General features: G+C 37.5%; 3 long non-coding RNA genes across 3 annotated transcripts; 2 read left to right on the top strand and 1 right to left on the bottom strand.

Moving 5' to 3' along the window:
* The first annotated feature begins 39,975 nt into the window (after positions 1-39,975).
* LOC136203424 (uncharacterized) lies at positions 39,976-44,358 on the top strand. The gene is made up of 3 exons (XR_010674830.1): positions 39,976-40,152; positions 41,082-42,052; positions 43,774-44,358. It is a non-coding gene; the product is annotated as an uncharacterized lncRNA (long non-coding RNA).
* Positions 44,359-45,958: 1,600 nt separating this feature from the next.
* On the top strand, positions 45,959-50,281 carry LOC136202319 (uncharacterized). Its single transcript, XR_010674405.1, has 3 exons — positions 45,959-46,218; positions 46,459-46,515; positions 50,093-50,281. It is a non-coding gene; the product is annotated as an uncharacterized lncRNA (long non-coding RNA).
* Positions 50,282-51,951: 1,670 nt separating this feature from the next.
* On the bottom strand, positions 51,952-53,449 carry LOC136204253 (uncharacterized). The gene is made up of 4 exons (XR_010675099.1): positions 52,984-53,449; positions 52,631-52,896; positions 52,225-52,515; positions 51,952-51,988 (listed from the first exon to the last, which is right to left on the bottom strand). It is a non-coding gene; the product is annotated as an uncharacterized lncRNA (long non-coding RNA).
* Between the last annotated feature and the right edge of the window lie 18,640 nt (positions 53,450-72,089).

Genomic DNA, 72,089 nt, shown 5'->3' with positions numbered 1-72,089 from the left:
TTCAAGCAAAACGACGACTCAACATGAAGAAGGATCGAGAAGCCTTTTCTCAAATGCTTCAAGACGAAGCTGATGAGTTGGATGACAATACAGTCTGGACAGCGGCAGACAAGAACCAACTTCTAGACAAAGTAATTCTACTTTGGGTAAAGTTCAGAAGGCGCAGGAAGCTGTCTTGTGGACTTTGCCTTAAATGTCGAAACATTCTGTTTCAAGGACGAAAAGCTGCCGTGGACAGAAGATGCGTGAATCCTATTGGCCAACGACGCTGAGCACGCCCAGAGTGACAATGACAGGAAGCCGTTTCCCTCCAACGGTCATTTCGAAATTCGAAATGACCAGGTGCCTCAAGTGTCACTATATAAAGGCCATCCATTTGCTTCAATCGATGCAGATCTTCAATTAGCTGAAATGCTATCCAAATTCATACACGAAGTTCTGTGAGAAAAGCAAAGCAAGAACCTTACACCAATTTCCATATTATTGTGTAAAAGTCTAGAGTGATTTTCAATCATCTAAAGTGTCTTAGCAATCGTTGTTTAGGACAAACACTTTATCATTTCTAGAAGAATAGAAAGGAGAGGCTGAGTACTCGGTTATAGTACTCAGCGGTAGATATAGGAGTGAGTAGAGGAATAGAGGAAGGTACTCTTGTATACTCAGCTTCTATTGTAAAAGGTTTCGTGCTCTACCTTTAAAGAGCTCAGTAGGGAATTCGAAAAGCTCGGAACGAGTTCCGGGGACTGGACGTAGGCGGAGAGGCCGAACTAGGATAAGTCTGCTGAGTAATATCTTTCTAACCCTTAAACTCCTTTACATATTGCTTGCTATAAAACTGACTAAGTAACGAGCTCACGCTGAGTTAAGTATACGAAGAAGCTGAGTTCGGGAATAGACTCTAAGTGCTATTTCCTGACTCAAGGAAAGAAACAGACTTAGTCACAAGTTGACTAAGCTTGTGTCTTCAAACTGCTTAGTCACGCTGTGTAAACCTTTTCATAAGAAAAGAAGTCAGCCTTAACGGACAAAATTTTAAAATAGTTCCTATCCCCCCCCCCTTGGAACTAACTTGTCACGTTATAAGGGACCAACAAGTGGTATTAGAGCTTAAAAGCTCACTGAGCAAGTTTTAACTACCTTGAGGTGATCCCCACTATGGCTGAGAACAGCACTCGGTTCCTCCCAGGAAATCAGACAACTCAGATTTTACCTGAGGGGATGTCCATTACTCGGCCTCCTCTATTCTTCGGGTCTAACTATACCTTTTGAAAGAATAGAATGAAAAATTTCATTCAGGCAACAAATATGAGTGCATGGCTATCTATAGTCCAAGGCCCATTTGTTCTTGTTGAAACTATTGACGGCCAAACGGTTGTTAAAGCTGAGACAAAATGGACAGAAGATGATCTCAAGAAGCTACAAAATCATGCTTCGGCTATAAACATGCTTCACTATACGTTAGATGCTGCAGAGTACAACAAAATTTCAGGTTGTGAGTCAGCGCAGGAGATCTGGAAGAAGCTGGAGGTCACCTACGAAAGAACCAACAAAGTGAAGGAGTCCAAGGTGAACCAACACATGAGGTTGTACGAGCTCTTTGAAATGAATGATGATGAAGGAATCTCTGAGATGAACGCAAGGTTCACAAACATCATCAACGAGCTCAAGAGACTTGGCAAGATCTTTACTGAGGAAGAGCAAGTCAAGAAGATTCTTAGGAGTCTTCCTAAAAGCTGGCAAGCAAAGAAAACTGCTGTTGAGGAAGCTCAAGACTTAACCACCTACAAGTATGATGAACTCATTGGCTCGCTGCTGACCCACGAGATATCAATGAAGAACTTCGAGGTGAAGGAGAAGTTTGAAGACAAGAAGCAAAAGTCTCTTGTCATGAAAGATGACTCCACTGATGGGAGCTCAACAGACGATGAAGAAATGGCTATGTTCACTAGAAAGATGAAAAGGCTGTTCAGAAAGAATGACAAATATTCTAAGAAGCCTTACAAGAAGTTTGATAAGTACAAAGCTGAGTCCAGCGACAGCAAGTACAAGAAAGACAGCTCAAAGCCCATTACATGCTTTGAATGTCATCAAACCGGCCATATCAAGTCAAGCTGTCCCACGCTGAGGAAAGAAAGAAAGAACAGCAAGAAGGCAATGGTGGCAACCTGGAGTGACAGTGATGAGTCTTCATCATCGGAAGCTGATGCCACTAAGTCAGCAAAGATCTGTTTCATGGCTGACGAACTTGCTAAGCCATGTGTCTCTGAGCATGCTGACCCCTCCATCGCATCTGATGATGAGATACACTCAACTGAGGTAATATCACTACCCTTGCTCAGAAATGAAATGGTAAATGCCCTGAGTGACCTCTACACACTCATCAAAAAGTGTAACAAGAAGGTTAGAGCACTCAGCAGGCGATGTGACGAGATTGAGGAGGTCAAACTGAGTGACCTTCGATATCTTCTCCAGGACAACTCAACTTTGCATAGTAATGTAGAAATTATGCAAAAGTTTGTCACTGAGGTCGAATCAGATTCCAAGAAACTGAAAAAGGATGTCACATCTATTCAGAACCAACTTAAGGTTCCGAATAAAAGAAATATCCCTCTGAACACTCAGTACCGAAGTACTAGTCAACAGAGATGGAATCCTCAGCGGAATGTCCAGTGTGACTTCTGTAGGAAGAAAGGACACACCACAAAGGTGTGCTGGCACGCTCAGCACTGGGGTGCTGACCAGTCAGTGAGATATCCTAAACGGAAGGTCAGTTGTGACTTCTGTGGGAAAAATGGACAAACTGTCCAAGTGTGTCATCATAAAATGAAATATGATGCTTTACCTGTTGAACCTAACAAGCAAGGACCCAAAAAGAATTGGGTACCTAAAAGCAACTAGCTATATTGCATGTAAGCCTGAGGTGTGCTGAGAAGTCAAAGATGTGGTACATTGACAGCGCATGCTCGAGGCATATGACTGGTGATGAAACTCAGTTCATCACATTTGTGCATAAACGAGGAGGAAGTGTAAGTTTTAGAGACAACAAAAAGGGTAAGATAGTAGGGTCAGGAACCATTGGTGGTAATCCTACTATTGAGTCAGTCTCCCTAGTCAGCGGAATCAAATATAACTTACTCAACATAGCTCAGCTATGTGACAATGGGAGAAAAGTTATATTTGATGACACTGGATGTAAAATATTCGTGGGTAAAACAAATGAGTTAATTTTAACTGCCCCTCGTATTGATAATGTCTTTATGCTGAACTTAGAAAAGAAGTTTTCAAAAACTGTATGCTTAGTGTCAAAGGAAGAAAATTCCTGGCTATGGCACAGGAGACTTGGTCATGTAAGCATGGACCTCCTGGCCAAATTAGCAAGAAAGCAATTGGTTGAGGGACTGCCAGAACTTAAATTTGAAAAAGATCAATTATGCCACGCTTGTCAAGCTGGAAAACAGACCAAACAATCTTTTCATAGTAAAAACATTGTCTCAACTAAGCGTGCATTAGAGTTACTACACTTGGATCTCTTCGGTCCAGTCCAGCCGCTGAGCTTGGGTGGAAGAAGATTTTCCTTGGTCATTGTAGATGACTTTTCTCGGTACACTTGGATCATCTTGCTGAGTAGCAAGGATGAAACCTTTGAGACGTTTTTAAATTTAGTAAGAAAACTTGAAAATGATAAAGACCTTAAGTTAGCTCACATCCGAAGTGATAATGGTGGAGAATTCAAGAACCAACAGTTTGTTGAATTCTGTGAAGCCAACAGCATTGATCATAATTTTTCTGCTCCTAGAACGCCTCAACAAAATGGGGTTGTTGAAAGGAAAAACAGAACCTTGGTTGAAATAGCCAGGACAATGTTGAGTGAGCATAGGCTTCCAAAGTACTTTTGGGGAGAAGCTGTTAACACAACGTGCTACATTCTTAATAGGGCTCTAGTTAGACCTATATTAAAGAAGACCCCTATGAACTCTGGAAAGGACGAAAGCCCAACATTGGATACTTTCGTGCCTTTGGCTGTAAATGTTTTATCTTAAATACCAAAGACAGCCTAGCTAAGTTTGACTCAAAAGCTGATGAAGCTATCTTTTTAGGCTACTCAACAAACAGCAAAGCATACAGAGTTTTCAATAAATGAACTCAGGTCTTAGAAGAGTCAGTACACGTTGAGTTCGATGAAACTAACCCTGCAGGAAGAGACATGCAGCTGACTGAGGATGATCCACACTCAGCTCCCGCTGACCAATAAACAGCCGCTGAGTCATTGCCTCAAGGGCTGACCAAAGGTAAAAGTGAAACTCAAATTACTTTCACTGACCAATCTACACCTGTAGAGATTGTTGAAACACAACCAACATAAGACATCAATCTACCAAAAGAGATCAGAATACCAAGAGTTCACTCAGAGAGTGCCATTCTTGATGCCGCTGAGAACACCCTGATGACGAGTAATCAACTCAGGAGATACCTCAGCAACGTAGCATTCGTCTCAATCCAGGAACCACAGAATTTCGCTGAAGCTGAGTATGATGAATTCTGGATGAATGCAATGCAATAAGAACTTGATCAGTTCCGAAGAAATGAAGTATGGGACTTAGTGCCAAAACCAAAAAGCCAGAAGACCATAGGAACAAGATGGGTCTTCCGCAACAAGCTGGATGAACAAGGGAACGTGGTCAGAAACAAAGCAAGACTTGTAGCTCAGGGCTACAGTCAGCAAGAAGGTATTGACTACGGTGAGACCTTTGCCCTAGTGGCAAGGCTAGAGGCTATTAGAATTTTATGTGCATATGTGATGCGCCTTCGGTGAAGAAGACTCACTAAGGGATAAGTGTACCCCGTCGTTATCAAGTAATAAATCTGGAAAGTCTAGGTATCGAATCCACAGGACTTATTTACCACAAGTATCGAATTACTAGGTCTCGGGTGTTATCTAGGCTTTGTGGGGTTTGAATTGGTTTGGTTAAATTAATCTACTCCTAGGTTGAATTACGCTACTCCTAGCTAAGTTATCTAGTTCTAACTAAGTTATTCTACGCCTAATTAAGTTAAACTACTCCTAATTGATCTTTCACTAATGCAATTACCCGAAGGAACATGGTATGAATGATAATAATGAGGTTAGGTTATTAGGTCTATTGATTAAAAACCTAATCTAAGTCACTTGTATTCAAGGCGATTAACACTACTTACCCTCCTGAAGTTCCTAGTGCGTGATTCCCTTGTAAGGCCGAAACTAGGTCTAAGGCTCAGCAATTTGGGCTTAATCAACTAAGAGGTCGTCAATCTCCTAGGCTCTGACTAGGTCAGATTCAGCTCACAATATGTGCCTACTCGATTTTGGGGCTTTTGAATGAGTTAAACCAATTGAATAAAGCGTAAGACAAAGATTAAACAAACAATCATAGAACAGAACAAGAGCTAAAATATTATTAAAGATGAAGAACAATGTCACAGGATACAATTAGCCTAGGATTCATAGACTATATCAAAGAGTAAAAACAAGGAAAAGTAAAAGGAGATACGAAAATCCCTTTCAAGGAACCTGTCTACTCTGCAATCGGCTTCCTAGGTCTTAAGGACGGACCTTGAATATTCCTCAAGAACAGCTTTGAAGGAGCTTCAATGGAGGTTGAGGAAGATAGAGGAGATGGAGAGGAAATTCAAGGGGAAAGATAAAGTAATTTACAAATAATGAAAGATGTCTAATTACATTGGAAAAATCCTATTTATAGGCGTGGCTCGGGCCCTTTTCTTGACCTATTTTCGTGTCCTTATGCAGGTAGGAAGTCGTGGGGTCCATCGTGGCATCGTGGGGGCGGAATTGGTCTTTTTGACCAATTCCCGCAGGTCTGCTCGCCGAGCAGGGCGAGCTGCTCGCCGAGCAGGCACAGTGCCTGGGCAGTGCCTGGGCGGTGCCTGGGCAGTGACTGGGCGGTGCCTGGGCAGTTCCTGGGCAGCTCGTCGAGCAGCGCCCGGGCTACGCGCCGAGCAGCGCCTGGGCTGCTCACCGATGCTCAATTCGCCGAGCGACTGCCGGGGGTCCCCGAGACACGATTTTTGCCTAAAATTGATCATGTTTTAACCTGCACACGCACATAAACTCCAAACAACATTAGTCCAAAGGCTAAATTGACCCGCCAATTGCTTATTTTGAGCAAACGCTTCGTTTGGTGCGACTTTTGACGGATCAATTAGCTTCAAAAGATAACGGAATTATAATATGCATGCCATTTTGGCCGTATTTGCCTAAATTGATCATAAAACGAGCCTGAACAACGAAAAGTAAATAAAACATTTCCAATTTCTAACTAACTCGCACAAAAGCATTTAAATGCGAGAATTGCTCGCTTATTAACTAAATAACGCTAAAAACCGTTCTAAAACCGTACCCAAAGATAGGGGTTTTTGACCCCTATCAAACCTCCTCGCACCTAAAACTTTACTTGTCCCCAAGTAAACTAAAAAACTAAACCCGCAATCACAAGCAAGCTAGAAAACCTCCCGGTTTGACTAGGTGCTTGACACAATTTCGAGCATCTGTAATTACATGCATTCGGAAATACAAAGTAGAGACACGATATCCAAAAGCCGCATTTCAATTATCATAGGTCATATGTTTTAAGAAAAAGGACACATGTTTAATTAAACGAGCTTGAGGGGATCGCTAAGTAAAACACCTCACCATAGGTAGTTCACTCATTTCACACAATTTTCGGCGGCTAAAGTGTTTACTCTCGGCTTATGTTCTTGCTTAGGATTACGTTGATTTTGCACGTTCATCCGAGTTCCTCTACTATGCTATATGACTCCGATGATATCAAAAACAGCCTCGAATTGGGGTTGTAATGTGGTTAGAGGGTTAAAGGTACAACAAGGGTTAATATTTCTAGCGCTAGAAAAACAAAGTTCAAATGGCTTTAGCAAATATGAAGTGACTGAGCTTTTTATTCATTCATTACTCTCTTGTTAGGATGTTTTCTTTAGACGTTTTGATTTTAAGAACTGGGGAATGAAGTTCTTCCCTTTTTGTTCGTCTCTCTTCTTTTCTTTTCTTTTTCTGTTTTTCTCTTTTCCCCTTTTCTTTTCTTTTTATTTTTTGGGATAGTGATGCTCATTCACTTCTTAGCCTTTTGGCTTGCTACTATGATGCCATAAACAAAGACAAAGCGCTAGAATTGACAAAGGCTCGATGTGAGCTTTGCAAAAACTTTGGGTTAAGTAGTAAACCAAGTGATGGTTTGCAAAAATAAGGGTTAGAACGAAAGAAAAATTCTACAAACTACAAAAATACAGGCTCAAAGGGGCTTCCTAGAGTAGTTGAAAAAGAGAAAATAAGGTAAAGAAAAGGGTCAATTCTAATGAGGCTGATTCATCGTTTATCATCTCAAATTATTGCATGTAGGTTCAACACAGTATTAGGTGCAAAATCTGTAATATTTCCACAAGTCAAAGCATTCACACAAAAATGTCAAGAAAATGAGCTTTTTTGATGTTCGCTCTTGGGCTCAAATTCAACTCACAATTCTTTGGGTTTCAATTTTGTGTTTACTAGTTTTCCCCAAACTCAAGTTTAACATCACATGCCTTCAATTCTTAAGTTATCTACCTAAGTAATGATTTTAGCATTTCTTCAAAAGTAGGGTCTAAATGCAAACTTTAGCTCATGCTTTTACAGATACAAGGATTGTGTCCTACAGCTAAACTAGTTGTCATGCAATCTTAGATTCGGTTCTCAGCCCTCAATGACAAATAACGAAGTTTAGATTCGAATGAGGTTCACGGTTTTAGATCCTAAACATGCGAAAACATAAATAAAACCCGAAAACGCTAAACTAAACTAGACACGACGCAACAAAAATTTAAAAATTACACAATTTTTGTAAGTTTGTCTACCCCTCCTCCTCACACTAAAAATATGCAATAAGTTCCAACATTGCATCACAAACCATAAAGTACAAGTGCAAAAAGTTAGGGTGGAGAAGACAACTTACTGATTTTATCGCAATCGCCAAAAATTTGATGATTTGCGGTGCCAAAATTATTTATTTATTATTTTTTTTATTATTATTATTTATTTATTTATTTTAGCTCCGTTCGGAATTTAAAAATCCCGAACAGTTTGCTTATCGCGGCCGAGCAGCGGGCTGGGCGGCAGTGCCCAGCGGCGGGCTGGGCGTAGTGCCCAGCTCGCGGCGAGCAGTGCCCAGCTCGCCGAGCTGGGCGGCAGTGCCCTGCTCGCCGAGCTGGGCGGCAGTGGGGCCAAAATTTTTTTTTTTTATTTTAAACCTGAACACTTAAAAAAAATAAAAATAAAAATAAAATAAAATAAAATAAAAGAAAACTAAACAACTAAAAAAATATTTATTTATTTATTTATTTATTTTATTTTATTTATTTTATTTATTTTTTTTAAACGAACACTTTAAAAAAACGTAAAAGAAAACTAAAAAGACTAAACTAAAAGATCAATGGATAATCTACATAAAATAAACCTGAAAAGTTTTATTAAAACTTGGGTTGCCTCCCAAGAAGCGCTACGTTATAGTCGGTGAGCTCGACATAGAATTCACACCTAGGTGTATCCTTCTACTCGCGTTAGGAACTCGAACTCCTTAACAAATAACCCGTACCTACAAAACGGATTAAGAGCCTCAAATAAGTTTAATGAAAGTAGGAGGCCGAATTTAAACATGTTATGAAAAAGTTTGGTTTGCTCCCTTTTGGATTCTCTTGGTAGGTTGAAGAGAATGAAAACTTCTGAACAAGGAGTAAATCCAAACTTTTCGAACTTTTGAGGAAAAGGTAGTTGATATACACAAGCTTCGATTTGATCATTTATTTCTATCACATGATTTAGAATTTCAGATTTTGAACCGGGGTTGCTTACCGCTTCCGGTTCTTCACTTACCTTGAGTGATGCATGTGACAGTGGACTTGGTTCTACCTTTTCGTCATTCCTCAAAGTGATGGCTTGAGCTGATTCCCTTTGTGGGATTTCTATGTTTTCCTTTATGCTTGGGAGGGCATCTCGGGAGTGCTTTTGCATCTCATGGTTTATTTGAGCCAATTGGTTGCTCAAGTCCTTGCAAACCTCCTCATTGATTGTAAGTCGGGCTGATATTCCTTTCAAAAGAGACAACACCTCATCTCGTGAGCTAGAGGGTTGTGGAGGAACTTGGCTTGCTTGTTCATAAGGGAACATTCCCAATTCGTTTTCCCTGTGCTCATTAACAAACCTATTTGGAGGCCTCAACATGTTAGGGTTCCCGTAGGACAGATTTGAGTGTTGAGGTCTCCTCCAATCACTACCATAAAAGCTGTAAGAATTGGGGTTAGAATTATACCTTTGGTGATTACCCACAAAACTTACACTTTCATTGGTGTTGAGGCTCAGTTTCGCCATCAAGATATCCATTTTCTCATTTAAGTCGGTCATGGAGGGATTGGGAGCCTCATTCTCCAGGGCATGAATGTATTGTCTTGATGGGATAGTAAACTTTTGAGCTTGCCACTCGACTTTTTTTTGCCAATTCATTGATCAGAGAATGCTGAGAAAAAGTGAAGTTCTAGCACAAAAGTTGATAAGTAACAGTATACAGATATGAACAAGTATAGAAAAGTATAAAGAAATTATATATCAACAAGTATAGAGAATAAGTATAAAGAATTATGTATAAACAAGTATAAACGATATAAACAAGGATATTCACAAAAAGAATCATATATAAACAAGTGTATGTATAAACAGGTATATGTATAAACAAGTATAAACGATATAAACAAGGATATTTACAAAAAGAATCGTATATAAACAAGTGTATGTATAAGCAAGTATATGTATAAACAGGTATAAATATGAACAAGTATAAATATAAACAAGTATTAACGGTTATAAACAAGTATAGATAAACAAGTATAGATGATATTCACAGAGACATTCACAAAGGAATTCCTAAACTAACAAATCGACCTTTGGTTCGATATTGCAGAAGAAATAAATCCCCGGCAACGGCGCCAAAAACATGATGCGCCTTCGGTGAAGAAGACTCACTAAGGGATAAGTGTACCCCGTCGTTATCAAGTAATAAATATGGAAAGTCCAGGTATCGAATCCACAGGACTTATTTACCACAAGTATCGAATTACTAGGTCTCAGGTGTTATCTAGGCTTTGTGGGGTTTGAATTGGTTTGGTTAAGTTAATCTACTCCTAGGTTGAATTACGCTACTCCTAGCAAAGTTATCTAGTTCTAACTAAGTTATTCTACGCCTAATTAAGTTAAACTACTCCTAATTGATCTTTCACTAATGCAATTACCCGAAGGAACATGGTATGAACGATAATAATGAGGTTAGGTTATTAGGTCTATTGATTAAAAACCTAATCTAAGTCACTTGTATTCAAGGCGATTAACACTACTTACCCTCCTGAAGTTCCTAGTGCGTGATTCCCTTGTAAGGCCGAAACTAGGTCTAAGGCTCAGCAATTTGGGCTTAATCAACTAAGAGGTCGTCAATCTCCTAGGCTCTGACTAGGTCAGATTCAGCTCACAATATGTGCCTACTCGATTTTGGGGCTTTTGAATGAGTTAAACCAATTGAATAAAGCGTAAGACAAAGATTAAACAAACAATCATAGAATAGAACAAGAGCTAAAATATTATTAAAGATGAAGAACAATGTCACAGGATACAATTAGCCTAGGATTCATAGACTGTATCAAAGAGTAAAAACAAGGAAAAGTAAAAGGAGATACGAAAATCCCTTTCAAGGAACCTGTCTACTCTGCAATCGGCTTCCTAGGTCTTAAGGACGGACCTTGAATATTCCTCAAGAACAGCTTTGAAGGAGCTTCAATGGAGGTTGATGAAGATGGAGGAGATGGAGAGGAAATTCAAGGGGAAAGCTAAAGTAATTTACAAATAATGAAAGATGTCTAATTACATTGGAAAAATCCTATTTATAGGCGTGGCTCGGGCCCTTTTCTTGTCCTATTTTCGTGTCCTTATGCAGGTAGGAAGTCGTGGGGTCCATCGTGGCATCGTGGGGGCGGAATTGCTCTTTTTGACCAATTCCCGCAGGTCTGCTCGCCGAGCAGGGCGAGCTGCTCGGCGAGCAGGCACTGCTCGTCGCGAGCAGGCACTGCCTGCTCGGCGAGCAGGCCTCTGGGGGCCTGCTCGGCGAGCAGGCACAGTGCCTGAGCGGTGCCTGGGCAGTGCCTGGGCGGTGCCTAGGCAGTGCCTGGGCAGCTCGCCGAGCAGCGCCTGGGCCGCTCATCGATGCTCAATTCGCCGAGCGACTGCCGGGGGTCCCCGAGACACGATTTTTGCCTGAAATTGATCATGTTTTAACCCGCACACGCACATAAACTCCAAACAACATTAGTCCAAAGGCTAAATTGACCCGCCAATCGCTTATTTTGAGCAAACGCTTCGTTTGGTGCGACTTTTGACGGATCAATTAGCTTTAAAAGATAACGGAATTATAATATGCATGCCATTTTGGCCGTATTTGCCTAAATTGATCATAAAACGAGCCTGAACAACGAAAAGTAAATAAAACATTTCCAATTTCTAACTAACTCACACAAAAGCATTTAAATGCGAGAATTGCTCGCTTATTAACTAAATAACGCTAAAAACCGTTCTAAAACCGTACCCAAAGATAGGGGTTTTTGACCCCTATCAATATGCAAGCTATATGAACTTTAAATTGTTTCAAATGGATGTTAAGAGTGCATTCCTTAATGGAGTTATAAACGAGGAAGTTTATGTTAATCAGCCTCTAGGGTTTGAGGATCCTAAATTCCCAAAGCACGTTTATAAGCTCAAAAAGGCTCTGTATGGTCTCAAACAAGCACCATGTGCTTGGTATGAGAGGCTGACCAGTTTCCTGCTGACTAGAAATTATGTCAGAGGTAAAGCTGATACAACCTTATTCATTAAGAGGAAGGGTAAAGATACCCTGCTGGCTCAAATATATGTTGATGACATTATTTTTGGTGCCACTAACGAGTCAATGTGCAAGGAATTTAGTAAGCAGATGCAGACTGAGTTTGAAATGTCAATGATGGGAGAACTCAATTTCTTCCTTGGACTTCAAATCAAACAAGGGAAAAATGGCATCTTCATCAGTCAAACTAAGTATGCTAAGGAGATATTGAAGAAGTATGAACTTGAGAATTGTAAGTCAATATCTACCCCAATGGGCACTGACACTGTCCTCTGCGCTGATGAGAATGGTAAGTCAGTAGACAGCAGATTGTACCGAGGTATGATTGGTTCTCTACTTTACTTAACTGCTAGTAGGCCGGACATTCAGTTCTCGGTATGTTATTATGCTAGAAATCAATCTAACCCTAAGGAATCTCATTACATAGCTGTAAAAAGAATCCTTAGATATTTGCAAGGCTCAGTGAATGCAGGTTTGTGGTATCCCAATACTCATGATTTCACACTCATTGGATACACTGACGCTGACTACGGACGAGACAAGCTTGAATGAAAAGGCACCTCAGGAGGATGCCACTTCCTTGGGAGCTGTCTTGTGTCCTGGTTCAGCAAGAAGCAGGCGTCAGTAGCCCTGTCAACCACTGAAGCTGAGTACGTTGCTGCTGGAAGCTGTGTTGCTCAAGTCCTATGGATTAAGCAACAGCTTGAAGATTTTGGTGTTCGGACTAAAACAATTGAAGTCAAATGTGACAACAAGAGTGCCATTGACCTATCAAAGAACCCAATCTAGCACAACAGGATGAAGCTTGTCAGCATAAGACATCACTTCATCAGAGATCATGTACTCAAGGGAGAGATCAAGCTGACCTATGTCCCAACGGATGAGCAGCTTGTTGATATCTTCACAAAGCCACTGGCTCGTGAGCAATTCAACATACTTAGAGAAGCCATTGTTATGTTTAATCCTCTTCAATAATTTCCAAGTAGAGTATGCATGCTGAGTGAATTACCATGCTGAATGATTTATGCTAAATCAATTACTGTCATATGCTGAGTAGATTTACATGCTGAGTGTTTATCTTAAGCTGAGCAACTAAGCATAAAAATTATTCCTTTGCGTAACAATTGACTACTTAGAATTTCAAACGTTTGAGATCCTTCACACTGAGTAAATATCCGTTGCAAACTTTAATGCATAACACGCGAATTTAATAGCCACCTACGATGACGTAGGCGCGATGATTAGAAAACCCATGCGCCGAATGTGTCATAAATGCCAGAATATTTGTCGATTGAGTATCTCGAGGTCAAACGGCCACCTCAACGCTTAGGATCAATTCGACACCTCTATAAGTAGTGGATGATTTCCCACTTCTATTCCTTTACGCTTAGAAATTTCTGGTATTCTCATATTCTCTCTAAAATCTCCCAAACTTCTCAAACCTCTCTAAGAATCATGACGAACGATTCTCAGAATGTCTCCGGTGCCGTTAATCACTCCGATGAAAATCCTTCATCTACTGCCCAGCGTGACCACTCTAAAGTCACTACGCCGAGCAAGCACACCAAAACTAACCAAGCTGCCTCTTCGAAGGGAAAACAGCAAAAGGACAAAGGCAAGAAGATCGTGGAATGCACCTACTATCAAGTTTACGAAAGTGTGAGGGGGTATAAGGTTGACCACTCGCGTTGGTTTTCAAGGGGTTTTGTGGAGGTTGAGCAACCCTTTTGTGACTGGATCAAGAACAACGGCTGGACCGAGCTGTTCTCAGTTCGTGAGGCTACTTATCCAGAGATGGTTAAGGAATTTTATGCTAACCTAAAGGTTGCAGATGATAACCGGGACTATATGGTCACCAAGGTCTCGGGGAAGGATATCCTCATCAACCCCGCTTACCTTGCCTCACTACTCAAGTTGAAAAACGAAGGAGCAATTCTTCGTAAATCGGGTGATCAAGACAAAACCAACTACGTCCATGAGTTCTGTAAACCTCCTGGTCATGTAGGTGAGATTTCAAGTACCTCCATGGGTCAGAATCAGAAGATGGCCCATTACATACTAACAAATTTGCTCTTCCCCAAAATCAACTGCACCAACTCAGCGACAAACTTCGAGCAGTGTTTCATATGGCATATGCTGACCTACACGACGATCAACATGCCCGTCTTCATAATCGGTGGATTTCAAAGAAGCACTGGAACTCTTAGGTTAGGCTCTATTATCACCAAAATCCTCAAGGATCAAGGGGTAAGCCTGGTTGAGGAAATCCACACTTGGGGAACCGAGATTACCGCTGCTGTCCTGTTCGGCCTGGCATATGACCAACCAATTGTGCCCAAGAAAGGGAAAGGGGCTGCTGACCAGGAAACTGAGGGGACGGTGACTCGAAAGGGAAGAACGCAAAGAAAGAGGAAAGTTGTGCAAAGCACCTCTAAAGGAGCTGTCTCTACACCAAAGAAGCTTAAATTTGTATGTGGAGGAACCAAGCCTCAAATTCAGCAAGGTTAGGGTGGACCGAGGTCAGCTGAGAAAAGACCTAGGCAAGCTGAGCCTGAGGAAGAAGAAAGAGTGCACGCTGATAAGCAACCACTAAGGAAGAAAAAGAAACTCTCCTCTGAGTTAAGACCCATTGATGCCCTTCCAACTGACGTTGTCGTTCCTCCTAACTCACATTATGTACAAAGTCAAGACATTGACGCTGAACAACAGTTAGATGACCAGGAAGAACAAGACCAATTGGGTGGTAAGTTTGTAGAAGAAGAACTGGATGATAAGTCTTATGAAGAAGAAAGTGGTCAGGATGACACTAAGGAAACAGCTGATGATGAGCACTATGAACCAATCAACACTGAGTTGGTTGACGAAGAAGCTGAGCAAACAACGGAAAATCATCCCGCTGTTCAAAGGGAAGCTTCACCTACTGACTCTATAGAGTCCATTCCTGCTGACCCTACTCTTCCAAAGCTGAAGAGACTGAGAAAAAAGAAGGCATTTCGAGCACCCGTCATTAACCTCATGGGTGACTCACCACTGAGGGATGAGATCTCTGACCTTACAGATGTACATGTTAAGTTCTTCTCCAACCCTCCTGAGTCCCAACCAGAGCAACAAGAAAATCAAGCCTCTGTTTCTCAGCCGAAGGAACATGCCGACATAACTGCTACTCCCAGCCAAAATGATGCCGAGCAAGTGCTCGAAGATCCTGCTCCTCAACACGTTGAGCAAGCTAAGGAATTACCTGCTCCGGTGAACACTGAACTTCCTCAGCTTCCGCAATCTAGTCAGCTTCAGCCTGACCCTGAGCAAGTAACACTTTCTGCCGATCCTCCTCTTCCACAACTTCAAGTGCAGAATTTAATCCAGTCAGTTTCTACTGGAAATCCAAATTCAAGATTAGCCACTGATAATGCTGAAACTTCAAATGTTGAGCAGAACCAAACACCGCTTTCATTCGGTTCTACTCCTCCTCCGGCATCTGGGCCAACAAATGATGGATCCTTTAGCTATCTCAATTCCTCTGAGTCTGGTCGAAGAATCGTTGACTCAGATCAAGCTCTTATCCAGGACCTCCATCAAACAAGTACCATTGCCGCTGGGTCTACTAATGTTGAGCCTACTCAGCTTTCGTCTGTCACTCAGCTTCTTACTCAGATCAAAGGTCTGAAGGATCTACTGAGTGTCATGACTTCATTACAATCTCAACAGCCTAGGCAGGTCTCTATAACGAAGCTGGCCGAACTCCAGCTGACCATGGTAAACCACATAAACTCTCTACAGGGTGAAATTCATCAATTGTCAGCTACGAACTCAATGTATGCAACTTCTGCCAACGTTCATCATCTATTCAACCAGCTTCATACTGAGCAAGAGAAAACCAATCACCAACTCTCTTCCTCCTCCCAATGCTCCATTGAGCAAATTAGCGAGGCTGTACACCTGCTAAACTTAAGCAAGGAAGAGATGGAAACTGACCAGCTCAAAACAAACGAGATCCTGAAGTACTCCCGCGTTACTTTCAACCACGTGCGACACACCAACGCTCAGCGTGAGTATTTTGATTCGTCTTTGCTAAAGATGTTTCATCAAGCTTTTGCAATGCTCACTGACAGCATACACTGGGTTGGAAAGTCTCAAGCATACGTTCTAAGTATGCTGAGTGCTGCTGATGTCAGGATTCCCCATGATATTTTGGATGATGGTGTTCCCATTTTCGATGGCATAAATACCAGCACATGAAAGTTAAAGGCATTCTCAAAACGCCTAACTCAAGCTGCCATTGAAGACATTTTCATTCCTCCTCCTGCTGATGGTGGCAAAAAGGGGGAGAAAGTACAAGCTCAAAGAACCCAACATTCAGAAGAAGAAGCTTCAGGTAGTCAGCAAAGACAAAAGGGAAAGGGTAAAGCTAAAGAGCATGAAGCCCAACTCAACTACAAAAAGAAATAGCTTTAGCTTTACTAGGATTGACTAGATTAGACTTTGTTAAAACTTGTAGTCTTTCCCTTGTGTACTTTTGTTGTGCTGACCCTGAATACAAAACTTTGATGCATCTATCTTTTTAAATTAACCAATCTTATGTGATGCTTACTTATGTTTTGTATTGAATAGTTAATCGCATCTTCACTAAATCAACTGTGCTACTTGTCTACATTGCTTTATGATTGCATGCTGTGTTGATCAAAATGTTGACCACTTTTACATGTCTTCTTAAACACATTGAACTGAGTTAAATAGAATATGTTCCATGAGCTGACCTAATTCTGAAAACTGACCTTAGACTTACTTGAAATGTTTAAAGTAAATCTAAGTCAGTCGCTCAACCCTTACGGGGGAGTATATTGAGTAAGATAAGGTCAACAATCATGGGGGAGCTCAACACTGAGTTCTTGACTGAATATTTTTGCCAACATCAAAATGGGGGAGTTTGTTGAAACACCTTTCCACATGATTTTGATTTGACAAAATTATTTAAGTAGTTAATAAAAAATATTCTAAACACATTAAATTTAAATGCTTTGATTTATTTATACTAATGTGTTTGTTCAATGTTGAGTTTAATTGTTTATAAGACATTAAGATTAAAAAGCCCAAAGGCCCATAAGTGGAAGTCAAGCTCAAGTCAACACATCAAGACCATTCGGCCCAAGTGTTCGAAACGTAGCCGTTTCAAGCAAAACGACGACTCAGCATGAAGAAGGATCGAGAAGCCTTTTCTCAAATGCTTCAAGATGAAGCTGCTGAGTTGGACGACAATACAGTCTGGACAGCGGCAGACAAGAACCAACTTTTAGACAAAGTAATTCTACTTTGGGTAAAGTTCAGAAGGCGCAGGAAGCTGTCTCGTGGACTTTGCCTTAAATGTCAAAACATTCTGTTTCAAGGACGAAAAGCTGCCATGGACAGAAGATGCGTGAATCCTATTGGCCAACGATGCTGAGCACGCCCAGAGTGACAACGATAGGAAGCCGTTTCCCTCCAACGGTTATTTCGAAATTCGAAATGACCAGGTGCCTCAAGTGTCACTATATAAAGGCCATCCATTTGCTTCAATCGATGCAGATCTTCAATTAGCTGAAACGCTGTCCAAATTCATACACGAAGTTCTGTGAGAAAAGCAAAGCAAGAACCTTACACCAATTTCCATATTATTGTGTAAAAGTCTAGAGTGATTTTCAATCATCTAAAGTGTTTTAGCAATCGTTGTTTAGGACAAACACTTTATCATTTCTAGAAGAATAGAAAGGAGAGGTTGAGTACTCGGTTATAGTACTCAGCGGTAGATATAGGAGTGAGTAGAGGAATAGAGGAAGGTACTCTTGTATACTCAGCTTCTATTGTAAAAGGTTTCGTGCTCTACCTTTAAAGAGCTCAGTAGAGAATTCGAAAAGCTCAGAACGAGTTCCGGGGACTAGACGTAGGTGGAGAGGCCGAACCAGGATAAGTCTGCTGAGTAATATCTTTCTAACCCTTAAACTCCTTTACATATTGCTTGCTATAAAACTGACTAAGTAACGAGCTCACGCTGAGTTAAGTATACTAAGAAGCTGAGTTCAGGAATAGACTCTAAATGCTATTTCCTGACTCAAGGAAAGAAACAGACTTAGTCACAAGTTGACTAAGCTTGTGTCTTCAAACTGCTTAGTCATGCTGTGTAAACCTTTTCATAAGAAAAGAAGTCAGCCTTAACGGACAAAATTTTAAAATAGTTCCTATCCCCCCCTTGGAACTAACTTGTCACGTTATAAGGGACCAACAATTATTTCTATTAGTTGTCTTCTTGACAACGGTTTTCATATTTCAATAAAGAACAAACATTGCGAGTTTTATAGAGATGAGATTTTTTATTTTTCAGGAAATATCACAAAATGGGATTTATGTGCTAGATGACAAAATTTTTGTATTCGCGATTGATACCAAAAGACATAAGCTAGATAATTCAACTTACTTGTGGCATTGTCGTTTAGGCCATATAAACAAAAGACGCATGCTTAAGCTACATCAAGATGGGCTTATAGATTCAATTGATTCTGAATCATTGGAAACATGCGAAGCATGTTTAAAAGGTAAAATGACAAAGACACCCTTTAGCAATAAAGGTGAGCGTGTATCAAACACTCTAGGATGAATACATTCAGATGTATGTGGTCCTATGTTAGTCCAAGCAAGAGGAGGATTCAGATACTTCATAAGCTTCATAGACGACCATACCAGATATGGTTATGTTTACTTAATGAAGCACAAATCTGAAGCTTTTGAGAAATTCAAATGCTTCAAGAATGAAGTAGAAAATCAATTAGGAAACAAAATAAAGATACTTTGATCCGATCGAGGTTGTGAATATCTTTCGGATGATTTCTTGAATTATCTAACTGAATATGGGATATGCTCACAATGGACACCTCCCTATACACCACAACACAATGGTGTATCCGATAGGAGGAACCGTACCTTACTAGATATGGTACGATCTATGATGAGCATAGCATTACTTCCATAGACATTCTGGGGCTATGCCTTAGAAACTGCCCTCTTCACCCTAAATCGAGTACCAACTAAATCCGCCAGTTCCACACCATATGAATTGTTCATTGGTAGGAAACCCACATTCTCATTCATGAGAGTATGGGATTGTTCAGCGTTTGTCAAACGCGTAGCGTCAGACAAACTAGATTCTAAATCTGATAAATGTTTCTTCATTGGATACCCTAAGGAAACTATGGGGTATTACTTCTATCATCCAGATGATCAGAAAGTAATAGTATCCAAGCACGCAACCTTCTTGGAGAAAGAGTTTCTCGAAGAAACAGAAAAGGGAAGCATGATTGAACTTGATGAAGTTCAAGAAGAAGAAACGCTGACTGAAACAACAGAGGCAGTTGAGGAACTCGAAGCAGTCCCATTGAATGAGACTCAAGTGCCACCTACTCGTAGATCACAAAGAGTTCGTGAACTCCTAGTTAGATATGGTTTTCTAGTGGGAGATGATGATGAGGTTCCCGTGTTAGACGACGAACCGGAAAACTACGAAGAGGCTCTTACCAGTCTAGATTCTAAATTTTATGGAAGGATCTACATATATATTTTTGGGATTGAATAACTTTAACTTATACATGATGTGTAATATGTGGGCTTTTGAATTATATGTATAACTTTTCAATTAAGTTTTGGTTTTTATTTTTAGTTTTTTGTTTTAATTATAAGGTAAAAGTTATGTTGTATGTTTACTAAATCTCAATTGCAATAAAATAGCTAACAAGTTAACAGATCCTACAAATTGAAATTGCACACGAAAACAAAGTCACTTGTTTAACTAAAATATTTACTATGTCCACATTGAGCTATAGATTCAAAATTAATCAGCATTGCGTATTGATTGTAGAATCATTCCCACCTTTGATTACGAATATAAATTCAAAATTAAAAAACTAAGATATGTTACTGCTGGAATTGTTGGAGCTGGAGGGATCGAGGTTTTGTAATTGGTTGCTATGCTATTAACCTCTCTAGTGGTTATACGCATATTGCCCAGCTGACTGTCAATTTTTTCGTAGTAAAATCTGCCTGGGAGCGGGGGTGTCACAATCTTTGGATTGAATCAGATCCTACATATGCAGTTGATAGGGTAAAAGGAAAGTCTACCCCGGTACCCTGGAAAATTAGACAAGATTGACTTCAGCGTTTATCAAGATTTTCGAATATGAATTGCAGAATCACTCATATCCACAGAGAGGGCAATCAGGCGTCGGATCAGCTTGCCCGTTTTGGCAAGACTGCTTCCGCCCTTACATGGTGGCACTCGGCTCCTCATTTTTGTCAATCGTCTGTTTTTGGCGATTTATGTAATGTTGCACATTTTCGTTTCCCTTAATTTTCTGTTTTGAACCTTTTATTTTCATTTTCCTCTCTTTGTAATTTTCCTTTTTATTAATAATATTTCAGGTTGATTTGGTGTGTTAGGGGTGCCAACCTAGTTGGGATGTCTAGCCACTTAATCGCGTCTTAAGCTTTCATACAAAAATAATAATAATAATAATATTAATAATAATAATAATAAATTTTGTTATTATATAGACTCTCCTCCACCGCCACACCAAGTCCTTCTAAGATATCTTTCTTTTTCTCTTTGTCTCTTCTTTCCATATCCGTCTCCATTTTCTTCACTTTGTCCTTCTTTTATGTTTGTTATGTCACATCACATGTTCTCCATTTTCTTCACTTTCTCCTTCTTTTATGTCTATTTTGCCACATCACATGAGATACATACACACGTGTCTATATTTTCATGTTAGTTAAGAATAGGTGTCAAACTACTGGTTTTACACTTTTTCTATATAGTCTATTAAGATGTGAACTTGTCAATATTTTAAAAATATATTAGTAGTTGATCTACCTATCTATAATAATAATAATAATAATAAATATTGCGAGGTTTTTCTAATTTTAAAATGGATATTAATTGAAGTTGGTTTGAGTGATTAAGAGTCTCAAGTCGCTTAAGCTAGAACTCAAGTTCGAATCCTAACTATTACTTTGCACGTTCTTTGCGTGGGGCAGTCAATTGTTTATATAGAAATCGAAAATTGTAAAAAAAAATTAATTCCATATTATTGAATATAATGATATTAATAATTTAGGTTAAAATGATTTCAAGTTTAAAGTGTTATGTATTAATTCCATATCATTCGAAAATTGTAAAATTGCTACATGTGTTCCCTTACGTGTCTCCTTACCTCCACTAAGTTGCTCCATCTGTCAAATTTTGAAAAAAATTGCTGTCTCAAACCATATGTCCTTACGTGTCCCCTTGATGAAGTGGAGCGGGCCTTGAACTATTTGGAGAAAGCGGACCCGGTGGCGAAACTGAGATTTTGAAGTTAAAACGGGGTTGTTGGAATTTAGTGATTTTGGACCCTAATTTAATTGGATTCGGCCCACTGAATCAAACCCATCGGTTCATGGACCAATGGCGGACGTGTTTTTTAGCCATCCGAGGTCGTTTAGGGCCTAAAATCTGCGTTTTTGTGTTTTTATCGCACTTTCGGTTATTTTCCTGTTTTGTTGCTTTTCCTTTTAGGTTTCGGATTAGGTTTTATTTGTCAGCCTATATAAAGGCTCGACCCCCACCTTATGTAAGGCAGTTATTGATTAATAAAATTTCAGAGTTTATTCTCTTTCTTTCCAATTTTCGTTAGTCGTGCGCGATTCAACGATCGTTGAGGGTTTTAAGCATTGTTCGTGCGCGAACAACCGTTTAGGACGAAAGTCTGTTTAATTCTGATGTATCACCCCTTTTATTTTTTACATATGTAATTTTAATAATAATGATATTTAATTTGTTAAACTCTGTTAACTTCTGTTAAACCTATGATTTAAAACTCTGTTTAAATGATTAATGTGATTAGTTTGTTATTCAGGCACCAGGCATCATCTTTGTCTTCTGATTAGGGTTTCTCTTCTCAGATTTCTATTTCGATCATATTTTTTTCATGTTCATCGTCCCTTCTTATTAGCGTTGTACTGCAGTGCAAGATTGAAAGTTGATTATTGATTGGAATAAAGCTTCTTACATTATAATTCCATGATGGGCATCAAGGTTGATAACAACCCAAATTATTCTTGAATAAGGAATAAGGGAAAATTAATAGAAATAATGGCAAACCATTATTCATTCTAAAAGAGATATTTATGCATGATTAATGTGGAATTAATGATAATTAATGCAGGGGAGAATATGCAAATAATGAGGAAAAGGAAGGAGTCTCTAGCATTATGCCATGCCACGTGGACCATGGCGAGATACGCCATAACGAGATACGCCCGATGAGAGCGAGTAGCGGAGACCCGCCATAGCTCTCAAGGAGAGCGTACATACGCGTTGACGGATCAAAGAATACGAAAATGCGCCTTTATTACCATCCATGAATGGGAATAAATACAATTAAATGGCAATTAATAGCCATTAAAAGGGAATAAAGACTTGACTGTTCAAATACCTCAACTCTGAGGGTTTCAATGCTAAATACTGGGATTAATGGAGAATTGATAGCAATTGAAGACGAGTAATGACACGACTCTTCACATGCTTCCCCATTAATGCTGAAGGTTACAAAAACCTATATAAATACCACAGCTTCCTAGGATCAAAGGTACACTTACTGATTCTCTACTTTTGTGCTTACAGTTTATTTTCAGAAATATTACTGACTTTGGCATCAGAGTGTCCCCGGCCGATCCCAACGGCACCTCACAGGGAAGTGCTCCGATCAAGGATTTTTCCACAAGTTATTAATTGGTGCGGTGAACGTGGATCTCTAACAAACAGAAGATCACAAAATCTTGATTGTATAGAGTTTCACAAAGAACAAAACAATGGAGTCAACAGAATAGAAATCACAATCTCAAACTTTGGCTCAATCAGTACAACAAATCTATCCAAAGATACAGTTCTCCATATATTGGTAGGAAAGAGTTTTCTACATTAAATCTGAAATTTTATGATCAAAAAGATAAGTTTTCTCCCCTTTCTTATTCCATTTTTAATTAAAGAAAATTGAGATCCCTCACTCTTATAAAGTGCTATGAATATCATTACATGTTATTATGATAAATCTAATAAACTGTGAAAGATGAAGTCATAGACACAAATCTTTCATTAAATCTTGCATGCTTACTATGCCCTCATATTTTTATGCATGACAAGTGTAATATGATATTATCATTGAATTAGTACAAACGCATGTATAAGACTCGTAATCTTGGGATTTACAAAAAAAACAAATCATCCATTCAATGTGATTTTGTCATTTGATATTAAAATATCATAAAAGGGCTCATGTAATTACAAATGATTTAGATCTGGTCGGTCTTTTGGATGAACATGCATATAACTATTAGAACGAATTACAAAAAAATCATATTTGGTTTTTCCTTGTACAATTCACCATCTATATATGGCTTTTCTCCTATATAGTACTTTTAATATCAAAAATTCATATTTTTTAATATTGTTTTGTCAAACAGTTATTTCATTCCCTTTTTTACAAGGATGTGTCTATTCATATAAAAACTGTTTATTTGACATTGTTAGAATTTCTGTTACCAACACAAGAGACTTGAAAATATTGAGTCTATTTGTAATTATCCTGTAATTGTCCCTAACTAAAGGCCATTATGGGCTGATGAATTACCAAATTGGATAAACAAAATTTTCATGTCCTGAGCTAACTACAAAATAGTGCAAGTATCGGTTTCGGATCAGAACATTAATTTATGCAAAATTCTTAGGATATACATGAGAATTCCTTAAAGATTGGAGGATTGTATGTGAAGGTAGGTGAGAGTGGATTTTGAGTAATTTTCCTTACACTCCAAATTGGAGGAGAATCATTGTACATGTATTTTTCTTCCAAAATTACCCTTTCTCTTTTATTTTATTCGTACAAATGAAATGATATAAGAGTAATTTTATATATAACTATATTATTAAATCATCACTTACCTTTCTTTAATTACACCTCATTCAAATGAGGCTTTAATGATCTCTGAATGCCATTAATGTATGGATGCACAATATTAATTGCAAGTAAATAGCAACTATGTAAGATATCTTACCCAATATAGAATGTCATAACTTTTATGACGTTTAAAATAAATATGCTATCTTGGATATTAATGCGCATTGAAATACAAAAGGACATTATTCTTAAACCATTCTCATTATGGTTATTTATTAAGAATTCATTATGATATTCATGTGCAGTAGCAATCTTTATGGTTATGACCGTTATACGTGATATTATTATTAAAACAAGCACGATTAAAATTCTATTATGAATTTGTTTGACATATAATATTTACTCGGTTTTATCCTTTGACTAAGCTCATTCTAGAGCCAGGGACCAACGTGAAGGAATTATTAAGTTGATTCCAAGATGAACTAAAAATTCCATAAAGAAACATTGCATTATACATGATATTTGCCAACAAGGTCAATGCAAACAGTCTTTTGCTATGAAGTATGTTCCGTGGATCAAACCACTAATCCCCAAGATAAGTGAATATAGCTTTTATGCCTTACCACAATCTTTTAATAATGGACAGGGTATGCCCCACTTCTGGAGTTCTTTCAGTGCTAACCCACAGGTACAAGGGAATTGCTAATAATGCAACCAGTGTCAAACACTAGCATGAAAAATAAAGCTCAATCCAGAGAAGTGTATATTCAGAGTCGCTTCAGAAAAATTCCTTGACTATGTCATTAGCAAAAAAGGAGTTAGAGCAAATCCAGATAAAGTAAAAAGCCATGCGAGGAAAAAGGTGAAAAGAGCGCCTAAATAAAAGCCATGCGAGGAAAAAGGTGAAAAGAGCGCCTAAATGAAAGCTGCACTATGGGTGAGAAAGATCCAGAGGTTGAACGGGCGGATCATCGTACTAGAAAGATTGTCAACAAGCATATCAAGGTATAAAACAATTCCTAGCAGAACCACCCTTGATGAGCAGACCAATCTGAAGGGGAGACCTGCATTTGTATCAATCTGTCATGGATAAAGCTATGTGCACCATGGTTATTCAAGAAGAAGAAGGTCAGCAGTTCTCCATCTATTATGTTAGCAAAATGTTGAAGGATGCGGAGACAAGATATTCGAAGCTAGATAAAATGGCTCCCACGGTTGTGACAACATCCATCCGCATTAAACCATAGCTCCAAGCATAACCTCAACATGATCGAGATCGAGATCAAGATCAAGAGCCGGCTTCACCATCATTATTCAACATTGAACACACGAATGATGAGATTGAAAGGCGAGTGCATGCCGCTTTGGATAGACAAGAGAACAATGCAGAAAGATACGCCATCCAGTTAACAGGAATTCGCCATTCACAGCGCGAATCATGGGGTACGAGGCGGAAAAAATGATTAAATCTTCCAACTTGCCACAATATAAAAGAAAAGAATCAATATAAGCGGGACATTACATATCCCAAACCCAAAGGAGGGGAGCATGTAACCGTTGGAAGAAACGCCAAAGTGTACTACAGGTTGGCCACCACACTGAAGCTTGCTGGGAGCTGGCAAACTAGATAGCTTTGTCCAGAATAACAAATAACAAGACGACAAGCAGAAGAAAGATCCCAAAAAGAAATTCAAAAGTGTCATTAATGTCATAGCAGATGGACCAGTGTATCAGCCACCCGTGGAAAAAGCAAAAATATCCGTTCTGGATAAAACATCCCTCAATTGCCCCTTTTGCAAAAACAGGTCCAGTAATCTCTCCACATACAGATGCGTTGACAATTGAAGGATGGGAGATGAAATGAAGCGAGTAATGGTAGACACGGGCAGTTCTTGCAATGTCATCACCATAGGTGCATTCGCCAAACTAAAGGTTGATCTGATCCAAATAGAAACAAACATTGTTGACATCATGGGAGTGACAGGTCACACTATCCGGACCAAGGACCAGGTAACTTCGGAATGCAAGCTGGCGGATGATGATCAAGCGTGGATTGGTGATTTGAAGTTCTCTATTATGAATGGACAATCAGCTTATAACATCATTCTTGGGCGGCCGTTCATCTCAAAGGTTGCAGCCCTAATTTCCATCCATCGTATGGCAATGTACATTCCCACCAGCAAAGGAGGAATAATGATTAGCGGGAACCAAAAGGCGGTTCAAGAGACCTACTCGGCGTCGCTATCGATCCGCCCACAATTCAAAAATGACAAAGGTGAGGAAGATGAACTTATCACTACAGCTTTTGGTGACACAGAAACGCTCCTTATTGCTGATGGAAAGCGGGTGCGGATCGCCAAAGGATTAAAACCTGAGATCAAGGAGGATGTTACGAAATTTCTCATTGAGTCTGAAAGCCTATTTGCATAGGAGAATGAGATCCCCACAGGAGTAAGCCCATATGTGATTACTCATAAGTTAAACATCATTGAGGATGCGGTTCTAGTTGCTCAGAAAAGATGGAACCATAGGCCTAAAAATCAGTATTTTTATGTATTCTTATATGTGCATTAAACTGTTCTAGTATCCTATATTTTATAATTTATTCTTTCTCGCCATACTTCTTATATTCATTTGCCTAGCTTTTATTCCTGATATACGCCCAGTGGCTGGCGAATGAAAAGTTCCACAGATGGATCAATTACCTCAAAGATAGGATAATTGATCCCCATCATGGGCGGATCCCCTTTCCACAAAGATAAGAAGCACAGACCCTCAGGAGCTTTCAAATGAGCTCAACTCTCTCCTCAAAGACAGGAAAAGTATTGGTCACCATCAAAAGCGGGTTAAAATTATCTCAAACATGAGAAAATTACACCCTAAACTTTCTCCTCAAAGATAGGAGAACAATAATCTCAGCGGCGGATCAATCTACCTCAAAGATAGGAAACAATTGATCATCGTCAGAGACAGAACATTTCTCAGACGTGAGAACTTTACACTCTCAAATACTCTTCGCAAAGAAGAGTCTCAAGACCTGGCGGCGGATCGATTCACCTCAAAGATAGGAAGCAAATCGATCGCCTAAGGCAGCTTAACTTCCTCACCAGGAATAAAAGCTTCTAACCTTCACAAAGGCTCACACATTGGGGTACGGCTAGCCACCTACCCTAAACAATCGGAGAAATCCTAAACCAGATTCTAAAAAGTTACTTGCTAAAAGATATAATGCATTAGTAAAAATAGTTCTGGAAAGAAAAGGGTTCATCCAACAATGAAGCCTCGTCTTCATTCAAGATAATGAAGCCTCGTCTTCATCCAAATAATGAAGCCTCGTCTTCATCTCTAAATAATGAAGCCTCGTCTTCATCCAAGATAATGAAGCCTCGTCTTCATCCAAATAATGAAGCCTCGTCTTCATCCAAGTAATGAAGCCTCGTCTTCATCTTCAAATAATGAAGCCTCGTCTTCATCCAAGTAATGAAGCCTCGTCTTCATCCAAATAATGAAGCCTCGTCTTCATCCAAGTAATGAAGCCTCATCTTCATTTCCAAAAAATGAAGCCTCGTCTTCATCCAAATAATGAAGCCTCGTCTTCATCCAAGTAATGAAGCCTCGTCTTCATCTCCAAATAATGAAGCCTCATCTTCATCTCCAAATAATGAAGCCTCGTCTTCATCCAAGTAATGAAGCCTCATCTTCATCCAAGATAATGAAGCCTCTTCTTCATCCAAATAATGAAGCCTCGTCTTCATCCAAGTAATGAAGCCTCGTCTTCATCCAAGTAATGAAGCCTCGTCTTCATCTCCAAATAATGAAGCCTCGTCTTCATCTCTAAATAATGAAGCCTCGTCTTCATCCAAGTAATGAAGCCTTGTCTTCATCCAAGTAATGAAGCCTCGTCTTCATCTCCAAACAATGAAGCCTCGTCTTCATCAAAGTAATGAATTCACGTCTTCATCATAGAAATAACGAAGTCTCGCCTTCACAAATGCAAAGTAAAAACACTTTGGAAAATGAGTAAAGGCTAAAAAGGCAAGTGCCAAAACCCTCCACAAAATGCACAAAAGTCCCTAAATGGCTGATCATTCTTACTGATCCCTAAGGTCGGGTCATTCTCCTCAATATGGCAGAACTGAAGAAAAAAAGTCCCTAAGGCGAATCATAATCCTATGCGGTAGGAACAAATGGTCCCATAAAGGGCGGGTTATTCCATTTCTAAAAGAAATATAACTCTCAAAAAGCCCCTAGAGGCTAACAATGGATACAGCTGACCACCTATTCACGAAGAAGAAAAAACCCCTAAAAGTGCGGTAGGAACAAATGGTCCCATAAAGGGCGTGTTATTCCATTTCTAAAAGAAATATAACTCTCAAAAAGCCCCTAGAGGCTAACAATGGATACAGCTGACCACCTATTCACGAAGAAGAAAAAACCCCTAAAAGTGCATCATATCCATATATGATCCCATCTCCGGCGGGTCCACTTTCCTCCAAGATGGAAAAATAAAACACCATTTAGACAGCCCTAAAGAGCTTTTTATACCTTTAGGGGGGGCTTCTGATAACAACCCAAATTATTCTTGAATAAGGAATAAGGGAAAATTAATAGAAATAATGGCAAACCATTATTCATTCTAAAAGAGATATTTATGCATGATTAATGTGGAATTAATGATAATTAATGCAGGGGCGAATATGCAAATAATGAGGAAAAGAAAGGAGTCTCTAGCATTATGCCATGCCACGTGGACCATGGCGAGATACGCCATAACGAGATACGCACGATGAGAGTGAGTAGCGGAGACCCGCCATAGCTCTCAAGGAGAGCGTACATACGCCTTGACGGATCAAAGAATACGAAAATGCGCCTTTATTACCATCCATGAATGGGAATAAATACAATTAAATGGCAATTAATAGCCATTAAAAGGGAATAAAGACTTGACTGTTCAAATACATCAACTCTGAGGGTTTCAATGCTAAATACTGGGATTAATGGAGAATTGATAGCAATTAAAGACGAGTAATGACACGACTCTTCACATGTTTCCCCATTAATGCTGAAGGTTACAAAAACCTATATAAATACCACAGCTTCCTAGGATCAAAGGTACACTTACTGATTCTCTACTTTTGTGCTTACAGTTTATTCTCAGAAATATTACTAACTTTGGCATCGGAGTGTCCCCGGCCGATCCCAACGGCGCCTCACATGGAAGTGCTCTGATCAAGGATTTTTCCACAAGTTATCAAAGGTCAATATTATACATTGTTTGGTAGCATCAATGACTCTTTTCAAATGGATTTCCATTCTCATTCCAATAAACATGAGAAATTTGAGTTTAGCCATGTATTGGTTCACCAAATGATACATACAGAAAAGGCAGATGGATTCAATTTAGGAAGAATTCGAGTCGCATCTATGGTAAGACTAGGAAGCTTCGGCCGAGTCACCACTGATTCGATATTCAAGTCACCATTTAAAAAAAATTCAATTTTTAACAACTAAAAAACTTACAGCAGAAGAAGATGACTATTCACTTTACAAAAACAAAAAAAACATACAAAAATTATGAAACACAAATAGTTTCAATTAGATGACTCTTCACTTTATAAATTCCAAAACCTTCCATCTTCTTTTCTATTTATTTGTTATTATCTTCTTCTACTCTATAGTCTACCGATTTTTTATGTTCTGCTTGTCTCTACTTTCTTTTATAATTTTATATAATTTCTATTTAGATTTCGAGTCAAGAGTCAAATCTGGATTTAACAACCATGGTTCGAACGATATTCATCTTGTTGCTTGGTATGGTACCACACTTCTTGAGTTGGAATTTTGATCAATAAATAAGGCTTCGAGAATTACCAATCCATTTGTTCAAATTATTGATTTTATTTATTTCTTCTTGATTCTTACATCATTATGCTTATTTTGTAACATTACTTGGTGAAAGGAAGAAAATGTGTTTCTCCAGTTTGTTTTGTTCTAACTTATATAAATAAATTTTCACAAGTACAGAAGAAGAGTATAATTGTTAGAAGAAAATTCTCTTTTTTACTGATTGTATTCATATGTATTTATACATTACATACATATATTGTTATACAACATAACTCTCTGTAAATACACATGACTCTTTATGAAACAATACAACTCTTGATAAATACAGAAATTACTTTTGAACAATATAATAAACCAAATTAAAGACTATTAATTGTAAGTTTAATATTTCAATGCACCCCTTAAACTTATAATTTTTTTATCCCTTAGTAACACTAAGAATAATTCTTAATCTGTTGACATCTTCAAACTTCATGGTCATTGATCTTTTCACTTTAACCGCCATCATACACATTATTATCTCTATCATTTTCTTCTCCCTCGTAATCATTGTTGTCTTCCTTATCATCCTTGTTAGTACTATCACCATCACTTTTATCTCTACCAATTGGTATTTTAGGTTTTGGATGAGGCACATAACTAGTGAACTTTCTATCTGAAATTGACACAATATTATTCATTTCAATGCCCTGAAGTCCTTTCGCTCTTCCCTTTCTCTTTTTAACTTCTATGATTTCTTTGAAAAATATCTCCTTCAGTTCCTCCATTAGCTCGACCTCACATTTGTTCTCTTGCACATACTTGATTTTTTTTGTAAATTACTAGAGGCACACTCATCCCATATGATTTTATTACAATTTTTTAGATGCTCAACATCTTTACCATACCTTAGTATTGAAACTTTCTTTTTCTTGACACATCGATCGTTGAGCATATGATTGAGAACAACTATCATTAGAGCCATGCTCGGTGCGTTCTGCAATGCCATTGTCCTTTGCTGCTTCTTCCATAAGCTTGTTTTGCTTTTTACCTGATCCTTTGTTTTCTTTTTCAAACCTCTTCCTCTTTTTTGATACTTCCGAATTTTGTACATTTTGTTTTGCACTTATTTGGATATTGCAATCAAAATTATTGGAGTTAGTTAATTGTGTTGAAAAAACTAAAACCAAGGAAAAAAGCTCAGAAGTAACCCAAGGTTAATTGTCTAGTTTTTTTAGAATTGTAATCGTTAGATTTTAACATAACCAGATATATATATAAAATAATAGAGTAACATGGTCAACTTGTTTTGTATTGTGGTTGTCCTAAAAGCTAAGATATGTTCGGTTAAAAATCTAAAAAAATATATAAAAAGACCACAAGGTTAATATTGGTAAAAGATAGGGACCTCAAAATATGTTTTTCAAAATAAAAGTACTAAACAGTGTTTTAGATAAAAACTAGAAGACTAATAAATTATTTACCCTATGGTTATTGACGATTTCAATAGTAAAATGCGGAAAAATATAAGTATCTACTGTTTTCTTTTCATTTTTTTTACCTGAAAATCACTTCGCGAAATAAGTATTTCGAAAGTCTGGGAGGAAAAAGAGGCTGAAACCGACGATTTTTACTTCATGAAACCAGATTCCACGAAGTCTGCGAAGAGAAATGTTCATGATTTTTACCTTCGCAGACTTCGCGTATTTTGCTTTCACGAAGTAAAATCGTGTCTTTATTGTAACATTTCTCTTTGCAGAATTCACGTATTCTGCTTTCGTGAAGCCAAATCGTCATTTTTCTTGCTAACACGACTTAATTTTTTGATACAGATTGAAAGCGATAAATGAAGGTTTTAGTCGTAAACCAACAAAGAGGTTCTTCTCTAGCTAAACTAGAAGGAGTGAATCCCAATATAACAAGGTATAAACCTTTGGTTCTCAAAGAGAATGATTTTAGATTGATAAAAGTTGCATATCCTTACAAAAGTGGGGGTTTAAATACATCCCCTAATGATAATAAAGACCAGGACTACCCCTACTAGGGTTACAACAAAGCGGTAGACAAAAGGGTAAAATAGGTGATACGCCCAAACAATTCGTACGGAGCTGCAGGTACGGAATGTCAGGGTGGTTGGTGATTTACTTCGTGAGGAAGTAGGCCTGGGGATCCGCCTAGGAATAGAAATTGATACGCCTTCTCTTATAATATGAGATCCGCCCCTCTCGTATACGCCTAGACCCGCTCCACTTGTACATCCCTAGGATCCGCCCTGATAGGTGCTGGCGCTCCTCGTGTGGCATGTGGTGTCGGAGGGTCCGCCAGGATGTGTTTGGGCGGTGGCCCTAGTTAGGATGTCTGCATCATTCTTTCCTTCTTTAAAAGAGCAGAGCGTGGACTTGCTCGTGTCTAGAGGGCCATCTGGTTTCCACGGGCTAAGGTCACGGACATTGAAAGCTGGTGACATTTTACCAAGCCAATTTGGCAATGCAACATGATAGGCATTCGTATTGACCTTCTTGGTGACTTTATATGGCCCGTATTTCCTAGGTCGAAGTTTACTGCTTGGGGCGTTGGCGAGTCTCTCTTTCCCCAAATATACCATAACCTCATCCCTAACTTCAAACTGTAGGTCCATGCGGTGCTCATCCGCCTTAGCTTTTAATTTATGGTTTCGCTCCTCAAGAGTTTCCTTCACCTCTTGATGCATCTGTACATAGTCTTTGGCTAGCTGGTTAGCGGTCACGTTTCCTTTAGGAAGATGGGCTATATCAAGAGTATGATTTGGGGTCTTCGTGTATACCACCGCGAATGGTGATTTCCCAGTTCCCAAATTACAGATCCGTTGTAGGTGAACTCAGCCTGGGCTAATACCACATCCCATATCCTAGGCTTATCCTTACACTTGCTGCGTAGTAAATTTCCCAAGGTCCGATTGACCACCTCTGTCTGACCGTCTGTTTGAGGGTGGGCGGTGGTACTAAACTTCAGAGACGTATCAAAAAGGGCCCACAATGTCTGCCAGAAGTGACTTAGGAACTTCGTATCATGATCTGAGACAATGCTTCTCGGTACGCCATATAGTCTGACAATCTCTTTGAAAAATAACTTGGCAGTCGCTGAGGCATCGTTAGTTTTGCGACAGGGTATAAAGTGTGCCATCTTCGAAAACCTGTCAACAACGACGAAAATGGAATCCATGCCTCGTTGAGTTCTGGGTAATCCTAGGACAAAATCCATGGATAGGTCTATAGTTTCTGGTACAGGCAGAGGTAGGTTCAAGCCTGCGTTCGTAGCATGTCCCTTAGCGGTCTGGCAAACATAGCATCGTTCTACTAAGTAGGCAACATCTCTCCTTATCTTAGGCCAAAAATAACGGGAACTCGCTGCTTTGTATGTCTTATCTCGCCCAAAATGCCCTCCTAGACATCCGCCATGTAGATCCCGCACAACCTTTTCACGAATGGAGGTGCAGGGTAAGCAAAGTTGATTGCCCCTCATAAGATACTCATCCATTAAGTGATACGTCCCATCCCCATGCTGGTGCTGACACTTTTCCCAGATACTGCCAAAATCAGGATCCGCCAAGTATTCTCCTCGGATTTGTTCAAAACACTCGACTTCCAAGTTCACTGTCTTTAATAGTAACACTCTTCGACTCAAGGCGTCCGCCACCTTGTTTTGTTTTCCAGCATTATGGACAAGTTTATAGGGAAACTTATCTATGAAGGCGGACCATCGGGCATGCATGGAGCTTCGAAGTTGCTTCTGACTTCCCAGATACTTGAGAGCTTGGTGGTCAGTGTAGAGGACGAATTCTTTCCCTACCAAGTAATGCTCCCATACTTTTAACGCCCTCAGTACAGCATAAAATTCTTGATCATACGTGGCCCACTTTTGCCTTGATTCACAGAGCTTCTCACTGAAATACGCAATGGGCCTATTTTCTTGCATCAAGACACCACCAATCCCAACTCCACTAGCATCACACTCAACTTCGAACAATTTATCAAAATTGGGATACGCCAGCACTGGCGCTGTACTCAGCTTTTCCTTGATCAGGGCGAAGCTCTCCTCTTGAGCATCCGCCCACGCGAACCCCCTTCGTTTCTTTAAACACTCCGTCAACGGGGCTACTATGGAACTGAAGTTTTTGATGAATCCTCGATAAAATGTTGCTAGCCCATGAAAACTCCTCATATCCCCTACGTTCCTCGGAGTAGGCCATTCTCGGATAGCTCTTACCTTCTCCCCCATCAACTTGGACTCCATCGCCACTAACCACGAACCCAAGGAAAACCAGGCTTTCCATGACGAAATCACAATTCTTAGTGTTGGCGTATAACTGGTGTTTCCTTAACAGGTCAAATACTATCTGCAAGTGCTCCACATGTTCCACCAAGGTCTGGCTGTGAATCAGGATGTCATCAAAATACACAACTACGAATTTCCCAATCACCGGGCGAAGCACCTGGTTCATCAGCCTCATGAACGTACTGGGGGCGTTAGTCATTCCAAATGGCATAACTAACCACTCATACAATCCATCTCTAGTCTTGAAGGCGGTCTTCCACTCATCCCCAGATCGAATTCGTATCTGATGATACCCACTCCGGAGATCAATCTTGGAGAAAACTCTGGATCCGCCAAGCTGATCTAGCATATCATCCAGCCTTGGAATAGGGAACTTATACTTGATAGTGATCTTGTTAATAGCCCTGCTGTCCACACACATCCACCAAGATCCATCTTTCTTGGGCGTAAGTAGGGCTGGAACGGCGCATGGACTCATACTTTCCCTAATGTATCCCATCTCAATGAGTTCTTCCACTTTCTGCCTCATGATGTCATTCTCCTTTGGACTCATTCGATAATGGGGTAGGCTTGGTAAACTAGCCCCGGGCACAAGATCGATATGATGTTGGATGTCCCTCAAAGATGGTAACCCACTTGGTAACTCCTCGGGGAAAAGATTCGGATACTCGCCAAGTAGGCGGGTCACTTCATTCGGCATTTCTCGTTTGTCCACTGGGAAGGCTTCGTGATTCGCCTTAACCATTACAACATAGACCATCTAGATCTCTTCACATTCGCTGACAAATGATTTGTGTGTGGGATAGACTACCAAGGTAGACTTCTCATCGATCTTTGGCTCCCTCATCATTGGCGTAAATACGAACTTCACCCTATCCTTTACAAATCTGTAAGTATTCCCTCTTCATGCGTGGATGGCGTCGTTATCAAACTGCCAGGGTCTGCCCAACAATAGGTGGCAGGCGTCCATATCGACCACGTCACAACAGACTTCATCTCTATAATCACCAATCTCAATAGGCACCCTGCATCTCTGGTTCACTCTAAGTTCACCCACGTTTTGATCCATCCAACCCTATAGGGGTCAGGATGCGCCTCATTCAACAACCTGAATTTCCGAATGGCGCTGCTGCTCACAATGTTCTCTTGGCTCCCACTATCTATTATCACATTGCATCGCCCGTCTTTCACAAGAGAGCGGGTCCTGAATAGTCGGTGCCTCTGATCTCCCTCTATCCGGCTGGAGACTAACAAACGCTATACCACATGAATGGCGTATCTTTCTTCATCCGCCTCGTCATCATCTTCTCCTAAGGGTTCACAAAACACTTCATCCCCTTCTTCATAGTCATCTTCATACCTTTCCACCATGTTGGCGCTCTTCCTCCTAGGACACTAGTTGGACCTATGGCCTGGCTCATTGCACCGAAAACATTTAAAACACGCTGGTTTGGCGTACGGGTTGTTGCTCTTAGGTGGTATAGGTGCTTCTTTGTAAGGCCTAGTATCTTCGATAGATCCTCTCCCCACATTACTGACCTTTCCCCCACTGGCACTCGCCACCTGCTTGCCTTTGTCATAAGGCTTCATGTTATCTCTCCCCCCAGGCGTATGCTCGGTAGTGGCGGATCTTCATGATCTCCCGTTTAGTTGGGATTCGGCCTTGAGAGCTAAGTTTCTGGCGTCTTGTACCCGAACCACCATCTGCGTGCCAATGCGATCCTGGATGTGGTATCTTAACCCTTTTAGATACCTAGAAGTCTTTTGACTCTCGGTATCCGACAAGTTAGCCCTTGCCGACAGTCTCAAGAACTCTGATGTATACTCATGGACACTCCAGTTTCCTTGAGAGCATCCCCGGTATGAACTGTAGATGTACTGCTCAAAGTCTGGCGGTAGGAACCGCTCCCTCAACATCGCCTTCATCCGTAGCCAAGATCTAATTGGATCCCTGCCCCTTTTCTCATTTCTTCTCTCAATTGATCCCACCAAACTGAGGCGCCACCCTTCAAGCGATACGCCACCAGCCTCACTTTTCTTTCGTCAGGAATCCCAGCATACTCAAAGAAACGCTCCACTTCAGATAACCAGTCTAGGAACCCCTTTATCTCCAACTCACCTCCAAAAGAGGGTATGTCTATTTTTAGCCTAAAAGCATCATCTCTGTCAAAGTTTCCTAGATCTAGGTTTGTCCTAGCAACGCCCACACGTCTGTTGTCAACCGGACCAACATCCCTCATAGTCCGAAAGGCACCATCATCCCCAATATCTTCAAAGTCATCACTATCACTATCAGCATTATGAACAAGAACAAAGTTGGGTCTTCTTACCTCAGGATCCCTAGGACCCATTCGTGGAAGTTGGACATTTGCCAATGGCAGTCTGGGTGGTGTGGGTTGCCTTTGGGGCCGTTGTTCAAGGACTCCTTCCCTCCTCTGGTCTAACTCTCCGGTGGCTGGTCTGATCAAGGCACGGACCTCCAGTTTGAAGTTTTCCAGGGAAGTGGATAACTCCTAGAACCGTTGGTCGGTTTGCTTCTGCTGCTCGATGCTGGCTTGGATTTGTTCCGTGAGGTTCTCTCTCAGCTCCTCATATCTCCGGTCACTGGCCTCCATGGAATCTTGCGGTTGTCGGGGTTGAACCATTGCCAAAAGAAGTTTCGGGTTAGAAAACGATCGGCTCTGATACCAACTGATACAGATTGAAAGCGATAAATGAAGGTTTTAGTCGTAAACCAACAAAGAGGTTATTCTCTAGCTAAACTAGAAGGAGTGAATCCCAATATAACAAGGTATAAACCTTTGGTTCTCAAAGAGAATGATTTTAGATTGATAAAAGTTGCATATCCTTACAAAAGTGGGGGTTTAAATACATCCTCTAATGATAATAAAGACCAGGACTACCCCTACTAGGGTTATAACAAAGCGGTAGACAAAAGGGTAAAATAGGTGATACGCCCAGACAATTCGTACGGAGGTGCAGGTACAGAATGTCAGGGTGGTTGGTGATTTACTTCGTGAGGAAGTAGGCCTGGGGATCCGCCTAGGAATAGAAATTGATACACCCTCTCTTATAATCTGAGATCCACCCCTCTCGTATACGCCTGGACCCGCTCCACTTGTACATCCCTAGGATCCGCCCAGATAGGTGCTGGCGTTCCTCGTGTGGCATGTGGTGTCGGAGGGTCCGCCAGGACGTGTTTGGGCGGCGGCCCTAGTTAGGATGTCCGCATCATTTTTGTGAAGGTGATTGAATACAGAACATCAAATTCACATACCCATTTCGCAATCACCACCACCGGTGACATTTACACCGATGTAATCCTAATCGAGTCAATGTCTCTAGCAATAAGGAGGGGTGGGTAATCACACGTTGGTGTCTTCTGTTTCGATACAAACTTTGTAAACCAAATTCAACTTATGTATTGTGTCATCCCTTGAATTGGTAATTTGGTAGGCCTACACATTAGCTTCATTTCCATCTGTCAAATTTTGTTTTTTCTTTTTTTCTTTCAATTAAAATCTATTTATTTTACAGTAATTTGTAGAAACTTTATAACAAGTTTCACTTTATTTTACAGTAATCTATTCATATTTAACCTTAACGTTTTAAGCGAAATGCAGATTTAGCTCTAACCTAGAAAATTATGCGAATTTAACTCTAACGTTTTCAATAAAAATCAATTTTAGCCATACGCTATGGAAAATTTAAAAAAACTGGTTTGATTGTTATTTAACTGTCACATTGAACCTTACAAACAATTTTATTGATAAATTGAATCAATTTTGTACATTTTCAGTTGGTTTTTTTTTTTTGTAACCATATTAATAACACATTAGATATTTGAAATTGTTAAAAAAATTGTTTAATTTATACGTATCAGATTTAATTTTTAGCATTTTAACATAATTTTTGTACTTTGTTATTAATACATTAAATATTTTAGACATAATTGATATTTAGAATGTCTAAAGTAACAGTTCAGTACCCGTCATACAAGTTTTTCTAATAAATGTTAGGGTTACATTTACCCCATTTTAATAGAGAATTTTTACTGTATGCCAGGCATACCATGTCAAAATTCTGACGTGGTATGCCTGGCCAATAGAAATAAGCCACGTATTAAAAACTTAGTGTTCTGTTAATCTAATTTAAAATAATACAGCTGTTATTGCCTCCTAAGGATGAGAAGTCTGTCAAAACCCATCTTTCTCTTTCTCCCTCCCGCAAACTATCGCCGCCGCCAACCACATGATTTTTCCGATGATGGCCAAATTGATACAGAACTTGCATAAAGTTTGAAAGTATGAAATTCTAGCAGTTCTCTATAAATCTGATTTTCTTTTTTTTCTTCTAAATGGAAAGAAAGCATTTATGTGGGTACGAGAAATCCATATTTCTTCTCTGCCATGGGGTTCGGTTATTTCTTCCGCTTTACCTCTCCAGATCTATCTTCTCCTCTCATCAATCCCTATTTCTGCTCAGCCATGGCTGATTTGAACACACAAGGATTACAACTTAAGATGAAATAATATATATAGAGAGAATCAGTTAATCATCTTAAGGATTTGCTAAACAATTCAATTAGGGAAAGAGATTATGCAATTAAAAATCCCATGGATTCTCCCAGTAAAGCTTGCTGAAATTTTGAACATTGAAGATGTATAACAATGAAGTCCCTTTTCTCATATAAAATATGGAATTAAAAAAATTTGTTCTTCTGGGAGTTAGATTAATTAACTATTACAGTTTGAAGGTTATATTAATTAATTTTTGATGCAATTGTTTTTGTGATGGAGATGTTCAAACATTGAGTTTCTGCAACATGTGTTTTGGCAAAGAAGAAGATAGATAAATGTTTATTAAAATTCCGTAAAAAGAAAAGATTTAATAGAACCTTTGTTAGGTTTTTTGGGATGTGGCTTATTTCTATTGGCCAGACATACCACGTCAGAAGTTTGACATGGTATGCCTGGCATACACTAAAAATATGTTAAGGCTAAATCTAACTTTTGGTTAGGGCTAAATTTGAATTACATTAATTATGGCCGCCGATTTTCTAGATCTTTTTTACCCTTAATTCATTGTAAGGATATAGTAGTTCATATTAAGGATGATAACGGGTACTGTACCTACGCGTATCCGGTATTACCGATCCTAATAATTAGGTTATAAATTTGTCAAGCTAAGAGCTAAGTTGATACTAGGATGATAATGGTTATGTACCCGCCGGTATCTAGTACTACCGTTTCTAATGGGATTACCGGTACTCTATATGAGACGAGTATGAGCTTAAAAATTACCAGTGATTGGTATGATAATATTGCGGGTACCCTTTAACCGGTGGTCCCGACTCCTTTATAGACCCGGATGTGATTCGAACCCATGACCTCCCAAGGCATAGGTAAGCTCTCAACCACTAGGCTAAGAGCTTCACCAGTGCATTATAAGCATATAAAAAAGCCATTAATTTTGTACTTTTAAGGTGTACATAAATTAACAAATTCAATAAAATACTTAGCACCATATTTTATTATTAATTTCTTTCTAAAAATCCCAACATTGTACCTACGGTTATCCGGTACTACCGATTCCAATGGAATTACGAGTACTCTGTATAAAAAAAAAGTATGAGAGGAGTATCAATTCAAAATAATTAACAATTAAGGGTATGGAAATACAACGCATACCTGTTACCCAGTGGTCCCAACTCCTTTATATGAAAAATATATTGATAACCTAAAAATTTAACAAGTGGGATTTGAAAGCATAACTTATTGTCTTATCGAGTGACCTAAACCTTTTAACTAAATTACTTTTATTGAATAAGTTTGAAAACATATGGCTTTATATATTAGTCATTGTTAATTAGAGTCTCTATATAAGAAAACCCTAAATTGCTCTTCCGCCACCAGCAGCCGCCATCTACATCACTCTCAATATTCTTCATGCTATGTGTCTAGCTAGCAGATTGGGAATAAACAAGACAATAAGAAGCGCAATATTTCAGTTTTTCCAGTTCATTAGTGTCAACTTCTTCTTCATTTGAAACTCGTTTTGACATACCACAGATGCTAGATTGGTAAAATCTGATATCCAAGGTAACATCTGTTTAAGTGTTAAATGAGTTTTTGTGTCATCTTGAGTAGGGAGCAATTATTTAGATCCTTTTTTCTGTTGTGGCATAACTAGATTGTGCAGGCAGTACAGGTACCATTTTTCCGGATCTCTTTCTTGCTTTGAATTTGATTGTTTCGACAATTTTCTGAAATCTTCTTTTCCTTCATGTTCAATCTAATATTAGGAAAATTGAAGCTTGTTATTTGAGAGATAATTATTTCCTTGTATCCTTCAATTTAAAGAACTTACCCATATTTCTTACCCCTATAATATTTGTCTCTTAAATCTCGATTGAGCTTTGACTTTCTTCCTCTTGTTCTTCAATCTTATTTGTTAATGTATTATTATATTTTTAATATTTATAAATATGCCCCCTATATTTTTTATATGTTTCGGTTTCCTATGTTTTTCAGAAATTACTTTTCCTAGCTAATATGGTTTCCGTATCTGTTTCCCTTTCCGTGCAACATAGGTAAAGCGTATTGATGTTTTCCAAAGAGATTTTGTTGTAGTTTCCAAAGGCAAAGGAATTATTAAAGATTGGGATTTTAGGATTCACAGGCCTATTTTTACATTAATTGCAAGTCTCTTAAAGTGACTCAACTCTTATCTGAATTCTTGTAAAGTTGAAGCTGGTACAAGTGTGATATGATTATTTTATGCAAAAGTTAAACATTTCTACATTTTATTTACTTATGAGGTTAGAACACTAAATGAGATGAAGGATTGAAAGCAAAATTAATTAAGGAGATGTCTCATTAACAACTTCTAATGGTTTAAAAAGGCTTTCTTTTTCTTCAAATTGCTTTATTTTTCCTCAAATTAGTGTTCGAATTGGTTAGTTTAGTTGCTTGATTGAGACAAGGAAGCAAGCTAAACGATGATTTTAACTTAGTTTAATTTTGTGCAGGAAAAACGATGGTCCTCAAGAAACACGAAGAAACTTCATGTCAATATGTGAGTGCATCACCAAATCTATCGGGCACTCCCAATAACAAAAAAGGATACTCTAGCATTGATTGCATAATGTGGCCGGCGAAAACGATACTCTTCTTCCTCCTTGATTATATCCAAGGCCAGAAGCCGTTGATACTCGCAGTTAACTTGCGCCAGCTCTTTCTTAAGCTTTAATACTACCTTTGTATAATCGTCTTTGTTCCTCTCATAGTCCCGACATTTCTTTTTGAGCTTTCGGTTTACTTGCATCAAATTTGACGCCTCTGGTTCTGCAGTAATGACAGGCTCTGTTTCCAAACCGTGCTCTGCATCAACTGAATTAACCAATAATCCTCTAACTCTAGGCCTCTCTACCGCATGGTATCCAATTAAACCACAATGATAATCCCAGTACTCCCATGTCATTTCCTTCAATCGAGCTTTAAGCTTCTGGAAAAGGGAAGTTATCTCAAACCCTTGTTTGTTGCGTGTTGGTTCAACAAAATTTGCTTCAAGAACACTGGCCACCCCTCTACCCCTATTGCTTGAATAGCTCACAACTGGCCAAAATGGCAGTATTAAGCGATTTTTATAGTAGACACTGAAACCATGGACATTTACATGTGGAGCTTCTTTTATAAACCCAATTGTAGTTATGACCTCACCCTCTTTAACTCCATCACGTCGAGGTTTGTACAAGATGAATTGTGAAAACTTGAGATCATTGGCAAGATTGTGATGCTCGACAAGTCGCCCACGCAATATTATTCTGAAAGTTTCAGGTAGTCGCAAGTACAATATAGACAAATACACTCGGAGGGAATAATGTAATCGGTTTGCTATGTGCTGTTCACCACTTTTTTTTTTATATCCCCACTTATATGGATATCCTGCTTCTCTCTCTTGGTTTCTCCAAGCAATGATTTTCTCACCTCCCTCTAAAAGGTCAGTTTTGTTCTTCTGATCCATTATCTTTTTTCTTACTTGTTATTATCTTTCTTTCTGATTCTGTAATTGAGTTATAGAGTCATGGAAACTGATGTGTAAGCTATGGTTATGAACCCAGTGCATTGAAGGTACGGTTAAAAACGTGATGCTTGTTTGAGTGCCTGTTGTTTTGTCTCTAAAGTTAGTCTCGACGTGTGATGCTTGTTTGAGCGGCTATTGTTTTGTGCTTTTAACTTGTTTTAGGGTGTCTTTGGTGTGTCGTAATGCAATGTAATATAATCAAAGATGCAATGTAATAGAATGAAATAGTGATTCAATTACAATGTTTGATTGACAAATAGAACAAATATGATAAAAATGTAATTACCATTACAATACTTATATTTGGTTAGTTAAATGTAATCATAAAATTTATTTACATAATTAAACTTAACAAAAAAAAAAAAACATGAAAAATGTGAAATTAGTATATAGTTTTCCGTATTTTCATATTATTTTTTTACATTTTTCTCGTGTTTTCGTTTTCCCTTTTCAGGTTTTCTATTTTCTTTTTCTCTGATTTTTCTTATTTTTTTAATTTTTTACATTTTTTTTTTCTTTTTTTCGTTTTGAGTTTTTCTAGTTTTTGAGAATGATGAGAGGTGAGATTTGACAAATGAGGGGTTAGAAATTATGATTACATGTTTTGAATGTAAGGATGATTAAAGCAATTTTTTTTATGTAATTGAGATTACAATATCGTTGAACAAAATTTAATCTACGAATTTTTCATTCAATTGCAATAAAATTTTAATATGCAACCAAACGTAATGACACTTCAAAGTAATGAGCATTCTATTACAAAACTCATTACATCTTACCAAACGGCCTCTTAGTGTTTGCTAATTGGACAAATGATGTTCTTGCATGCCACACAGAAAATTACAACAGTTTTGCATAAAAATAACTGACCTTAATTCAAAGAATACTTGAAAGATTGTCAAATAGGGCATGAATAGACGAGCTGACCTGGTTAAATCGTGGAACTAATGAAATTCAATTCAATTTTTTATTTATAGACGAGGTAACCTGTTTATAAACTGGTTGACCTGGTTAAGTTGTTTGAATATTCAAATTCAATTAAAATCGTATTTTTTAGACGGCTTGATCTTTTTAAGCCATTTAAGTAATAAAATTCTATTAAATTCATATGGTTTAGATGAGTTGGCTTGGTTACGTCATTTAAGTAATCATCATATTCAATTAACTTTGAATTGTTTACGCGAGTTGACCTGTCATATCATTTTAGCACCATAAGTAACAGATAACAAACACATGTACACACGGGAAAAAAAAATTATATTGTGTTGCATACGAAATGGACAAAACAAATCCAAATATTTTGTCAAATTGAAAATTATTAATCTCCAATTCAACTATGAAATTATAATAATTTAAGAAAAATATTAAAACCACTTAATATATGTGTTTCTTAATGATTACTGAAATTGACTCAATTTAGAAGTATTATAGGTAAAATTGTTCGTGGTTGCCAAAGTTAGGGGTCAAGTTGAAGCATATTAGAAGTTAGGGTAAAATTTGTCTTGATTGTCAATATTTGTTTGATTTCATGAGACAACTTATACAGCCTTTTTCGAGACCTTTTAGGAGCATTTAATGTCGGTTTTTAAGCCTTTTCTGATTCTCCCAAATGTAATTCTTGGTGAACTTCTTATCAGATAAAAGTACAGAGAGAAGATACTTTGTTTGTGATGAAACTAGTCCGAAACTAGACATTTTCGTTGCAGCAGGTCGGAGAACTTTTGAAAGGCTACACAATGTGAACTCTATTCCGAACTTCATTATCACATTTCCTGTCCTTCAAAATCTCCATTATTTACAAACTCGGGGGAGGAAAACACGGTACCAGAGTAGATTTCGTCGCTAATGAGATGGATTCCTTTGATAGAGGGTTTGAAGGGTTAGTGACGAGCACACCCTTTGGCTTCTTCAAGATAAGATTTGGAAGCCATTTGAACTTGTGCATTGAATTGGTACAATTTCAACTCCAGTTCTCCTATTAAGATCTCTATCAAATCTGCATAAATTAAGTTGTAAATTAGAGGTCAGAAACTTAACTTAGATGTTGTTTTCATTAAATGGTACTTTGTGATTATCCCAACAACAATTGCCTTTGTAATAACAGAGAAGCATAGATGGATGCTCTTTTCAATATTGAATTTGCTAGTAGGATATGAGAATGGTAAAGACTATGCACGTTCCTATTCCTATGGTAATGAATTGTACCGAAAAATGAATATAAATAGCACTAGCAATAGATTTTTGGTTAAATTTCAAAACTTTACGCCAGTTTTGTTATTTACCTTCAATTTGATTTCTGAAAGATGTAAACCTTATTCTTTTTCATTTGAGCTTCATTCAGACATGTAATAGTCTTATTCTGTAGAAACATTTGATAGTGTCAAAAACATTCCATTCCACCCCATTGCAGTAAATGTATAAAACATATAGGAATTGTTGCACATATCATCATTATTCCTATAAGTTTTATGTGTTTCATTTGAGTATTTTGATGCTTTGAAAAATATGAATTATGTTAGCACTTCTCTACATTCTACCTCCTACAGACATGACCGCTATTAGCTCCAATGACCTGATCAAAGACATGATAGGCATGGATTATCACTTCTCTTACATTTGTATCATATACAATACTTATATAGATAATATAACATGATTTTAACATAACAACCCGAAATTACCACACTTACTTATGTTCTAATTTAGAGAGTAAAATTTTAAAGAGTAGCTATAAAAAGAAAAACTAAACAGATACTTACTATTACGAGTTGATTTGATTGCATCTAATTTACGAGATCCCGCTAAGTCTTAAAACACTCCCCTAAAATAGGGGACAATATTATTCATACAAGTTCAAATCAATAGCCAACTTAGTTGTTTATTGTGGTAGCCAACTTCAAATACTTAAAAGCCAAAATTTGGGATCTCATTCAAAGCATAATAATAAGAACTACTCCTGCTTCCTCTTTCAATTACTGAACTCTCTAACCCGTGTTTGGTTCTGCCCAATCAGGAGTGCCATATATATAACTGAAGGAAATATGGTTATCTAAGAACTTGAAACTTTTTACTAATGGCATAAAAGTCTATTGTAACTAAACAGGGGCTGAACAGAACATATGCATAAAAGTCTATTGTTGTAACTATAGTGCACGCTAAGCTTAGATAAACTAATTAAATGTCAAACTCGTTTAAATTCCATATGAACTCGAACAAATCCATATCTTGAACAAATATTGTTATTATTAAAACCTAAAAGTACTGTTTCAGTTATTTGGATGCAATTTAGAAAAGGGTAACAGTACTTGACATAAAAAGACAAATTTTTAGAAGAGAACTTCAATGTTTACAGTATGAGCTTTTGTAGAAGTTGATTGTACGTACTGAGAGTATTTATACATTAATCTTTCAAGATCTCTAATGGCGCGCATTGATTGGTCACTAGTTGCCACTTGTCGCGGCATGATATGCACACCACATGCATGACACGTGGCAACTGCCTATGTAACATCTAAATATTTATGCATTATTAAAAAAAATAAAAATAAAATAAAATAACAATAGGACTGAATAAATAAATAAAAGTAGGGGGGATTAGTTCTTTTGTTAAAAGAAAATAAGAAGAAAAGAAATAGGTGAGGGACCATGTTCTTAGTATTAATTCTTATTATTAATTATTATTATTATTATTATAATTACTAATATTTGGTGGAGTTGGGTTCGAGATAACATACCAGAACCAAATTCTTTCATGCGCAACTTTATTTTCTCTTTTCTTTCAATCCTAACTTTCTTCGTAACTCCCTACTCCGATCACCGTTTGAAGCGAAAATCATACCATTGAATTCCTTATTTCATAAGGAAGATTTTGAGACCACTATTCATATTTTTCTGACCGAAAAGGGTTGTGACCGGAGCGGGTATTTTCACCGGAAAAGTGTTAGATCCCGACCTTTTAGGCGATTTTAGTAGTGAAAGGAGTATATTTTTGGATTCATTTGAATGTCGGCTATCTCGTGGTAGTCTCAGTTCGCACTTTCGACACGTTTGACGGAATTCCGGCAACCGGCCACCGCTTTCCGGTAAGACTCTTGTGAGCGTTTTTCAACCAGAATTTTACCCGGGTTCTGATATATATGATTTTTTTTTCTATATTATTAGTCTTCTATGATAACTAAATTTTTAAAGGGTTAGAACTTTAGATTTAAGTAAATGGTTATTGTTTAATTAGAAGAGTTAGGGACATTCAGAACATACATTACATATCTATCGTTTTTTTTTAAACACGAATTAATTATAGGAATGCATTTTTATATTTATAGGGGAGGAAGAAACGGGTGAACAAGTACTCGAACAGTTTGATTAACTTGGAACGAGAGGTAATCATAATTATTAATATTTATATGTATATATATATATCTATATATGAATTGTTCAAAGAAATATATATGTGTGATGCGATGATTAAACCATGCTATATGAATTAATATATGTGTATAACGTGTCCAGGAAAAAGGAATTGTTATATAGTGGTGATATTTTGGGAACAACCTGTTAATTATGATGATGGAGTGTTTTTAGTATGGTTGATCAAATGGTAGAGAATAGTTACTACTTGGTTGAATGGAATCAAATTTAAAATCATAGATTACTCAGCGAAGGTATATATAGATGTCCGAAATTTGGATATGGTTGTGCTTAAATTCGTAGATGATGCATATTATTTTGTTCATATGTTGAGGTAATTATTTTACAAGGTGATTGGCTATGGTAGAATAATAATACGTCTCATTTTAAAATCTCACTTAATTAGCTAGCTTAAGTGGGTAGGTACAATGGTCTGGAGGTTTGTTGATACTGTGATCACAGGCACCTGGGTAGGGTGTTATTTTACTCTGATTGAATTTGTATTGTGTCCTAAAACTAGGGGCGATAGCAGTACCGTATTGTTTGGATAATTATTATAAGGTTGAAAGGATATGTGTCCTACGATTAAATATTGTTAACCATTAGACCATTGGACATATTCCACTTAGGTTTAGTTAGGGCCCTTAAAAATAAATATATTAACTTTAGGATATTATTTATAGTCAAGAGTCTGGTTTGTTATGTTATCAGGTTAAATATAATAGGTGTGAATGATATGTATTTATATATGTATATGTATGAATATTTGTAATTATGCTTATTGATAGGGAGTATATTGATGATGTAGTAGCTGTGTCTAGGAAGAGCGATAGAATTATGAGTGTTAAGCTAGTGATAGGGGATGAGGTTGTGAATGTCATTAGTGCATATGCGCCACAAATAGGATTAGATGTGTCTATAAGACAAGCTTTTTAGGATGACTTAGAGGAAGTGGTGCAACAGGTTCCTAGGGATGAAAAAATGGTACTAGGGGGTGATCTCAATGGACACGTGGGTTCTAGGCGAGATGGGTTTGAGAGTGTTCATGGAGGGTATGGTTTTGGAGATAAGAATGAAGCAGGAAATGATATTTTGGAATTCGCATCAGCCTATGACTTGAGTATCATGAACACATGGTTTATGAAGAGAACATCTCACTTAGTGACTTATCGGAGTGGCGGTAATGCGAGCCAAATTAACTTCTTCTTAGTAAGGAGTGCTTGGAGAAAGAGTTATATTGATTGTAAGGTGATCCCTGGTGAGAGTACGACAATCCAACATAGAGTAGTGGTGCTAGATTTTCGAAGTAGGAAATGTATAAGAAAACAAACACCTCAAGTAGAGACTAAGATTAAGTGGTGGAAATTGCAAGGGGAGAATCAACAAAAATTTGTGGATGAGATGACTAAAAAAGATATTTGGACTTGCAATATGAATTCAGATATAGATTCGATATGGAATAAGATGGAGCATAGTATAAAGGAAGTAGCGAAGGAAGTTCTAGGGGAATCTAAAGGTAGCATGCCACCGGGTAAGGACACATCTTGGTGGACAGAAGAAGTACGACAAGCAGTAAAGAGTAAGAGAGAATCCTATAAACTATTGGGGAAATGTAGGAGTGACGAGAACTACAAAAAATACAAAGAGGCTAAAAGGGAAGTAAAGAAGGTCATACGAGATGCTAGAGCAAAGGTGAATCGGGATCTGTATACAAGATTGGATACGAAAGAAGGGGAAAGAGACATATATAGAATTGCTCGGATGAGAGATAGAAAGACGCGAGATCTCGGAAAAGTTAAATGTGTGAAGGATGTGGACCATAAAGTCCTAGCTGGAGATGAGGATATCAAGGAACGATGGAGGTCCTATTTTGATGAATTATTAAATGGAGATCGCCAACAAGATGTTGGAGATATAAGTATCCATCACGATATGATAAATCATGAATGCTTGCGGAGAATTCAAAAGGGTGAAGTCAAAATGGCATTAAGTAAGATGAAGTTGAAGAAAGCAGTAGGACCTGATGGCATCCCTATTGAGATTTGGAGATGTTTGGGAGAAAGAGGAATCGAATGGTTGACGACGTTCTTCAACAAAATTTGGAGAAACAATAAGATGCCATCAGAATGGAGGAAAAGTACCTTAATCCCTTTGTATAAGAACAAAGGCGATGTCCAAGATTGTGCCAACTATCGGGGAATCAAATTAATGAGTCACACTATGAAACTTTGGGAGCGAGTGATCGAACAAAGGCTAAGGAGGACGGTGAAGATCTCGGAAAACCAGTTTGGCTTTATGCCGGGAAGATCAACTATGGAAGCCATCCATCTAATGAGACAATTAATGGAGCACTATCAAAATAAGAAGAAAGACTTGCATATGGTTTTCATTGACTTGGAGAAAGCATATGATAAGGTACCAAGGGAAGTACTTTGGTGGGCCTTGATAAGGAAAGGCATTTCGCGGAAATATATTGACATCATAAAGGACATGTATGAGGGAGTATGCACGAGTGTACGTACTAGTGTTGGGAAGACTGAAGAGTTTCCTATTACGATTGGAGTGCATCAAGGTTCCGCACTAAGCCCATTTCTTTTTGCCATCATTATGGATGAACTAACAAGTTCACTTCAAGATGGTATACCATGGTGCATGCTGTTTGCAGATGATATTGTGTTGGTTGATGAGACGAAAGAAGGAGTGGAGAGGAAGTTGGAACTATGGAGACAAACTCTAGAATATAGAGGCTTTAAGTTGAGTCGAAGTAAGACAGAATATTTGGAGTGTAAGTTTAGCGGCCGTAGGAGTAGGGAGGCAGGGACAATCACCCTAGATGGGAGAGTTGTTCAGGCCTCGGATTGCTTCCGGTATTTAGGATCTATTATCCAAACGGATGGAGAAGTAGATGGAGATGTTGCTCATAGGATTAAAGCTGGTTGGTCGAAGTGGAAGAGTGCTACGGGTTTCCTTTGTGATCCCGGCATGCCTAATAGATTGAAGGGAAAATTCTACCGGACGGCAATTAGACCAGCATTGTTATATAGTACGGAGTGTTGGGCAGTGAAACACTGCCACATCCATAAGATGTCGGTGGCGGAGATGCGTATGTTGAGATGGATGTGTGGTCATACGAGAAAGGACCGGGTGCGTAATGAAATAATTAGGACAAAAGTAGGGGTCACATCTATTGAGAATAAAATGAGAGAAAAACGACTAAGGTGGTTTGGCCATGTGAGACGTAGAGCGCTTGATGCGCCGGTTAGGAGAACCGAAGAGTGGCAAAGGGATGTAGTGGTGAGGCGTAGGGGAAGACCTAAGAAAACTTGGAGGAGGGTGATCGAGAGTGATATGAGTTTACTGGGAATTGAGGAAAATATGGTAGTGGATAGGACGGAGTGGAGGGAGCGAATCTGTGTCGCTGACACGACTTGATTTTCACGGTTTTATATGATGGTTCATGTTAGCCAACCCCGAATCATTTCGGGACTAAGGCTTTGTTGTTGTTGTTGTTGTTGAGTAGGCAGCTCACCCCTTGCCATATTTTTTCAGGCTAGGTTCAGAGGTTCTCCTATTTGCTAGATTTTCAGGGTTACCCTGCGTTCAGGCTGGCAAGCATAAGCATCTCATTCCCGTTAGCAATTTTGTAGGCATTCATTAGGATTTATTATATTATTGGTTTGGATTATTTGCTTAAATTTAAGCGAATATTGTTGATGGATTAAATTAATTGGTTGGTTATTTAAACTTTTGGTTATGAGACTTTGATAGATGGAAATAAATGGAGAGCCTTTATGTAGCTATATTGGTAATTATGCTTAATTATGATAATTGTTTGGTTTCCTTTGCAGTTTCAATGTGACCCGGGACGAGGGTTACAGCCTATTACTAAGCAAGTCGAGTCTCAAGAGGAACATGCGGGCCACACGCCCCTTTCCATTGTCAGTTGCTACTAAAATTCTATCCAATCCTTGATGACGTGTGTTTGTCCATTCGATGAACAAAAACCTTGTGCTTTAGGCACATACAATCTCGGTTGAGACTTAAACTCGTAGTAGAAATTCTAACCATCTTTCTATCTTATCTTAAACTTATACTAAAGTTCTAACCATCTTTCTATATTATCTCAGGCACAAGAAATATCCCTTCAATCATTACAATATTACCTCACATATTCTCTAGTATCAAATTAGTGTGGTAAGCATAGATTGAACAACAGAACGACCATGACTCAACAAAGAAATCAATTTCATCCCTACTTCATATCAACAACATACATGTCAGATCGAGTCCCGGATGGACATTGGCTGGTCAGCTGGATGTTGACGGGACAGAGTTTCTTTGAAGTTATTACTTCTGGTTTCAAATGAAACTATAATATAAAATAACCATTGTGCGACCACTATCATTCTAATTCATTCCTCAGTGCCTGTTTTCCAAATCCAAAACAAAGTAGGAACACAATTATAAACTGGTCAAATTCTATACTGCACCGTATAGCCATTACCTGAGCTAATTCTATATGTTATATGTATCATGGAACAGTTTGAATTAAAAGTTCAAACTTATAGTTAAGACCCTATCACATATCTCATATAAATCTCTGACAATTTGTTCCCACGTCTAAATAGAAGAAATTGTCTAAAGGAATTTAATATAGCAAGCAATAGAAAAAATCGATTGACTAATGAAACATTCTTAAAGCCAATGCCAACAAATGAATAGTTCAAGAAAAAAGTTAGAATTTCAAAAACAAAACTATTTACTATAATGAAATTTCAATAGCATGCAGTTTCACTCCTGATATATTCCAGATATAAGAAAAGTATTCACATATAGCCACATCTGACTCGAACAAAACTTTACAATATCTCAACTCGACTCTCCAATCATAATTGATAAACATCATCCTTCTTCTACCCAGATTGTTTACTTTCTTTACCCTGTGTTTATGCACCAAAAAACCAACAGTCTATACCATTTTAAAGGCCAATGTCGAAAGACACTTGCTCTTCTGTGTTGCAACCCTAGATAGTACGTATCCTTGTTGGGTTGTTGTCCAACAGTGCACGATCTCGGGAGCTAAAGAACATAACAAATTTGATGTTGTTCTTTATATGCTTTCGAATGTAATAGCCTTCTTCTGTAATAGCCTTGTTCTTTCTTATTTGATCTCCATTCAGACATGTAATAGCCCTCATCTGTAGAAACATTTGATGGTTTAAAAAAACATTCCACCACATTGTAGGAAATGTATAAGACATATAGGAATTGTGCAACATATCATCATTATTATCATAAGTGTTATCTCTGTTTCTTTTGAGTATTTTGATCCTTTGAAGAATATCAATTGTGTTAGCTACATACAGAAAAACTAAATATACTTACGATTATGAGTTGATTTGATTGCACCTGATTTATGAGACCGCTAACTCTTTAAAACACTCCCTAAAATAGCAAATAATACGTTTCATAAAAGTTAAAATCAATTATTCCATTTCTCTACCTTTTAATTTTTTTATTTTAAAATTTTGGTAAGAATGAAAAATAACTATTTTTAGAAAGAAAATTAACCGTTGTCTATCAGCAGAGCAAACATTAATAGTTGACCAAACCCAACTAAATCTGATTCACACACCAAACAAAATTTTAATTAATTTTAAAATAAATTAAAATTAGTTCACCTTCTTCAAACAATAGAAACCACAACAAATGTGAGTCCACAAGCAGCTCAGCAGAGAACATAGAAGATAATTATGGTTACAACTGAACCACTTAAGCAAGATATTCTTCCCAGAATTATGCAGAAAACACCATCTAATGTCTGAACTATTCATAGACCTCAAAGTCTACCTCTCATCCCATACTCTTTTTCGATCATGTCCGAGATAGATCCTCCACTCAGTATAGATAAGATATTCGCCAATCCAAAACTAGCTGCAATTATTACTGCTTTGTCTAATTTCAGATTAAACCTGTCATAAAAATACTTTGCAATTATATTAACAGTTGTAAGTTCCAAACTATTTTCAGTTGTAACCATATCTACATAGATTGCAATATATTTTTGCTTAAATTTCAAAATTTTACCTATGATTTAGTTGCATCAACACCCCAAAGCTTCAATCGCTCTTCTATCTCTCATTGGCTTTCAATCCAAATACACAAAAACCAATCATCATCAAACTCATACAGATCATGAAAAGAGAGGAAATGGATTTCAAGCAACGGTTGGACTTAAGAAGAGGAGACAGTGACATTGATTCTTCAAGAAGTGATTCATAGTCGGGTTTTGGTGTTGTTGAAAAGCACCAACTGATTTTGATTTGTGCTCCTGTTGGTAAACATTGTTCCTGCTGTTTCAGGACAAATTGAAAATGGGAAGGGACACCCGGAAATGGAAACAAAATGGACATGGACATCGAATTTAAGAGCTAAATTACCTGATACAGATCTTGAAAAGAGAGGAAATGGATTTCAAGCAACTGTTGGGCTTAAGGAGAGGAGACAGTGACATTGATTCTTCAAGAAGTGATTCATAGTCCGGTTTTGGTGTTGTTGAACCAGATCATGAAAAGAACCAACTGATTTCGATTTGTGCTCGTGTTGGTAATGATGAAACTAGCAAATTCCAGCATCATAACAGAATACATAGATAAATATGGGTTAACAATTATTCACATTTTCACGTTTCATAAAATTGAAAAAAAAAAAAAAAGATTGCAACAACCAACCTTGTTATGTATGAGGCAAAAGTAATGAAATTTGTATGAGCTCATGACTATCTTCATGACTAATTTCTTTGTATAATGTACATACTCATTTTTTTCGGACTAATTTTTATGTTTTTAATAAATTTTAATCAAAGTTTGAACAATTCGTAAATTATTAACAATATATGGTATCAACTCGAAAATAATTCATGAAGGAAAAATGGTACTATTAAAACTAATTTATCGTATTCTGATATAAATCGGTAAAAATGCTGAATTTTATTAAAATTATGACTAAATGGAGTTAATGAATGATTTCAACTTGTTGTGAATTTTATTCGAGATGTATTCCTATTATTTTAAATAAAATCGGATTTGTTTGAATATGGAAGTTATGATTTTTTTTATTATTATTAAAAGTGGATGAGGGTGGTGAGCATGGAGCCTAGACATAACTATGTCCAAATGTCGGCCAAACAGATTTTTTTTTTATGTATTATATATGATTGATATCAAAGTCATTTTTACAAACACTAGGCTTTCTACAGAAATCTAGTAGTATAAATATCAAACTAATTTTTTTTGTGTGTAATATATATATAATTGGAGGTAAAGGCTATGCTTACTTTCTAGAATTGTTCCTTTTTTTTTGTAGGAAAAGAAAAGAAAAACAAGCCAACAACCCCACAAACTAACCCGGGATTAGCCTAGGAAAGCTAACCCTAACTGGATCATCTGAAAGCAAAGAAAAGAGGAAATCCGGAGGAGACGAGAAAGTTGAGACTCCCAACATCCTCACATGGCCCTCAGCAGTTAGGCAGTCTCCAGCCCTGTTCTGCTCACATGGCCTTCTTGAATTGTTCCTTTAAGTATGATAATTTAATTTAGGGTAAATTATAAAATTGGGTCAAATGAACATTTACATATTTAAACCAATTAGCCAACTCATTATCTATTTAGACTATATATTTATGACTTTCCCAAAATGCCCTCTATATATATATATATAAAACAACTTAAGCAAATTTCATTTCTTCTTCTACACCGCTAACCTTGCAAACTCAATGTTTCATTTTGAGCCACTAAATCTTTGTATTTCTTCTTCTAAAGTCTTTCAAATCGATTTCAATGGCAAGAATCGGCAAGAAGGTATGTGTTTTTACGATTTTGAATTTGAATGACAATCATTTCGGTCCCTATTATAGTATATTACTTCTTCTGCGATTTTGGATTAGGGTTTATTCTCTTTATGTGTTTTTTCGTTAGTTTATAGCTACATTTTGCGAAATAAAACATAGAAATAGTTCAAAACGGTTGGATCGACTTCATTTTGTAGAAATTACTACTTTGCAAAGATGAATTTGATTTGCAGATTTTGTAATCTGCGAAGCTAATTCATATTCATAAAGAAGCATTTTGTTTCGCAAATTCTAAAATTTGCGAAGTTGCAATGCTCCTTGGGAATTCACATATTGGCTTCTGACTTCGCAGATTTCACAATATGCGGAGCAAATTCATATTCCTGAAGTATTTTTTTTCCAGATTATAAAATCTGTGAAGTTACAAGTAATATGTGAATTCGCATATTGGCTTTTGACTTCGCACATTGGGAATATGCGAAGATATATGTACTAGATTAACTTCACATAACCTTAAATCTGCGAAGTAAATAGAGATTATGCGAAGTGGTATTTATTCATTATTATGAGAAACCAAGTGCATTTTTAACTCTAGCCAGCTTTTTCATTAAGATCTAATGCATGCCAAATGATGCTCTAACGAAACAAGTTTACCATATAAAGCTTAAAGGAAATCATTTATGATAATTAAGATCACTCAAAATACAAAAAATGTTACTTTAGCATCCAACAATCAACATATTAGAAAAAAATGAGGCATGAAGATAATAAGCTCAAAGTGAAGATCTTGTGATATTACTTTAGCCTATTGCCAGAATCGTCACAAAAATCCATTGGCACTTTAATGATATTGTACTACCAACCATCTTCACAAAAGGGACGAATATATCTTGTGCCTCTCTTTTACCAAGCTATAATATATATATATATATATAATTGGATTGATTTTGTTTATTCATATAATTGCCTATACATTTACATGGACAAAGGTGGGGAAAATAGTAGCAATATTTCCAAGTTCATCAGCATTAATGTACAATTTTGAAGTTCATGTACCTTAATAAAACTAAGTGGATCGAACTATAAAACCAGCATGACTCAACAAGAAAACAATTTCGTCCCTACTTCCTCTCAACAACATGGCCTCTTCCTTGATATTAGTAATGATCACATACCCTTTATTCAGATTACACCTGATATCAACTGACACACTTGCTCCTTGAATTTGCTTAAAATGCAAAGTATGTGGTACTGATATGATAATTTAATCAATAGCTAGTCATTATATCATAAATGGGTTGAAGGGGCTTGGTAAATTGCTATATCTAAATAAGTCATCATGAACACAATTAATATTCTTTACTCCAAATTTGATTCTTGAAAGATGTAAACCTTGGGCTTTCTCATTTTAGCTCCATTCAGACATGTAATAGTCTTCTTCTGTAGAAACATTTGATATTTGATGGTCTCAAAAACATTCCACCCCATTATAGGAAATGTATAAAACATATAAGAATTGTGCAACATATCATCATTATTCTCATAAGTGTTATCTCTGTTTCTTTTGAGTATTTTGATCATTCGAAGAATATCAATTGTGTTAGCACTGCTCCTACATTCCACCACATCGTGTCATACCTGATATTAGTCCCAATGACCTGATCAATACGATCAATCAATACGATCAAATATTGATCGTATTGATCAGGTCATTGGGACTAATATCAGGCATGACACGATGTGGTGGAATGTAGGAGTGGTAACACAATTGATATTCTTCAAAGGATCAAAATACTCAAAAGAAACATGGATAACACTTATGGGAATAATGATGATATGTTGCACAATTCCTATATGTTTTATACATTTCCTACAATGGAGTGGAATGTTTTTGAGACCATCAAATGTTTCTACAGAAGAAGACTATTACATGTCTGAATGGAGCTAAAATGAGAAAGCACAAGGGTTACATCTTTCAAGAATCAAATTTTCAGTAAAGAATATTAATTGTGTTAGCGATGCTCCTACATTCGACCTCCTCATGTCATCCCTGATGTTAGCCTCATTCCCGACCTGATCAAAGAATGGATACGATCAATTATCACTTTTCGTACATTTGTATCATATATAATACTAATATAAATAATATAACACGTTTTTGACATAACAACCCTAAATTACCGTCCTTACTTATCTTCTACTTTATAGAGTAAAATTTTAAAAAGTAGCTACAAAGAGAAAAACTAAAAGGATACTTACTATTACAAGTTGGTTTGATTACACCTTATTTAGGAGACCCCTCTAAATCTTAAGAGACTCTCCTAAAATCCTCTAAATCTTAAGAGACTCTCCTAAAATCGCAAACAACATTTTTCATACAAGTTCAAATCAATTACTCCATTTCTCTACTTCTATGCCAACTTAATTGTTTATTGTGGTAGCCAACTTCAACTACTTTTAAGCCAAAATTGGTGATTCATTCAAATAAAAACTACTTCTGCTTCCTCTATGTCCTAAAACAAATAAATAGAATCCTTATTCCCTTCACCTTTTCAATTACTAAACTCTCTAACATGTGATCTGTTTAATATCACTGGTTTGGTTCCGCCTTCAAAAAGCCCCACCAGTTTTTCTAAATTAATAGCCCAATAAGGAGTTCCATGTATAACTGAAGGAAATCTGGTAATTTAAGAACTTCAAACTTCTTAGTCAACTCCTTAACAGGTGATTTGTTTAATATGGCAGGTTTGGTAATTTAAAAACTTCTAACTTCCTTCACTTTTCAATTACTGAACTCTCTAACATGTGATTTGTTTACTCAACTGCCTAACCCTAGGAGTTTTTCTAAATACAGCAAAACTCTATCACCAAATGAAAATAAACTTACAAGTGAAACAAACAAAAGAAGTAAAAACAGCAGCAAACTTGATTACCAAATGAAAATTACCGGCAAACAGAGATGATCCTGAAGATAATTTTGTATGGGTTCATAAGTATGTCTTCACCAAGGCAATACCGATGCACTGTGTCTTCACCATGGTAACACCGATGCACGGCTGAGAAGGAGAGGTAGATCATCATAAAAACCTACAACCAAACTGAGTCGGGTCTCGAATTTGTAGCGGTAACTGTTGATTTTTTTATTTTATTTTTTCAAGAAAACCCTTCTTACGATGACACATCAAGCTCCATGTGTCAAAGTTATGAATTTTGTTTTTTTTTTCAATCAATTTATATTTATTAAAACAAATTCTTAAGAATTTTCTTTTAAAACCATTACCTATTTAATCCCTAACAAATTACAATTTCAGTCTTTTTTCTTTCAACAAAGTGGTATCGGAGTCTAGGGTTTGAGTGTTCATTCTCTCATAAAAGATTAAATTTTCTAAATTAAGTGTTTGAAAGAGTCTCTAAAATTGAAGGTATTTCTAACAACATCTCTTTTCACTATCCTCAGCTCACAAAAGCCAATTATGCTAGTTGGTGGGAAAGCATTACTCGGTTTTCAAGATGTTTGGGACATTGTTAAAAAAGGCTACCAAGTTCTTGTAGACGAGTCACGGCTATCCCAGGCAGACAAAGATATACAGAAAAATCTTAAAAATGATAAAAAAAAAGTGCTTACTCTTATCCATCGAAGCTTGGATGAATTAATGTTCGAGAAGCTAGATGAGGCTACAACCTATAAACAAGCATGAGGCATCATGCGTGTTTCTCTTCAAAGTAAAGAGAAAGTTAAAAATGTTCATTTACAAATGCTGAGATACGAATTTGAGATGATGAGGATGAAGGAAACACATGTCGTTATTCATTACTCATCTCGAGTAAAATTTATTGTGAATCAAATGAAAAATATAGAAGATTCCAAAATTGTTGAGAAAAATTTACAATCAATATTACCATAATTTGATTATGGAAGAATCGAAAGACATCATCACAATGACCGTTCATGAAGTTATAGGGTCATTACAATCATTTGAAGAGGGGTTCAAGAAGCCTAGAGAAGAATCGAAAGAACAAGTCTTAGCAACAAAGATTTCGGTTAAAGACGACCACATCAGTTAATAAAGAAACCAATTCGGTAGAACACGCGGAAGAGATCAAGGAGGAAATGGAAGAGGAGGAGGATGTGGAAGAAACCAAGGAAGAGGCGACAACATCTACAACAACAACGAAATACACAATTAATCCACAAGAGACAGAGGCCAAGGACGTAGAAGTCGACGTGGACTCGGAGGAGGAAATTATAGGCCGAATGGATAGTCTAATGTTCAATGTTATAATTTCTCCAAGTACGATTGTTGGATTCCTCCCAATGAGATAGAGGAAAAAACCAAGAACGTTCAAGATGAGGAAGTAACAGACACAATGTTACTAATTAAAGGAGAAGAAAATCATGAAAACAATATATTGTTTGATACAGAGTTACTTAATGATTTGATACTTCTTCCAATAAAAATTAGGATTTTTGTTCATTTGATATTAGTTCTAGAAGACTGATGCTTCATTCTTACATTCTTGCTTATATACCGTTAAAAGCATATTGACATTATAAAAAATTCATTAATGGTAGTATTCGTTTATATTAATAAATGTGATTCTTTGGTTCTATAAAAAAAACTAATATAAAAATATGAGTATTTTATGGTTGTTTTATTGTTTTAGATATATTTATTTTATTACATATATATTTTTTTATGTGTACTTTTTATTTTTTATACATTATATTTTTTTATGTATACTTCTTTATTTTTTGATGTGTACTTATTATTTTATATACACAAGTAATCTCTAGGAGACTGAACTCCAACCGGTGAGGGTGTCAAGTGTGATCGTTGGTGTAGGTTATGGGATGGTGTTGTTAGTAATAATTGTAGTTCTGTCCCGTAAATCTATATAGGAGGATGGTTTGATTTTACTATGTTCGGATGACTATAGATAGTTCCTACTATTTTATCATGGACAATGTTCAATTTTGTGTTTGTTAAGGTTTAAGTTTCCTAAATTTTATGGAAGGATCTAGAGATATATTTTTGGGATTGAATAACTTTAACTTATGCATGCTGTGTAATATGTGCGCTTTTGAATTATATGTATAACTTTTCAATTAAGGTTTGGTTTTTAATTTTTTTTTTTTGTTTTAATTATAAGGTAAAAGTTATGTTGTATGTTCATTAAATCTCAATTGCAACAAAAATAGCTAACACGTTAACAAATCCTACAAATTGAAATTGCACACGAAAATAAAGTCATCTGTTTAACCAAAATATTTACTATGTCCACATTGAGCTGTAGATTCAAAATTAATCAGCATTATTGATTGTAGAATCATTTCCACCTTTGATATCGAGTATAAATTCAAAATTAAAAAACTAAGATATGTTACTATTTTATATTGATAAATAATAATAATAATTATAATTATAATAATAATAAATACAGTAAAACCTCGATAAATGCATATCTTTGGAACCGGAAAAAAATATTAATTAAGCGAGATTATTTATTTATCGATAAATGAATAAATTATTCATTTATCGATAAATCAATATTTATTATTTTATAGATAATTTTTCATTGTAAAATGAATACATTGTAAGCAATGGTCACCGCAAACAACTACTTGCTACAAGACCAAAATATACCAGAAGTTGTGTTTGCACTACAAAAAGTTAAGGATGATGTTCATTTTGGTTTAGGTGAAAAGAAAAAAAAAATCAACTATAGATGCATTTTTTTCAGAAGAAATGACTTCTAGTTGATTGATTGAAAGGTTATTGGTCTATACCTATATACAGTAAAACCTCTACATAGGAATACACTTGGGACCGAGCTATTTGTATAATAATTGGGAGGTTATTACTAAATAGAGTTTGGTAATAAGGTTATTACCAAGTTGGGACCGAGTATTCCTATATAGAGGTTTTACTGTATATATAACTATATATATTTTTTGTATTTAATTCAATAATTATTAATTTATATTTTCATTGGGCCTTTAAGGATTTAAATATTTCTATTACTTAATGCATCTAGCGAGTTTGTTACTTTAGTCCATTGGCCCAAGTTGGGACCGAAAGAATTTATTATATAAACGAGGTTATTACTTTATCGAACATTCATCGATCGAGGTGTAACTGTATTGTTATTATATAGACTCTCCTCCACCGCCACACCAAGTCCTTCTAAGCTATCTTTTTTTTTCTCTTTTGTCTCTTCTTCCATCTCCTTTTCCATTTTCTTCACTTTCGCCTTCTTTTAGGTCTGTTATGTCACATCACATGATATACTTCTCCATTTTGTCCATTTTCTCCTTCTTTTATGTCTGTGTAGCCACATCACATGAGATACATACACACGTGTGTATTTTCATGTTGGTTAAGAAGAGGTGTCAAACTACTAATTTCACACTTTTAAAAATATATTAGTAGTTGATTTATCTATCTATATAAATAATAATAATAATAAATATTGCTAGGTTTTTGTATTTTTAAAATGGATATTAATCGAAGTTGGTTTGAGTGATTAAGAGTCTCAAGTCACTTAAGCTAGAACTGAAGTTCGAATTCCAACTATTACTATGCACGTTCTTTGCGCGGAGCAGTCAATTGTTTATATAGAAATCGAAAATTGTAAAAAAATTTAATTCCATCTCATTGAATATAATGATATTAATAATTTAGGTTAAAATGATTTCAAGTTTAAAGTGTTATGAATTAATTCCATATCATTCGAAAATCGTAAAATTGCTACATGTGTCCCCTTAGGTGTCTCCTAGCCTCAACTAAGTTGCTCCATCTGTCAAATTTTGAAAAAATTTGCTGTCTCAAACCATATGTCCTTATGTGTCCCCTTTTATTTTTTACATGTGTAATTTTAATAGTAATCATATTTAATTTGTTAAACTTCTGTTAAAACTCTGTTTAAATGATTAATGTGATTAGTTTGTTATTCAGGCACCAGGCATCAGCTTTCTCTTCTGATTAGGGTTTCTCTTCTGAGATTTCTATTTCGATTAGATTTTTTTCATGTTCATCGTCTCTCCTAAGCTTCTTACATTATAATTCCCTGATTGGCATCAAGGTCAATATTATACAATGTTTGGCAGCATCAATGACTCTTTTGAAATGGATTTCCATTCCCATTGCAATAAATAGTTTCAATTAGATGACTCTTCACTTTACAAATTCCAAAACCTTCCCTTTTCTTTTCTATTTATTTGTTATTATCTTCTTCTATTGAGACTTCGAGTCAGTAGTCGAATCTGGATTTAACAACCATGGTTCGAACCATGTTTATCTTGTTGCTTGGTACTGTACCACACTTCTACGTGTTCATCATCATGCAGTTTCCTACATGTTAGTTCTTGAGTTGGAATTTTGATCAAGGGCAAATAGAAAGGACCATGACATGCCAATCAGTAGCTCTGTTGTCTGAAAATTTTGGTCAATAAATAAGGCTCCTAGAATTACCAATCCATTTGTTCAAATTATTGATTTTATTTATTTCTTCTTGATTCGTAGAACATTATATTTATTTTGCAACATTACTTGGTGAAAGGAAGCAAAAGGAGTTTCTGCAGTTTGTTATGTTCCAACTTATGTTGGATTAAATAAATAAACTTTCACACGTACAGAGTATTTATACCTTAATCTTTACAGCTGTGTAATTGTGCATTAAATAAAATTTAGAATTCATATTACATATCTAACTTAAAGAAGAAAATATGCATGCATAAAATTGAAGGAAAAACAAACATAAGAGGCCCCCCCACGCACAGAGATGCATGCCACATGGCGCACATGGATTGGTCACTAGTTGCCACTTGTCGCGGCATGATACACAAGACACAGATATGGACACGGAAAACATCTTTTTTTATAAAACATAGGACACGGAAACGTGTAAATATTAAAATTATTGGGTCACATTTATAAATATTAAAAATATATTTTTATATTTGAATTTTTATGATATAACTAAATAAACACATATAAAAGAAATCATAATACTCTTATCTCAACGTTATTAAATACATGAAATATAAATAATGTCAAAAAACTTTTTGAGAAAAAAAAACAATGAAAGCTTTCGTCTCTATCTTTTGGTTTATCTCAGATTTTATTTTTGTTGCACGTACTGTCGACTTACTCTTTTGGATATTCCTACTCGTTTCTCTTCAAATAACAATCCACCATAATTGCTCTATTTACCTATGTTTTTTTCCTGAAATGATATCCAATTGTTTTTTGTCTAGGAAACGGGTTTCCCAGACAGATATGCATATCCAACTTCTGAATATTACATATACGGCCTCGAAATGTATCCCAGCAGTTTCCGAAAGTTTTCGTATCCGGAACGTATCGAAAACGTGATACGCCACATGTTGAAGTGTGCGTGCATCATAGCGCGCAACTTGTCTAAGCTTGCCTCATATGGGTTGAGATTGGACATGCATATTTAGATATTGGCTCGACCCACCCCAAACTCGATCAAGTCTGCACATAGAACGTGTCTCTTGTTTGTGTGAATTGGCACGCAGGTAGGGCCACCAGTCCAACTAGTCCTGCAACTACTGCTAACTGCAGATATAAATAATATAGGGTTAGGCTATGCTTACTTTGTTTTTAACAAAGTAAGCCTTACTTCGTTTTTTCCACCATTGGATGATGATGAACTTTGACAAAGTAAGCTCATCCAATGGTACAAAAAACAAAGTAAATCTTACTTTGTCAAAAACAAAGTAAGCATAGAAGACATCTAAATATATATATTCAACAACGCAAACATTAACATTAATCTTCATAAAGAAAATGAATAGGAAGTTAGGGATGAAAACCTTAGCAGCAGCCTTTGGTTGGAAATGACGATTCTGGAAGAAAAGGCACATTCAACAATTATGTTGTGCCTCGTAGATGATGTCATCACTAAGGTCTCAGACGAAGAGACTGTTGTCAGTCTGTGGATGAAGTTAGAGAGCTTATACATGACGAAATCTCTAACGAACAAACTTCTTCTCAAACAACTTCTGTTTGGCCTGCGAATGCAGGAAGGTACGCAACTCAGGGATCATATAGATCAATTGAACACATTATTACTAGAATTACGTAATATTGATGTGAAAATTGAAGATGAAGATGTTGCTTTGATTCTGTTGGTGTCTTTACCACTTTCATATGATAATTTTGTTCAATCATTTATTGTTGGTAAAGATTCTGTGACTCTGGAAGATGTTAGGTCATCTCTTCATAGCAGGGAGTTGCGCCATAAGGCGAGCAATACAGGTGCAGATAATCAGGCCTCTGGACTGTTTGCCAGCGGCAGTAAGGGAAAAGGAAACGGTGGAAAGAAGAAGTCTAAGAAGCCGTTCTCAAAGGGTCCCAAGCCAGAAGACACCTGTAATTACTGTAAGGAGAAAGGACATTGGAAAACTAATTGTCCAAAGAAGAAGAAGAAATCAGAAAATCAACCAGGTTCTGCTGCTGTAGTAGATGGTGACACCAGCTCTGAAAACGATATTGCTCTAGTTGCTGATGGACACACTCATCACTCTGATGTGTGGGTTCTTGATTCAGGAGCATCTTATCATATTTGTCCAAGGAGAGAGTGGTTTTCAACTTATAAGCAGGTAGATGGAGGTAGAATTTCAATGGCTAATAGTCATGTCTGCAAGGCAGTTGGAATAGGCTCGATCAAGTTGAGGACACATGATGGTAAGTTCTGCACGTTGAACGAAGTCAGGCATGTTCCATTGATGACGAAGAATCTGATATCTCTGAGTCTGTTAGGTGTGAAGCATGGTACCTTGTATTTCTTGCAAGGTTCCACTGTTACAGGTTCAGCTAATGCTGCATCGTCAGAGATTGACCAGGAGGATATGACAAAGATATGGCATATGAGACTTGGTCATATGGGCGAAAGAGGGATGCATATTCTATCAAAGGATGATCTTCTTGATGGTCATAAGGTCAAGAGTCTGGAGCTTTGTGAACACTGTGTCTTTGGGAAACTACATCGCAGCAAGTTTCCCGAAGCTATTCACATAACAAAAGACACACTTGATTACATCCACTCTGATTATTGGGGTCCATCTCGAGTTGAGTCTTTGGGAGGTCACAGATATTTTATGTTTCTGATTGATTATTATTCAAAGATGACTTGGGTCATCATGATGAAGCATAAAAGTGAAGCTTTCAAGAATTTCAAGCAGTGGAAAGCATTGGTGGAAAACCAAATAGAAAAGAAGATAAAGAGGCTGCGAACTGATAAGGGTCTGGAATTCTGCTCGTCTGAGTTTGATCAGTTCTGTAAGGATGAAGGGATTGCTCGGCATCACACAGTCAGGAATACACCGCAACAGAATGGTGTAGCTGAACGAATGAACCAGACATTACTGGAGAGGGTGAGGTGCATGCTCTCTAACGCTGGGTTAGATAGAAGATTCTGGGCTGAAGCGGTGAACACATCATGTTATCTGATTAACCGCGGACCACACACCAGCATACAGCTCAAGACGCCTACAGAAATGTGGTCAGGAAAGGTTGCTGATTACTCAAATTTGAAAGCTTTTGGGTGCACAGTTTACTATCATGTTAATGAGGGTAAGCTAGAGCCAAGAGCCAAGAAGGGAGTGTTCATAGGCTATGGAGATGGAGTTAAAGGTTTCAGGATCTGGTCTCCATCAAAGAAAAGGGTCATTTTGAGCAGAAATGTAGTATTTGATGAAAAATCTGTGCTTAGACCCATTGTGAAGCCTACAAGTGCAATAAAAACTGATAGCATTGATAAACAGGTGGAGTTCCAGGTGTTAGGGATTATAGCCGGTTAATCAACTGTAGCGCAGCGGAATTGCGGTTTAAAATTTATTTCTAATCCCTTTAATTTGATCTTTGTCCGTTAACCATTGATTGAATAAAACCTTTTGATCCGTTTAAGGATATAAACATACCCGGATTGTCTCTTCTAGAGACGGCTGAAGAATCCACAAGTAGTAAGATCTCCGTAGTCAGGTGCACGAACAGCTATTGAGCCAGAACCGGTGCTAGCCGAAGAACAAAGAAGAACTGGAGAGATAATGAAATTTTCCAAACAAATTCCACTTTCTCAAAACATGTTTCTACCGCAATTTACTTTTGTGATTTTTCAAACCAAAAGATGTTGGCCGAATATGTGTATTAGTTCATTAGGGTTTTAGTGTTTTTTTAATTTATATATATAGTGTATTCCTAAACCTAATTGGTTTAGGGTTAATTGGTTAATTACAAAACTAATCCAATCCTAATCTAATTACATAAATAAATACCAATAATATTTATTCTATGCAATTAATTATGATTAGATTAAATTTAATTACCCCAATTAAACAAACAACACTAATTAATAAATTAACGTATTAGTTTAATTAATTATTCACCGAATGCAATTTCATTAATTTACAAATTAATTAATTACATCCCGTAAACTAATTAATCAATTAAACACTCAACACTTAAGACCATTAATCAATTACCTTGATACAAAGTATCAATTAATCAATTAATTAACCACCAATTAATTACCTTGATATTTTACTATCAATCAATTAATTAATTTCATATCTCCAATGTACCGTTCTATAAGTTCAAACTCAGATGTTCGATGTGCACGATCCTATGGGACTGTCCTTAGCTAGCAGTGGGCTCACGGCCCACAGACAGTAAGTGGGTTCTAGCAAACCATTACAGTCCCTAACCAAGACAGAGTTTCAGCAGTCTAAAGATGCAGAGACCCTGTAGTTATCTCTTAACTTCTTTTACAATTTGATATCGATATTATAAACTAGAGGCATGGCGGCTGTCATCCTCTCTGATGTTTATGATATTTCTTGATCTAAAGTAGATTGATGAAACAGATAAGTAAACTACTTATCAGGGTGTGGCCACACACTTATCCATCTCACTTATCAAGTGGCCTGTGATATCATCTCATTATTACATGAGTGGTAATTCCATCACTTCAATATCAATACCAACGTGTTCACCTGTTCACCCAATCATACCCGTATTTAGCATCCTGTTACAGACCTGTTAGGCGTATGTCAAAGTGAACCGGATCCCATATTGATATTATAATGAAATCTGGTCTGAAGATAGTTAGAGACCTACTTAAGAAAACTAATGACACAACCACCATGTAGTTTTCTCGGGCGGATCGATCCAGTCACATGTATACAACATGTACCCATATTCACAACTGACTTATCAAGTGCTATGGCTAGTATCAATTACTACCATACAGTCGTCGAATATACAAGTCCATGGTCCTAATCATTCCAATGATAGAATGGACTTGGGATATGGTTTTACGATGATCGATCAATGGATTCTCTATTCATATTATAGCACAAGATATAAATGAACTAGATTAATGCCTTTATTAATGTAACACAAATAGTGTATCTATGCAAGAATAATCAAAAAGCATAATACAATATACATGAACCAATGCCTAAGAACTAGGGCACACCAACAGTCTCCCACTTGGACTAGTTCCAAGCAGGCATTGCCCTAATCCCTATAGATCTAGTATGACCATCATATAGGCATTGTGCAAGTGCCTTGGTAAACGGATCTGCGACATTGTTCTCGGTGTCAACTCTCTGTAATGTAATGTCACCTCTCACCTGGATCTCCCGGATGAGGTGAAACTTTCTAAGTATATGTTTGGATCTCTTGTGTGATCGGGGCTCAAGTGCTTGTGCTATGGCACCGTTGTTATCACAGAAAACATCAATTACACCTAGGATAGTAGGAACTACACATAAGTCAGTTATGAACTTCTTGATCCAAACTGCTTCCTTTGCAGCGTCACATGCAGCTATGTACTCAGCTTCCGTTGTGGAATCGGCAATGGTAGGCTACTTTGAGGATCTCCAACTAATGGCACCGCCATTCAGGAGAAAAACATAACCAGACTGCGATTGTTTCTGGTCCTCATCAGTCTCGAAACTTGCATCAGTGTAACCTGATACTGCCAGCTCCTCTTGCCCACCAAAAACTAAAAAAAGATCCTTGGTACGTTTAAGGTACTTTAGGATAGCCTTAACTGCCTTTCAGTGCTCCTCGCCGGGATCTGACTGGTACCGGCTAGTCATGCTAAGTGCAAATGCAACATCTGGCCTTGTACATAACATAAAGTACATGATGGATCCTATAGCTCACGCATATGGGACATTTTCCATGTTCTCTCTGTCCTGCTTTGTCTGAGGACAATCTTTCTTACCAAGTTTCAACCCATGGCGCATAGGCATGAATCCTTTCTTAGCCTGGTCCATGCTGAATCTTCTAAGAACTTTGTCTATGTACGTTGCTTGACTCAAGCCTAGAAGTCTGTTGGATCTATCTCTGTAGATCCTGATCCCTAAGATCGTTTCGGCTTCTCCTAAGTCTTTCATTGCGAAGCATTTACTCAACCACTGCTTCACGCCTTGCAGTGTTGGTATATCGCCTCCAATGAGCAGCATGTCATCGACATACAATATCAGGAAAGTGGATATGCTCCCACTGAATTTCATATACACATAGGGTTCATCAGGATTCTGCACGAAACCATATTCAGTTATGGCTTCATTGAATCTCTGATTCCAAGACCTAGATGCTTGCTTCAATCCATAAATGGATCTTTGAAGCTTACATACTCGGTTAGGATACTTCGGATCGATAAAACCCTCTGGTTGTGTCATGTAGACATCTTCGAGTAACTTCCCATTCAAGAAAGAGGTTTTAACATCCATCTGCCATATCTCATAGTTATACCATGCAGCTATGGCCAGTACTATCCTAATGGATTTGAACATAGCAACTGGTGAAAAGGTTTCATCATAGTCAATTCCTTGGATTTGTCTATAACCTTTTGCCACCAGTCGCCCCTTGAAGGTGTTATCGGCTTTTAATTTGAAACACCACCTGCAGCCAATCGTTTTAACACCCGGAGGTGGATCCACCAAGTTCCACACTTGGTTATCACGCATAGACTGCATTTCAGCCTCCATATCTTTACGCCATTGATCTGATTGTGGGCTTTCAATGGCCTCTTGATAAGTCTTGGGCTCATCCTGGTCATCGACCATTATGTCCCCATCATCAGTCCCGACAAAACCGTACCTTTCGGGTTGATGACATGTCCTATCAGACCTTCTAGGTTCCTGTGTAACTGGTTCAGCCTCCTCAATTTCTTGAGGACCTAAATCGGTTACCTGAGCATCCTCAACATCTGCTGTGGGATTCAGTGAGTCTTGAATCTCAGCGAGATCAATATTGCTCCCACTGTCTACTTTGGAAAGGAATTCCTTTTCCAAAAAGACTACAAACCTAGCCACGAATGTTTTATTCTCGGCTGGGTTGTAGAAGTAATAACCATTAGTTTCCTTAGGGTAAACCACGAACTGGCATTTGACAGATTTGGACTCTAGTTTGCCACTCATCAATTTCTTGACATGTGCATCACAGCCCCAAATCTTCATGAAGGAAACGTTGGGCTTTCGGCCTGTCCATAATTCATATGGTGTTCCTTTAATTGCCTTGCTCGGTGTATTGTTAATTATATGAGCAGCAGTTTCCAAAGCAAATCCCCAAAAGGAGATAGGGAGAGAAGCTTGACTCATCATTGAGCGGACCATGTCGAGCAGGGTCCTATTCCTCCTTTCTGACACTCCATTCCATTGGGGTGTACCAGGAGGAGTGAGTTGGGATATAATTCCACACTCTCTCAAGAATGAGACAAACTCTTGGCTCAAGTATTCACCCCCTCTATCAGACCGGAGCGCTTTTACTTTCTTGCCAAGTTGATTTTCTACTTCATTTTTAAAATCTTTGAATCTCAAAAGAGTTTCAGATTTATGTTTCATCAGATACACATACCCATACCGGCTATAGTCATCTGTGAAGGTAACAAAGTACAGAAAACCAGATCTAGCACTAGTGCTCATTGGACCGCATACATCTGAGTGTATCAGTTCCAATAGCTCTGTGGCCCTTACACCAGTTTTGGTGAAAGGCGCCTTTGTCATCTTCCCTCTTAAACAAGATTCACACGTGTCATAAGACTGCATGTCGAATGACCCTAGCGCTCCACTAGAGTAAAGCCTAGTTATGCGTTTCTCATTTATGTGGCCAAGACGACAGTGCCAAATATATGTAGGATTTAGTTTATTAGTCTTAATCCTTTTAGCGTTTATGTTATAGATTGATTCACTACGTTTTAGATCAAGGATATACAAACCATTTTCTAGAAATGCGGTTCCATAAACAATATTGCCACGATGTATAGAAATCCTACAACGTCCAATATTAAAATTAAAACCGGAAATATCCAACATAGAAACTGAGATAATATTCCTGCGCATTGCAGGTACAAAACAACAATCTCTAAGTTCTAAAACTAAACCAGTAGGCATCTCTAAAGTGTAATCTCCGATCTCCAAGGCCTCTACACGAGCACCATTGCCGACTCGAAGATCCACTTCACCAGATTCTAACAACCTCCTATTTCTCAGTCCCTGCACATTTGAAGAAATGTGAGTACCACATCTAGTCTCTAAAACCCAAGATGTAGAAATAGCCAGATTTATCTCAACAACATAAATGCCAGAACCAGAAGCTTTAGCCTTCTGTTTCTCCCTTAGCTTTGGACACGTGTTCTTCCAGTGTCCCTTCTCATTACACTCGTGACAGATATCATCTGCCAAGGCCAACCTACCTTTAGGAGCTGCCGCCTTCCTTGTCTTTGACTTGGCCTTTTGGGCGTTCACCTTGGACTTGGATTTGGCCTTTCCCTTAGGTGTGTTCCCTTTTGTTGGCTGGTAAGGTAGCAATCAGTACAGATTCCTTCCACTCGTGTCTACAAACTTTTTGTGAGTTCATAGGACAGTCAAGGAAATCAGTCCCTGAAAGTTTTTCCTTTTCCAAGAGTGGTCTGAGTGAGTTGTTGCTTGTTGGATTCATTATTTCTTTTATGTAACTTGGTGATTTTTATCTACGTGGAAAAATTACATTAGAGTTAGAATAAAGGGCTTAAGCCAAAGATCAAATTAATAATCCATTTTAATTTGTTATTGGTGATATTTATTTGGCTGTCTTGACCAAGATCCACAATCCATCAATAATCGACCGAGCTAGGGCTCCCCCGTCGACCATTGACGATTTGGTAGGATAGACTATCCAATCCCCACAAGGACTCTTGGTTTGATGGGCTTTGTGACACTTAGTCCATCTGTGCTTATGGCCCGCTCTGAGCTAATGCTACCCACGTTGAGTCCAACCACCATACACGCGTTAGCCATACCGAAGTATCCTAACCCTCGACGGCCCACTAATTACTACAGCATACCTGCTAGGGCACGTCATACACTGTAGCACTACCTGGGAGGAAGAGGTGTGAATCTGGAAAGCACTTTTAAGCGACTCAATATTTCATTATCCGGATTAATTAAGTGATACGACTTTAACATATAATTATCACGGGTGATGATCTGGTGATCGTTGCTACTTATATTTCATGTTATACTAAGCAATTGTATAATCAAAATAAACATAGAGACTCTATGGGCCTTATAATACATCCTAGTGAAACTAGATATACTATCTAATCTTCACGGGCTTGCTTCAAGTCTCCTTGGGCTCCCACCATGGGCTTGGACCATCTGGGCTTCTTCACGACCAATTACAATTTTATGAATAGAACCTATTCTAAAATTATATTAATGAAAGAATGGCACGCAGGCCATATTTCCCAAAATAAATTAAATTACAAACCGACTTTAATTTAGGGCCCATAGAACTCTATAACACATTGCTGCACAGTAAGACATAAATATAATGCATGATCATGGCATTCCAAAATCATCTAATAAAGTTAAGCCGAGTTACTTAGGGTGAAATCGCCAATTTTACCATATCTGACTAAGGCCCATAAAGGCCCAAACGGTTAACATCCATTTATATGCAAAATTACAATTTTGCTCCCACTGAATTTTAGGGTCGTCACATATCCAAAATTTAGCCCTCCCAATTTAAACCGGTGTCACGGTCTATTGGGTCAATTTCACAAATTAACCATATTCAATTTTATACAAATAATCAATTCGATTAAAATTAAATATGCATGCCAATCAAAAATATTTTTAATACCAATTAATTTTTATTCAAAACACGTTTAATAAATTAAACGATATTAGGGCCCTGATTTTATTAAATTACCCATGAAAAATTTAAAGATTAAAATCAGTCCCGTTAAATCCAAAATTAGACTAATTCTGAATTTTCGACGGACCCGGGACAGCGACGGGGATGCTGTCCGCGGACAGCAGCCCCGTGGCTGCTGTTCGCGGACAGCAGTCCCGTGACTGCTGTTCCGTGTCCGAAACTATTTTTTTTTCTTTTTTTTTTAACAAAAAAAACCGCTGCTGTATTTTTTAATTTTAAATTATTCTAAAACAATTTCATAACCAAACACACCAAAAAATACAGACAGAAATAAAATTGAAAACTTCCTAGAACAATTTCTACACGAGGAATTAATAGGAAATTTCAAAAACTTGATTTGGAAAAATAATAAAACCAAATCATATTAATTTTTCAATCAATCAAAACGGACTAAACCATGGCTCTGATACCACTGTTAGGGATTATGGCCAGTTAATCAACTGTAGCGCAGCGGAAT

Source organism: Euphorbia lathyris, chromosome 8 (assembly GCF_963576675.1).
Source record: "Euphorbia lathyris chromosome 8, ddEupLath1.1, whole genome shotgun sequence".
In the NCBI taxonomy this organism is placed as follows: Eukaryota; Viridiplantae; Streptophyta; class Magnoliopsida; order Malpighiales; family Euphorbiaceae; genus Euphorbia; species Euphorbia lathyris.
Note: the sequence above shows the minus strand (reverse complement) of the source record. Positions and strands in the feature narration are given on the sequence as shown.